This window comes from Castor canadensis, chromosome X (assembly GCF_047511655.1).
Source record: "Castor canadensis chromosome X, mCasCan1.hap1v2, whole genome shotgun sequence".
NCBI classification, from domain to species: Eukaryota; Metazoa; Chordata; class Mammalia; order Rodentia; family Castoridae; genus Castor; species Castor canadensis.
Window position 1 is genome coordinate 51,712,170 of NC_133405.1, and position 72,089 is coordinate 51,784,258.

At 37.3% G+C, this 72,089-nt stretch overlaps 2 protein-coding genes and 1 non-coding gene across 4 annotated transcripts; 2 read left to right on the forward strand and 1 right to left on the reverse strand.

The window, feature by feature from the left end:
• Positions 1-407: 407 nt before the first annotated feature.
• On the reverse strand, positions 408-515 carry LOC141420078 (U6 spliceosomal RNA). Its single transcript, XR_012444779.1, has one exon. It is a non-coding gene; the product is annotated as a U6 spliceosomal RNA (small nuclear RNA).
• Positions 516-17,755: 17,240 nt separating this feature from the next.
• Tcp11x2 (t-complex 11 family, X-linked 2) lies at positions 17,756-23,906 on the forward strand. Of its 2 annotated transcripts, none has more exons than XM_020151801.2 (7): positions 17,756-17,866; positions 18,562-18,782; positions 20,610-20,746; positions 21,211-21,428; positions 21,529-21,710; positions 22,416-22,579; positions 23,524-23,906. In XM_020151801.2, the coding sequence occupies exons 1-7, from the start codon at positions 17,771-17,773 to the stop codon at positions 23,754-23,756; spliced, it is 1,251 nt and encodes a 416-aa protein (XP_020007390.1). In that variant the 5' UTR covers positions 17,756-17,770; the 3' UTR covers positions 23,757-23,906. The 2 variants fall into 2 exon arrangements, with proteins under 2 accessions (XP_020007390.1, XP_073918818.1); XM_074062717.1 differs by having other exon boundaries at positions 17,771-17,866; positions 18,592-18,782.
• Positions 23,907-68,904: 44,998 nt separating this feature from the next.
• Positions 68,905-71,566, forward strand: LOC141419928 (melanoma antigen preferentially expressed in tumors-like). The gene is made up of 3 exons (XM_074064411.1): positions 68,905-69,194; positions 69,643-70,230; positions 71,053-71,566. Exons 1-3 carry the CDS (start codon positions 68,905-68,907, stop codon positions 71,564-71,566), a joined length of 1,392 nt encoding a protein of 463 aa, XP_073920512.1.
• Positions 71,567-72,089: the final 523 nt, after the last annotated feature.

Consider the following 72,089-nt stretch of genomic DNA (forward strand, 5'->3'; position numbering starts at 1 on the left):
TGTCTATTCAGATCATTTACCCATTTTTAAATTAGATTACTCATTCTTTTGTTTTATGATATTTTGAGTTCTTTTATATATCCTGTATGTTAATCCTCTGTCAGATAAGTAACTGGAAAAGGTTTTCTCCCATTCTGGAGGTTGTCCCTTAACTCTTTTGATTGTTTCCTTTGCTGCGCAGAAGCATTTTTTAATTTGATGTAATCCCCCTTGTCTGTTTTTGCTTTTGTTTCCTATGCTTTTGGAGTCCATCCCTGAAAATCATTGTCTATACCAATATCTTGAAAAGTTCCTTCTATATTTTTTCTAGTAGTTTCAGAGTTTAGGGTCTTACATTAAGAGCTTTGCTCCATTTTGAGTTGATTTTCATACAGGGTAAGAGATATACATCAAGCTTTACCCTTTTGAAAAATATGTAATGTTTTATGAATTTGCATGTCATCCTTGCACAGAGGCCATAAAATTTCTTCTCAGTATCACTCCAGTTTTAGTATATGTGCTACCAAAGCGAGCACAAGCTTCACTCTTCCTATCACTGTTAAAGAGGTTGTCTTTTCTCCAATGCATGTTTTTGGCACCCTTGTTAAGAATCAGTAGGCTGTCAAGATGCCCCACTACCAATGAATGGATTAAGAAAATATGGTATTTATACACAATGGAATTTTACTTAGCCACAACTAAGAATGAAATTTTGTCATTCACAAGTAAATGGATGGAACTGGAGAATATCATCTTAAGCAAAATTAGCCAGGCTCAGAAGGCCAAAAATCACAAGTTCTCCCCCATGTGTGGATTATAAAACTAAAACAAATGCAGCAATATTATTGGACATGGGTCACACACTAAGAGGAGAGCATGTGTTTCCTTAGGGAAGGAAACCTAAAACTTGAGTGTGGTTGATGTGCTCACTATAGAGGAGCGAATGTAGTAATCTTAAACTGATAGAGGCCACTATGGGAAGGGGACCAGGAAGTAGTGAAGAGGTCTGGTAGAGATGAACCAATGTGGGTTGCAATACACAAGTGCATGGAAGCAACGCTAGCAAAAACACCATGTCTTTCTTATTTCCGCTTATGTTTTCTCTTCAACAAAATCGGAGAAGAAGAGGGCAGACACAAGTTCTGCCCAGAAGCATGGGGCAGGCGGGGGGAGGGGGTGTGCCCAAACAATGTATACACATGTAAGTAAATGTAAAAATGATAAAAAGAATAATATTTAAAAAAAGAATCAGTAGACTGTAAACATATAGATTTATTTCTTTGTTCTCTATTCTGTCCCATTGGTCTATGTGTCTTTTTTATGCTGATACACTGCTTTTATTACTGTGGCTCTGTAGTATGTCTTGAAATCAGGTATTTTGATGCCATCAGCTTTACTCTTTTTGCTCAAGATGGCTTTGGCTATTCAGGGTCTTTGTGCTTTCATATGAATTTCAGGATTGTTTTTCTATTTCTGTGAAGAATGTCATTGGTATTTTAATGGTCATTGCATTGAACCTATATGTTGCTTTGGGTAGTATGAATATTTAAAAATGTTATTTCTTCTAACACAAATATGGGAGGTCTTTTCACCTTTTAGTATTTTCTTTAATTTATTTTTTCAGGTTTATTTTTTTATTTTTTCATTTTTCTTTTATTATTCATATGTGCATACAAGGCTTGGTTCATTTCTCCCCCCTGCCCCCACCCCCTCCCTTACCACCCACTCCGCCCCCTCCCTCTCCCCCCACAATACCCAGCAGAAACTATTTTGCCCTTATTTCTAATTTTGTTGTAGAGAGAGTATAAGCAATAATAGGAAAGAACAAGGGTTTTTGCTGGTTGAAATAAGGATAGCTATGCAGGGCATTGACTCACATTGATTTCCTGTGCGTGGGTGTTACCACAGCAACTAAGAGATAGTATAGATAAATGGGACCTCATAAAACTAAAAAGCTTCTGTTCATCAAAAGAAATGGTCTCTAAACTGAAGAGAACACCCACAGAGTGGGAGAAAATATTTGCCAACTATACATCAGACAAAGGACTGATAACCAGAATATATAGGGAACTTAAAAAACTAAATTCTCCCAAAACTAATGAACCAATAAAGAAATGGGCAGGTGAACTAAACAGAACTTTCTCAAAAGAAGAAATTCAAATGGCCAGAAAACACATGAAAAAATGCTCACCATTTCTAGCAATAAAGGAAATGCAAATTAAAACCACGCTAAGATTCCACCTCACTTGAAAAATAATTTTCATTGTAGAGGCCTTTCACAGGCTAAGTTAAGTTTATTTCCAGCTATTTTTGAGGCTATTATGAGTGGAGTTGCTTTCATGATTTTTTTCTCAGCAAATTCATTATTGTTAACTAGAAGTTACTGAATTTTGTGTGTTGATTTTGTATCCCACAGCTTTACTGAATTTCTAAGTTCCAATAGTCTTTTGGTGGAGTCTTTAGCTTTTCTCTATGTAAAATTATACCATTTGCAGATAATTGGATTTACTACTTTCTTATTTGTATACCTTTTATTTCTTCTACTTCCCAACTGCTTTGATAACATTTCTGGTACTATATTGAATAAGAGCAGTGAGGGTAGGTGTCTTGTTTTTGATCTTAGAGGAAATGCTTTTAGTTTTTTTTTCCCCATTCGGTATGATGTTGGCTATGGGTTTGTCATATATGGCCTTTATTAAATTGAAGTTTGAGGTCCTTCTATATATAATTTGTTCAGGGCTTTTTATCATGAAGAAGTGTTAGATTTTGTCAAATACCTTTTCTGCATCTATTGAAATAATCATGCCATTTTTTGTTCTATTTATATAATACATTTACTAGTAAGAATATATTGAAACATCCATGGAATGAAACCACCTTCATCATGGTAGATGATCTTTTTGATGTGTTGTTGAATTCTACTTGTAAGTATTTTATTGAGCATTGTTTGCATCTATGTTCATCAGCTATATTCATCTATAGCTTTCTTTTTATTGTGCTGTTAAGTTTTTTTTTTCTTTTTTTGCAGCACCGGAGTTTGAACTCAGAGCCTCACACTTGGTAGGCAGGCAATCTTACCACTTGAGCCACCCCAAAAGTTTGATAGCAGGGTAATGCTGGGTTTATAGAATTAGCTTGGAAGGATTCATTCCCTTTAAATTCTTCCCTTTAAATGCTTGAGAAGCATTGGTGTTAGTTCTTTGAAAGTTTGGTTAAATTTAGCAGTGAAGCCATTATTCCTGGGCTTTCTTTGTTGGGAGACTTTATTTCTGATTCAATCCCACTACCTGTTATTGTTCTATTCAGGCTTTTAAAATATCCTCCTGGTTTAAATTTTGGAGGCCACACATGTCCATGAATTTGTCCATTTTGTCTATAGTTCCCAATTTTTTTAGCATATGGTTTTTATTTTTTGAGACAGGGTCTTGCTATATAGCCCAGGCTGGCCTGGAACTCACTTTGTTGCCCAGGCTGGTTTTGAACTTATGATCCTCATGCTTTTACCTCCCAAATCCTGGGATTACAGGCTTGTAACACCATGCCCAGAGATCCTTTGAATTTCTGTACTATCAGTTGTAATCTTTCCTTTTCAACCTTAATTTTATTTAATTGCATCTTGTCTCTTTTTTGGTTAGTCTAGCTAAAGGCTTGTAAATTTTGTTCATCTTTTCAAAGTACCAACTTTTTGTTTCATTGATTCTTTGTATTGTCCTTTTAGATTCTATTTCACTTATTCCTGCTCTGATCTTTATTATTTCTTTCCTTTTACTAATTCTATGTATGACTTGTTCTTTCTTTTCATTAGGTTGTGTATTTGAACTCTTTCTATAGTTTGATGTAGTCACTAACTGCTACAAACTTCCCACTTAGTACTGCTTTTGCTGTATCCCATAGGTTTGGCATGTTGTGTTTCCATTTTCCTTTGTTTCAATGAATTTTGGTTTTCCTTCTGATTTCCTCAATTACCCTCTGTTTGTTAAAAAGTATGTTGTTCAGTCTCCACTTATTTGCATAATTTCTAAAGTTTTTCTTGCTGTTGATTTCTAGTTTCATGCCATCGTTGTCAGAAAAGGTAGAGGATATGACATCAACATTTTTGTATTTGTTAGTGCATGTTTTGTGGCCCGTTTGATCTGTTCTAGAGAAAATTCCCATGCTAATGAAAAGGATGAGTATTCTGCAGGTGTTAGATGGAATGTTTTATAAATGTTCAGTAATTTAATTAGAGTGTAATATAAATCTGATGTTTCTTTGTTGATGTTTGTTTTTTAGTTTGGATGATTTATCCATTGGTGAGATTGGGGTGTTGAAAATCCCAACTATTACTGTGTGGCAGCCTCTCCATCACTTTATGTCTAATAATGCTTGTTTTATAAAATTGCATGCTTTTTATTAAGTAAATATAGATTTTTAATTATTAAATATTTTTGATTAATTGATCTCTTGATTATATTTTGACCTTTGAGTCTTCTTACTGTTTTTGTCTTATAGCCTATATTGTCAGACATAAGTATAGCTAATCCTACTTGTTTTCAGATTCCATTTGCTCAGAATATCAATTTCCATCCTTTTACTTTCAGTCTGTGTCATTACTGGTAAGATGAGTTTCTTATAGACAGGATATTGTTGCATCATGTTTTTAAAACCAGTTAGCCAGTCTGTCTTTTAATAGAATTAAGACCATTTATATTCAGAATTATTAATGAAAGGTGTGGACTTGTGCATGTCATTTTGTTGTCTATCTTCTAGTTGTTTCAAATATTTTTCTATTCCTCTCTTATTCATCTTTGTGTTTTAATAGTTTACTGTATTGATAATGTTTGATTCTTTTCTATTTCCCATTTGTATATCTACTCTTCTAGTGGGATTTATACTTTCACATGCTGTAATGATGATAGTTATTTTTTTTCCATGTCTGGGTACAGGACTCCCTTGAGCATCTTTTGTATTGTTGATCTGATGCTCATGAATAACCTTAGTTTTTACTTTTTTGGCAAGTCATTATTTTCCTTTGGTTCTAAAGAGTGGCCTTGCTGTGTACAATATTCTTGGTTGGCAGTTATTTTCTTTAAGGACTTGAGATACATTATCCCATGACCTCTTGTCTTATAATATTTCTGCTGAGAAATCTGCTGTTTATGTAATGGGGTTGGCCTTAAATGTGACTTCATGCTTTTGTCTTGAAGATTTAAAGTAATCTTTCTTCGTCCTGTACTTTTGAAAGTTTGATTACAACATGTGGTGGTGAGGATCTTTTCTGGTCATGTCTATTTGAAGTTTTATAGGCTTCCTTTATCTGGATGTCCGTGTCTTTCCCATGATTAGGGAAGATTTCTGCTATTAGTCTATTCAGCAGATTTTCTATGCCCTTAACCATTATTTCTTTCCCTTCAGATATGACAATGAGGCAGACATTTGCCCTTATAATGGTATCTCAAAAACCTCATATGCTCTTTTCATTCTTTCTTTTTGTTATTTGTGTCTAAATGTTATATTTTATAAGACCTTTCTTCATGATCCAATATCTTTCTTCTACTTGATCTACTCTGCTGTTGAGGCTATCAACTGAATATTTTAGAAAAAATTATTATGTTTATTTTTATTTATTATTGTTGTGGGGGTACATTGTGACATTTACAAAAGTTTTCAAAATATATCATCAACTGAATTTTAGAGCTCCTCTTTATCAAGATTTCTGAATTGGTTCTTTCCTCAAATCTCTTTTTGCCAAATTTTCATTCATATCCTGCATTGTCTCCCTAATTTCATTTAACTATTTTTATGTATTTACTTGGATCTCATTGAGCTTTTAAATAATCATTCTTTTGAATTCTTTTGTTGTTGTTTTTTTGAGACAGGTTTTCTTGTCTCAATGTACTCTAGTATAGTCTCAAATTCACTACGTAGCTCAGGATAGCCTTGAACTTGTGATCCCCCTGCCTCAGTCTTGCAAGTGCTTCAGTCTCCCAAGTGCTGGGCTTACAGATGTGTGCATTATCCATCAGAATTGTCATATTACCTTCTTTTTCATATTTCTTGTGTTCCTATGTTGAGATTTGTACATCTGGTGGGACAGATAACTCTTACACTTTTGAGGGATGGCCTTTTTTTTTGTCAGTACAGTGGTTTGAACTCAGGATCTTTGTGCAGAATTCAACCATTTGATCTATGCCTCTAGTCTTTTTCAACTAGGGTCTCATGCTTTTTTCCTAGGATGGCCTCAAACAAATCCTTTTACCTTCACCTCCCAAGTAATTAAGATTATATGCATGCACCACCATACCTGACTTGCTTTTGAGAAAGAATCTCACTAGCATTTTGCCTGGGCTGTCCTCAAACCACAATCCTATCTCTGCCTCACAAGTAGCTGGGATTATAGGAATGAAACACCATACCTTGCCTAGGGGATGACCTTCATAGTAAGTGGTTTTCTCCTGAAGATGCATTTTAGGATATCCGTTAGTGATGTAGTATTGAGTGAGTTTCCAACTGGGTATAATGTTACAGCTTCTTTATCTGAGATTAGTGAGTTTGGGCATAGTATGTACTGCATTGGTATCAGAAAGACTCACTCTTTCTTGGTTTCACAAGAGTGAGGAAACTCTAGCAGTTTAGGCAGGTGTGGTGTAGATCACAGGGTATGTGGGATGCACCCTGTAATGGAAATGCATCCTACAATGGGAAAAGGGGTGCCTATGATTTGATGTGGATTTCCTCAAGCACTGATGGATTGGACCTGTTACTTGAAATACCCTATGACACTGGCTGCTTCAGTAGTGGTGAGATGTCTGAAGCAATTGTCCTCTGATGAGTCAGTGGTACAGGGTCAGGTGCTTCATGAGGAGAGGTGGGAGCAAGACTGTCATCACCTCCTCTGTGGCACTCATACCCAATGTTGTCAGCAGTTGGTGATTAAACAAGGTGTGGAAGTAATCTATGCAGGGGACCCATGGAGGTATGGATGCCAGAAAAGTTGTGTTATTCTTCTCAGCTGCTACTGTGGGCATGCTCACCCAAGAGCAGGAACTCAGATACCTTCAAAGTATGTGTGCTGGTAGATGATACCTTGGGCAGGGTTTCCCTCTTATTTTTGCAGTTGTAGTAACCACTAGAGATCAGATCAAGCAGTAGTGGTCATGACTGGAGGCAGGCAAAATTCCTCTCAGATAAGTTGCCCACAGGAAAGAGTAGAGTAGAATGCAGCCCATACTGGGCTACATTTCTTTTTGGAGCTTCTTAGGGTGTGTACCCTGAGAGTGGTGCTTACAGGAGTGAGGGTGAGAAAAATGAGTCTGAGAAGGGGGAAAGTTTCTCTCTGTATCTTCTTAGGCTGGGTGCTTAAGTCAGGGCTACAGCCAGACTGGCATCATTGCTAGCAGCTTCCACAATGCATCACTGTGGGTGGGGAAGCAGTGGAAACTGAGAGGTTTTTTCTTCCACAATGCATCACTGTGGGTGGGGAAGCAGTGGAAACTGAGAGGTTTTTTCTCCACCTTCAGTTACAGGCATCTGTATGGTGCTGAGGAGATGTGATAGGAACATCTTGAACAACTGCCATCAGTCCTGGAATTGGCACAAAACACACATAATTGGCCATGTATCCAGTCTCAGAAGGCAGGTTCCTTAAACTTCTGGTTCTTGTGGATGATTCCCTGACATCCTTCTACATTTAAGCACCCATTCCCTACTATATATCACTGTCAGTGGGTTTGTATCATCATTGCCCCATTAAGCCATGTCTAGTTCATGAGGCAGTCACCCTCTGAGTCAGTACAGGCGAATGTCTGTGGGATCCCATAGCTGGTGATATTTAAGGGTCCTGACCCTTAAAGCAGTGAAAATTCAGACAACAGTCTCAAGATTTCTCTTAGCTATAGCACCCTGGTGCTTCACAGGTGATGAAATGAATTCTTTTTTGATGAGTCAGATTACTATGTAGATTTCAGGCTTCTTATCTATTTAGGCTATAAGCCTGCAGGCTGAAAAACTTTTCAGTAGCTAGGAGTGCCAGTATCTGAACTGACAGTGTTTTCTGGGACTCCCTTTCATCTTTACCCCATACAGAGAGAAGACTCTCTCACCCCTGGCTGTGAGCCAGGTGCAGGTAATAGAGTATTTTGTTTCTCTTGCTATACTGTATACCAGGTCTCTGGATTTTACAAGGTTTCTATTTTTCTCTTGTTTATTTTCAATGTTTTTCCATAGTCACCTCACTATGCAGCTGATACACACCCATTGCTTTGTTTTTTCTTTGTGAAGGAACAAATGAGTGATAGCTCCCTCTTTCAAACCATCTTACTGTTTTGACATTTCAAATGGAAGGTTTTGATATCAGTTTCATCTTGTGTTTTTCATAAGATGACTTCTGCACATGCCTGACTTCTCTGAGTTTCTAATGCTGTTGATGGGCAAAGAGTTCAGAAAACCTCAAATATGAAAATATTGAGTCAATCTCTGTAAGATTTGTTTCATGGATCTAAATTTGTAGGACTTACTTATCTGAATGAATCTCTGAATACAACAGAAATTTTATTTGTGTGGATTCCCTTTTGATGGCTGTTATGCACTTCTTCTAGAAAAACAACCTGAAGTATTTTCTGCTACAGAGCTGACAGAGACAGTTGATGAAGTTTCCAAACTGAGCATTTTTCATGAAATCACAGAAAAAGATCTCCACATTGAAGAGAACACTTTACCTCAAGACAGGTACAAACTCTTCTATTTTTTCTGTTTTACTTTTCCTGGCACAAGCAGCTTTTGATCATGTTTGAAGAATTTTATTAGCAAATTTAATTTTTGACTATTTTTAAATAGTCTCAATAAATAAAACACTGTAATCAGTATAATTATTAATTTAAAGTCTCAAATTATATTTAAGTAAGGAATAAGCCAATGCAATTATTGTCAAAGTGTTCATTTCAGGCTCTCAGTTAATGAAATACAGAGTGTATTTCAGATCTTTTCAGACAGACTTGGAAAATATAGCTCCTAGCATCTTCTCTTCTAATTTTCTATAGATGTATTCATGTGAATCTGTTTAATCTATTAGTAGTAGATTACTTTTTCTAATAGTGGTATTGCCTATTCTTCATGGGATAAAAGATTTCCGGGAACATTTCTGTATCATGATTAGCTTAATAGAGAAAAATAAGCTTAATTTTGGTTCATCTTAATTATATTGATATTGTAATACATAAATAAGAGTGATTCAGTAAGTATGAATTTATTGCCTCTATTGGATTAGTAATAGTTACATAGGTAACTTTTTCTGCCAGAATGTATTTTATATCATTTATATTTTCCACCTTGAGTGCTTGTTATTTTGCCACTTTGGGGATTCTGTTACTAAAACACCTTGCTCTGTCAGTAGCTCTCTTGATCTTTACACACATTAGATTTGTGCTAGCTAGTGCCAAAAGTGACCCATGCTAAGCACAACTTCAAGGACATCTTCACCAAAACATAGGTCTCCTAGCATCATCTTCATTGTAGTCATAGTTCCTTAAGTCCAAGTTAGATTTATTTTTCTGCTAGCAGTGGTGCTGAGAAAAGTCAAACTTAGACAGTGAAGGTATATTAAAGTAGCTAGAAGTCATGGTGATAGTGAGAGGTGAGTAAATGAAGTTGAAGCTTGAATTTCAAATTTGTTATTAGCAGCCTTCATCAATTACGAATATAAAATGTATACTGGAAAAAGGCTGAAATAGAGTTTGGAGTTATCCTTCATTAATAATTGACAACTGGTTTTATACACTTGGGATTGTAAACTGATATTAATTATACCCATAGAACCAGAAATCCCATTGTCATACATTCATTTAACAAACTTTTTCTTGAGTACTTAGTAGGTGAAGGGTAGAATGTTGAATACTGAGTATGATGTAAGTAAGTAATATCTTTGCCATCAAGAAGCTTCTGTAGAGGAGACAGTCAAATAGCTACTGTGAAGAGGGATAATCGTTCTGTTATATATAGTCAATTTGAGCCTTTGGGTATGAGTAGATACTTTTCAGGTGGTCTAGAGAGAAGAGTGAAAGTTTCTTCAGAGGCATAGAAAGGTGGAAAGCAATTACATAGTCACTATAAGTAGATTGTTATTTTTGGAGTATAAGGTGTTAGGAGGATGGAGGAGGTAAAGTAGGGCAGGTGGCAGAATAGGATCATGAAGGGTCACAGATGTTAGGAAAAATGCCACTCACAAAGAAAGCTCATGAGAAAAGTCTCATGTCCATAGAGCAAAGTTTAATGGCAGGCCTAAACTGCCAGGCTGGCCAGGGAAAAGATGGCACAGCAGTGATTCTGGGCCAGGCGTGGCTTTTATAGAAGGAGGAAGTTAAGGAAGTTAGTGCATGTGTGGTAGTCTCTGGTATTGGTGGAGCTGTCTTAGAGTGCAGGAATTTTTGTTAAGGGCAGGGCTGTCCTTGGAAGTTTCTCAAGTGAGGTCTGAGGATAAAATGGCCACCAATTTATAAATGGCGATATTATTGTTCTATCATTTCCCCATTTTTTCTTTAATAATGATGAGGGTAGGGGCTGAGGATCAGGAATTAGGGTGAAGCATCGGTCTCTTTAGCTGCTTCCTGCTGGCAGGGGGTGCTGTATGGGGCAAGATCCTCAGACTCCTGTGGTGTCTGGGTAGGTTGATATCCCTGGAGGTACAACTGGTTAAATTTTTGATTAGCAATAGCAGACATGTAGTATGATACAAGGGATGAAGCTTAAGAATAGGAGTGAGGTTAGCCTGGCTCAAAAAACCAAAAATCGTATGTTCTCCCTCATATGTGGACATTAGATCAAGGGCAAACACAACAAGGGGATTGGACTATGAGCACATGATAAAAGTGAGAGCACACAAGGGAGGGGTGAGGATAGGTAAGACACCTAAAAAACTAGCTAGCATTTGTTGCCCTTAATGCAGAGAAACTAAAGCAGATACCTTAAAGCAACTGAGGCCAATAGGAAAAGGGGAACAGGTACTAGAGAAAAGGTTAGATCAAAAAGAATTAACCTAGAAGGTAACACCCATGCACAGGAAATCAATGTGAGTCAATGCCCTGTATAGCTATCCTTATCTCAACCAGCAAAAACCCTTGTTCCTTCCTATTATTGCTTATACTCTCTCTACAACAAAATTAGAAATAAGGGCAAAATAGTTTCTGCTGGGTATTGGGGGGGGAGAGGGAGGGGGCGGAGTGGGTGGTAAGGGAGGGGGTGGGGGCAGGGGGGAGAAATGAACCAAGCCTTGTATGCACATATGAATAATAAAAGAAAAATGAAAAAAAAAAGAATAGGAGAGCAAGAAACATAAGTATTAGGATGGGCATTAGCCAGGAGAACCACTGTGAAATGTTCCCTAAACAATTTCAAGGGTCCTCCAATTCCCTCCTCTGTTTTTTTTTAACTGTTCCTTGAGAGGTGCCACCACTGGGGGATCCCATTGTGTTTGACAACAGTGGGTGTTGTGAGAATGACCAGATGAGGGCTGGTCCACCGAAGTCCCAATGGAGAGGGTAGAAGATCCTTTACGAGAACAAGATCCCCTGGTTTAACAGAAATTGTTATAGGATGGGGCAGGATCTGGTCTGCTCATATGTATATGCTCTCTGAGAAGTTCCCTGAGAAGGTTAAGATAAAGCAGGTAGTCAGCCAGAGGAGCAGAGTCTGTTGGAGGCAAGTTTTCTAAGAGAAATGGGTGGCCATACATTATTTAAGACCCAAATAGGAAATTAGGAGAAACATAAAAAGGTGTCTGCTAAGGGACTGCACACCTAGGAATACAGATTCTGCAAAATCCTTTAACTCCCAAGAAAGCTGTAAGCTGCCTTATGGTATGGGGGAGAGGGAAACGGAAGATTGGGTTGATGCACTCATGACTCAGGGAGTGAGTCTGTCCCTTTAAGACCACACCTAGGTAGGTGACCTGTGGGAGGCAGGGGCTGTCAGGATTTAGGTTAAATGTAACACTGTTGGATAAAAGAGAGCTCTAGTTCATTTTGTATATAATTTTGTAAATATTTGTACCATATTTAGATAAAGTATAGACACAACACTGTTACAAGGTGGCCATTTAAGACACATAAGCAAATATGTAAATGAACTCTGATGTAATAGTACTTAAAGCTTGACAAGATCAGCAGAAAACACAAATAATTTCTTTGATAAAATCTTTATCTGTAACGGTTTTTTGTAGATGTTACTCAGAGCAGAACAATATTAAGATAACCTTGTTATTTTATAGACATAGAGAATTTGATTTTAGTTTGACATGACCCTAAAAATCTTTTAGGCAACTCTTAGATTATGCTCAACTTTAACTTTATTACACACCGAAGCTTTTTATTATACACTTTTAATACTTACCCAGACCTTTATATAACACACTAAACCCTTTGATGGCTTGTCTTTATCCCTCCTATTTGAAACAATCTTTAGGACAAACCCTTCTTTACAAAATCCTTTCTCATCTAAAAGCATTCCTTTTTCCTTTAACTTCTCAAAAAATACATTCACTACCTATGTATATCCTTTCTAGCTGTTTACTTTGTAACTTGTATTTTAAAATTAACTTTTATAAGAATTTTAAATTTATTATATGGGCTGGAGCAACTAATTAGTAGCCCTTGTTTTTCTTTTTTTTTTTTAAGGAATTTATGATAGGCATAAGGCCTCATTGTTCCTCAGGCTTGAGGGGATATTGTTTTGGGTGTGGAAACTGTGAGGGATTTTTGAGTTTTATTTGAATAGAGAGGGCCATCCAGGCTTGCCCTACATTTACCCCATCAGTCCACATTGTGGAATCTATTTGTTCCTGAAGGAGGGGGCAGCAGAGATAGCTGCCTAGGGGAGGAGAATTTGAGCTTTTAATTGAGATAGTAAATCCCGTGCCAGCAGGGACACTGGAGTTTTTGGTACTATGAGGAAAGAGTGACAGAAGAGGAGGTCCCCCCAAGAGCAGGCCAGAGGCCAAGTAAAGTAGTGCTCTAGGGGCTGGCCAGATTTACCCCAAATGATAACTTTTGTCATTAGACTTGGGGCCAGGAGAGAAAGGTAAAACAGAGAAATGAGCTCCACTGTCTAGCAGGAAAACGATCTTTTGTTTTTCTGCCATCATGGCTACCCTGAGGCTCTTCCACATTGATGCCAAGAACTGGAGTGTGGACAGGGGACCAGGACCATCAATCCATAGGAGTTGGCACCTTGCCTTCCATCTGGAGGCAGGGGCACTTAGACCTCCAGTGGTTACCTTTGCAGATAGGGCAGGATCCCAGTTGGGTGTGGGGCTGTCTCCCATGCTGTCCCCCTTTTTGAGCATCCTCTGCAGAAGTGCCCCTCCTGTCCACCATGGTAGCAAGTTCAGGATGCAGGCCCCAGTCAGGTGGGGCCCTCTCTGAGAGCAGCAATGAGGCCATGGTGTCTCTTATCTTTTTCTCTCCTTTTAGTAAGGTCCTGGACATACAGACATAGCTATAAATATAGACATTGCTAGCTGTATTATTTGGTTCAATGACTTTTCTCCTTCAGCCACAGACTTTGAGTTTTTTATGAATATCTGGGGCTGACTGTGTTAGAAATTTATCTTTGAGGAGAACCTCTCTCACCTGTGACTCTGGGTCCACTGTGGTATGCTTTTTGATAGCATCCTTATGATGCTGCAGAAAGGTAAGGGGATTTTCTTCAGAGCGTTGCTGTAAAGCAAAGTTGTTATTTTACATTGACACCTGATACTCTGAAGAGCAGGTCTCTGAACTGTTCTGGGCCTCAGTTTCCTCACTTGAAGAATGAGGGATCTGGTCTAGGTTAAACTACTTTCTTCCACAATGAGATGGCTGAAGTGACATTAACACCACTTATCTTTCCTAACATTTTTTTTTTATTTAGTAATGTTGAGGAATTGAACCCAGGGCTTTGCATATGCTGGACAGACATTCTCCCACTGAGCTACTTCCTCAGCCCCAAATATCTTTTTTTTTTCTTTGGCTGTACTGGATTTGAACACAGGGCTTTATGCCTGCAAAATGGCACTCTACTGCTTGAGCCATATCACCAGCCCCTTTTAGTGTGGATCTTTCAAGGGGACTGCCTGTGCTCCTGTAGGTAGGCACATTTATTCCCTTATTTCCAGGTGCCACTAGTATTGGGGCTCATTGTAAATGGTAATCATTTCCAGCCTGAGTGGCCTGGACCAGAACCCATTGTTTTTCTAATGAGAAAAGAGTCTGGTCTAGTAGAAGCATAATATCCTTTCATGTCAGTTGAAAGGTTTGGATTACAAAGATAAAGGCTTGAATGTATTTTTATGGGCATCAGTATAGCTGTCCAGATGTTTTTAAATTTCCTTTAGATCTGATAATGGAAGAGGACATAAGACTTGCCCTCTTCCTACCATTACCTGTTGAAGGGGGAAGCACCCATTAGGAGGTTCTGAATATTAGGGTGGCTTAGAAGATAGAAATTTGTATAGGGGACCTTAGTTCATTTTTTTCCCTTTTATAGAAAAGGTCTAATTAGAGTATGGTATTGTAATTTAAAGAACCCTGTGAAGGCCACTTCTCTTGGTATACAGAGGCCAGGCCTCAGTACAAAACTTTCAACATCTACAAGCCAGAAGACTGAAAGGTGCAGATCCCATCTAGAAAGAACAAAACGTTAGGATCCTGTCTTTTAGCTAACAGCAGGCAGCCTCTTTAGTAAAGGCTACTTTTTAAACAAAGGAATAAGTCACCCGTAAAGTTAGAGAGAGGCATTTAGAGGGCATCCTGGGCCAATAACAGTACCATATGGGACAGCTAGTGTTAATATTTGGAGGGAAAAATTTATAGTGAGGCTGAAAGTACAGAAAATTTTAAATGAGAAGTTTATTACACTAATGTCCATTTTGTTATTTTTGGGACTATAACCTTGAGCTAGCAATTGGCTTACAGCCATGTGTGGCTGCTGGCCTAGGATGTGTGTTGGGTTGGCCTATGGATTCTCTTAGCTTTGGCAGGCATTCCTGCTGTGAATGAGCATGCCTATTTGCTTTCCCTCCTCCCCTTGTGGGGGCAGAGTTAGGGCATTAGCATGGCAGCTGCAGTTTTTTTGTAAGCGCATTTGCCTAGCAGCTGATTTAAAGTTACTTTAGACTGAGGGGCCTGGCAAACTAGTTGGAATAACTTAAGTCATAAAGTACCATACTACAAGTTTTTCATGGGAGGCAGGGTCCCAGTAAGCCCAGGGAGGGGAAGGCAGACAGAGACAAAGGATATGTGGTGAGACCATGGAGGAAGTGGAAAAGGTGTCCTGACATCTTAGGTAAGGGAAGGGATGGCAGAGCCTGGAGGCATGACACACGCCTGAGGGATTAGCCATCACCTGTGCCTTTAGGTCACTACCATTGACTGGTACTGGAACACTTTCAGCAACATGAAACCTCCACTCTCTTGTCGCTGTCTCAGGAAAAAAGGGGCATTAGACAGGGTTGGGGGAAAGAGAAGCAGTTGTCAGATGCCATAATTAAACAGGACTCCCCCAACATAGCATGAGGTGTACCCAAATAAACCCCGGGGTTGGTCTTAGCCCACAGGGAGGGAGCATGAGCTCTCCCAGAGCTGGAATTGCCTTGTGGCCAGAGTTGTCAAGGAGTGGCTGGTTTAACACCATGATGGGAAAGTCCCTCAGGAAGATAGGAAGAGACAAGCAGCTTGAGTAGCGCAAGAAGTCTGCTTACATGGGGAAGGAGGAGGTTCGGGAGAGGATTTGGTTCATTTAGAAGCTGGTTTAGAGGCTAATAGAACCTGCACAGGGGAATAGGAAGTACAGAGGGAGGGTTTGGTGCGGAGATAGGAAAAGGATTGGGCATAGGGAAGTTCCTTCCATTTACCAGTGCACTCAGAGAAACTGTATAAATCCCTTAAAATATTGGGATCAAAAGTGCCATTAAGTGGCCATTTGGAGGCATTGTCTAATGGGTATTGGGGCCATGCCTGATTACAGAGAAAAATGAGCTCTCATGGCTTAAGATCAGGCCTTAGGTGGAGGGGCCCAAGGTTGGCCAGGAGAATCTGAAGGAATTTGGGATGGTCCAACTCCCATGGTGAGACCTGACCTGAGGAGAGATATGGTAGGCGTCCCTGAAATACCAGGTCCTCAGGAGAGAGAGAGAGAGATGTGGAGTACCCAGAGGGAAAGTCTTCACCAGGGAGGTCCACAGTCCCTAGTGGGGAACCCGGTTCCCAGGGATGGGAGTGAGCCGAGACCTAGCACTAGGATTTCAAGGAAATGAGAGAGAGATCGCTGCTCTGTGTGCAATAAGGACTCACCGAGAGAGAGGACCTTGAGGGAAGATTGACTGGTGGTGGATGGCAACTGGAGGAGCGCTGGGGCAGAGGAATTTCCCTGTGAGCTGTAAGGGAGTGGCATTTTCTAGGATAGGGGGTTCTGGCAAAGCCGCTCAAATCCTGGAGGAAGGGAATGGGAGTTGAGAGAGAGAGAGCGGGATGGGGTTGGGGGGCCGGGAAAGCAAGGTCAGTGCCAAGAGTGCACCCTGATCTGAGTCACGGCACCAAATATTAGGAAAAACGTCACTCACGAGAAAAGTCTCACATCCATAGAGCAAAGTTTAATGGCAGGCCCAAACTGCCAGCCTGGCCGGGGAAAAGATGGCGCAGCAGCAATTCTGGGCCAGGCGTGGCCTTTATAGAAGGGGGAGGTTAAAGAAGTTAACACATGCATGGGAGTCTCTGGTAGGGGTGAGGCTGTCTTAGAACATGGGAATTTCTGTTAAGAGCAGGGCTGTCCTTGGAAGTTTCTCAAGTGAGGTCTGAGGATAAAATGGCCACCGATTTATAAATTGTGACATTATTGTTCTAGCAACAGAGACCATGTATCTTGTTGGTGTTAGGGAGCTCCTGAAGGACTTTCAATGAGCATGCTATCATGATCAAATTCATATCTTAGGAAAATCATCTGTTTTAGCAAGGATATATGGCATTGTAGGGGTAAGACTTTGTGGATAAGACTATTGCAATAGTTCAAGTAGGAGATGATGGTAGGTGTGATAGGTTCTAGAGATACTTAGGAAACAGAGTCTGTGGAATTTGGTGACCAAGTATATAGAAGGCATGAGGGGAAAGTAATTAAGAAAGCCTCTAGTGCATAACAGATAGATAATACTTGGTGACCTCTTATAAGGTAGATTGATGTGTATGGGCAGGAACTTTGACTTTTTGCTTCATTTATTTTTGTATTGATTACATTTTTAAAGGAAACTTGTACTTTTGTTTTTAAAAAATATATTTTTAGAGATAAAAGCTGAGCCTTCTGTTTGCAAGACCTAGTATAAATGAAGAACAGGCTTGAGGGGGAAAATAATAAGTTCCATTTGGGGCTTGCTAAGTCTAAAGTGTCTGGAAGACTTTCAATGTTATCAACATGCAAAGTCCTTCCCCAGAAAGGGAAGGCCTGAAGGAAAAAAAGATTGCCTAGTTCAAAGGTTTAAGCATATGGAAATGGAAACTAAGTCACACATCTAAGCAACCTGCAGGTCCAGGGTCAGAACTCAGGGTGTCAATCCCTAGTTTATGGTTCTCCTATTGCGTGGGAAAAGCTCTGGAACCATGAAGTGCCCTTCTGAGAGGATTTGACCAATGCTTTTGCACCTGAGACTAACTTCCATTTATTTAACCTTTCTTAAGTCTAAACATAGTTTCTTCTGGTCTGTCAATTTAATGGATTTTCATGATTTTAATGCTGTTTGAGAGCAATTTTCTCATTTTACTTTCTTAATAGTCAGGATAGCAGGCTTGTGGAGAAAATGTACAATGCTTTCTGGGATCATCTGAAAGAGCAGCTATCAAGTACTCCTCCCGACTTCACTTGTATTCTTGAACTAATAAAAAATGTTAAGGAGGTGAGTAATCAACCTTTTATTTCTCGATAGGAAGTTCCTGGGCATTCTAGACCCTTGGATTTTTGATGGCTACTAATATCCTAAGAAGCATACTTTCTGAAAATAGGTAATATAAAGTGGCTTCCATTTTATTTGTATAACATGAAGCCTAAGAGTTAGGATATTACTATGATGAATACAATATTTCATTCAATCAAACAAATTTCCGCTGAATTTATGTGTTCCAGAAGCACAGAGGTGAAAAAGAGCTTTGCTCACACAGAATTTACACTTTTGAGTTAAAAGGCTATTTTAAGTGACCCTTTAATGATCCTTTGCTTACTTCATCCTTGCCCTTTGGAGTAAAACAATAAAAAATGCCCTTATCACTTACTAAGAATGCCTCATCACCTTTTGTGGTATGTATTTTTATATTTATTATATCATAAACTCCTTTTATCACATTCTTGTTTTAATTCATGTTTATCTCATTACTTTGAAAATAATAACTATTGTTATAAAGTTTCCCAAAGAAACCTTGAATTGTAGTTGTCCTCTAAACAGAAAGAAATAATACTATGAGAAATTTAGAGATCTGTTTTCCTGACCTCTAGAAGACTTAGCCTGGGATGCCTTTAGTTTAAGAGCATTGTTCACTGGAGAAAGTTCAGTATCCTAAAGAGAATTTAACTCCTTTCATTTCCTTTTCTGGGCAGATCTTGCTATCGCTGCTATTACCACGCCAGAACCGTCTAAAAAATGAGATTGAAGAAACTCTGGACATGGATCTCCTCAGGCAGGAAACAGAGCATGGAGCTCTGAATGTTTCTCATCTTTCTAACTACATTGTCAATTTGATGGCCCTGCTGTGTGCACCAGTTCGAGATGAAGCAGTGCATAAACTAGAGAACATTAAAGATCCAGTGCAGTTACTGAGGTAAGAATTTAGACATGCTGTTTTTCTCTACTTTCTGTTGCTAATAATACAACCCCAGAGCCTGGGTAAGTTAAAAAGTTTATTTTGATTCCTGTTCAAGGTTCAAGGTTCAAGTATGAGAGGCTGCATATAATGATGGCCTTCTTGCTGCCAAAGTCTCAAGGTGGTGCAGGGCACCATGTGGTGAAAGACAGAGTACATGTAGGTGTCCTAGTCTCTTTTTCTTTCTTATAAAAGCACTAATATTCAATCATGGTATCTCCACTCTGATGATTTTATATAATCCTAATCATCTTTTAAAAGTCTCACCTGTAAACACCATAGTTGGATTAAGTTTCTACCCTCTTAATGCCACCTCTGTGGCAGGTTTCTGCCTGGACCCACAGGATGTCAGATACATCTTTTGAAATCTAGGCTGAGGCCACTATGACCTCATAGCCCATACATTCCGTGTGCTTTCAGAATCAGCAACATGTGAATACTGACAAGGCTTACCAGTTGTGTTCCCTGGACTGGGGGCCTGAGTCACACCTGGGCCTATTCTAGCCACAGCTATGGTGGCTGAGGGGTACTATGCTGAAATTCAGGGACCAGTTACCCAGAATAGCCCTGAGCAGCAAATGTTATGGCCCTGTGGGCATGTCTCTGTAAACCTTGCACTCGGTGTTCTGGCTTGCCCTGAAGATCTCTAAAATTCACTTGGAGTCATTTTCTCATTGTCTTAATTACACTTGACTACCTTCTATCTATACTAATCTCTTTAGAAAAGGGTCTCTTGGCTACACCTTTATTTTGCTCTCCCAAAGAGGCATTTTTAGTATTTACATGGCCACACTAAAATTTAAAAAATTTTTCTGCTCTGCTTCCCTTTTCTTTATAAATTCCATCTGTAAATCATTCCTCTCCTTTCATGTCTTACTATATATGGTTAAAAGTAACAACACAACTCTGTCATTATTTTGCTTAGAAATTTCTTCTGTTCATTACTTTAAAAGCCTGCCTTCCATAAAGCCCTTGGTCATGGACACAGTTCATCCAAGTTCTTTGACAGGATGACCTCTACTCCAGTTTCCAATAAGATATTCCTCATTTCTATCTGAGATTTCATGGGATCAGACTTTGCCGTACACATTTCTACCACCATTCTGATTACAATCACTTAAGTACTGTCTAAGAAGATCAAACTTTTATTACAACTATTTTCTTCTGAGCCTTCACCTGAATCATTCTTAATGGTACATTCATGGTAATACAGTACAGGCTTTGTCTAGCTTACTCCTCAAAACTCTTCTAGCCTTTGCCCATTATTTAGTTCCAAAGCTGCTCTCACATTTTCAGGTATTTGTTATAGCAACATCCCTCATCCTCAGTACCAGTTTTCTGACTTAGTCTGTTTTGTTTTACTGTAACAGAAGACACAAGACTAGGTAATTTATAAAATATGGACTTATTTCTTATAGTTCTGGAGGCTGGCACATCTAATACATAGTGACTGCATTTGGTAAGGGCATTCTTACCACATTATAACATGATGGAAAGCATGATATGGCAAAATAGAACAACAGATTTAATTCATAGCTTCAGGCCCATTCATTCACTCATGAGGGTGAATCCTTCATGACCTAAACACTTCCCTTTAAGCCCACCTCCAAACACTGCTGCATTGAAGATTAAGTTTTCAGCACATTCTTTAGGGGGACACATTCAAACATTCCAAATTGTAAATTGAAGTAGGACTAACTCTAAAATACTGTGATTTTGATTCCTTCCTTGAGTTCAACTAAATTTCCTTTCATAGTGTAAATACTCTGTTTATTTCTAAAACAGGAGCATCTTCCATGTTCTGGGCCTGATGAAAATGGACATGGTGAACTATACTATCAAGAACCTTCAACCCTACCTGCAGGAAAATTCTGTCCAGTATGAACGAGCTAAATTCCAGGAACTCCTTGACAAGCAGCCAAGTATGTTTAAAATTTAAGAGCATTAAAAGGGAAAATATGACCTTGGATCTGCTTTTTCATAGTGGTTTTTAATTTTTTGAATAGAAAATTTCTTCCTTGGTCAGGAGTACAGAGAAGCCAGGCACTGGTGGTCCACACCTATAATCCTAGTTACTCAGGAGAATCGTGGTTTGAAGCCAGCCCAGGCAAATAGTTCACGAGACCCTATCTTGAAAATACCCAACACCGAAAAAGGTCTGGCAGAGTGGCTCAAGTGTTAAAGCATCTGTCTAGCCAGTGTGAGGCCCTGAGTTCAAACTCCAATACTGCTAAAAAAACAAAAAACAAACAACAAAAAAAAGTAAGGAAGGAAGCATTTCGCTAAAACTTGACCTGAAAAATCATTTATTCACTAAGAATGTATCTCAAAGTCTTAGTCTTCAAGCTTTGAAGTTTGAAGATACATGTTACATTTTTTGTCATAGATTTTCTTGATTGCACCACAAAATGGCTAAACAAAGCAGTCATAGATCTCACTACATCATTTCCGAGTTCTGACTCTCCCAGCTCCTCCTCCAGCATAGCATATCCATCTTCAGATCAGGAAGCTAACAATTCAGAGCCTCCTAGTCTCACAATGGTGCTCTACCAAGCCTACCTGAATGTCCTTCTCTGGGATCATACAAATGAAGAATTTCCTGAGGTAGGAATGTGTGTTGGGGCATTGCCTTGTATTGCTTTGTATTCAGTGCTTCCATTAGAACCCTCTTTTCCTGACTGCTTGTTCTTCCCTGCCTAATCAGACTCTTTTGATGGACAGAATTCGGCTTCAGAAGTTGAAGTCCAAGTTGAACCACTTAACTATCCTGGCCTCAGTTCTGCTAGTGGCTAGAAGTTTCTCTGGTAGTGTTTTATTCAGCTCACCTAAATTTGTCGATAAACTGAGATGCATCACCAAGACCCTGACAGAGGAATTTAACTCCAAGTATGTTTTATAGATTTTTCTTAGAGTGGAAAATAATGTTGTATTTGGGACATAGGTAATATAATACTCTTATTCTTCATTAAGACCCATACAAAAGCCTTTGGAAACCAGTTCTAAAGATTTTTGGTATTTTTGATAGGTTGTATTGAGGCTTGGGGTAGAGAAAAATACAACTTTTTCCAAAGGAAAAAGTGTGGAGGCTAGTTTGCTGCAAATATTTACTAAGTTTCATAAAACGAGTCATTCTATTCTTGGTTGGGTGACAGTGGATTTGTGGTATGCTCACCAAGAAGTTTGGTCAGTAATATTGATTCATCATTCACTGCATATAGGGATATAATACAGAAATAAAATAGAAGTTCAAGCTTCTTAATATATTTATAATTTAATTGGCAAAGTAGGAAAAAGATCTATGAAAAATATCCAAGAACATGTTAAAACAATACTTAAAGAAGTTTACAAGGACTAAGGAATACTGAGTGGAACAAAACCCTTGCCCAGTTAATCTTATTTCCTTTGAAGCTGGCATGTGGCACTCTATGTATGAACTATTTGGTACCTTGAAGATAACAATGAAAGTATTTTTGTATGCCCACTGGCTTGTGCTATTATTGGTGGGGGGTTGGCTAGAATTCTCCCTTGAGTGGTTTAGTGGGCCTAGCTTTGCTATGGGACTTCCTATGTTTTCCATCCTTTACTATCTAGGCCTGAAGAGGCTATGTTGAATGTGAGTGAACAAGTGTCTCAGGAAATCTATCAAGGCCTCAAGGACATGGGTCTCACTGCTCTGAGCAATGAAAGCAAGGCATCGCTTATAGGCCAGCTCCGGAACATTGCCAAGAAAGAGAACTGCATTCGTACCATTATTGGTGAGAATCCCTATGGTAGTGGTGGGAAAAAGCAACAATAATATGTGGGATAGGCAGGTAGACTCTGATCTGAAATGAGTTACTGAACCATTTAAAAATGGAAAAAAATCATTTGAGACCTATTTTAGCTTTAGTTTTCTCATCTATAATATGCAGGTTTGAAATGGATCTCTTTCAGTTTGAAGAATGAATATTTAGTTTTATATATCTTGGATACACACCCTACATATATAATTGAAAGGTGTAGGATATTGTTCATCAACCCTACTAATTCATACCTAGTCATTTGCTAATGACAGTTCAAGATCTGTGTTAGAAAACTCTGTCTTTATTCCATGCTTTAAGCTGCTCCTCTCCATGGGATTGATGCTGAGTTAGACTACATAACATGTTCCATCATGAAATGGAAGTAATAAACTTGACCAGCTTGCTTGTAACTTCAATTATCATATAGTTTAGTTTAGATATATGGGTCTGAACTTAATGTACTGGCTTTAACATGTGCCCTTAGAATTTCAGGTACAATGCCTAGGATCTTCTTGTTACTTCTTGTGCACACTAACATCTTATTTATAGATATGTAAAGTAAGCTTATGAACAGCCCCAAATTTACTGGCTCACTATCTTTTAATTAATTAATTAATTTTGCAATGTTGAGGATCAAACCCAGAGCCTTGCATATGCTAGGCAAGTGCTTTACCACTCAGCTACACCTGTAGCCCTAGCTCACCATCTTTTCATAATGCATTATTTTTAGGAGTTTGGTGGTATTTCTGTCTCCAAAACAGAACTTAACAAAAATCTTATTTATATGGTTTATGAAAATGAGTGAATAGGTCACTGAGAAACTCAGTTAACTTAAGACTGTGGTGAGCAGAAAGTGCATTGTGAATTTCTTCTGAATTCTCTTCATTACCCTTCTCATTGTTTTACTCTGTCCACAGAACAGCGGATCCATTTGTTTCTCAAATGCTGTTTGGTTCGTGGCATGAGGGAGTCTCTGCTAGACTTCCCTGGAGGCCTTCCTTTCATTGAAGGGGAGTTGGCAGAACTAGGCTGGAAATTTGTCAGTCTGATGCATCACAATGAGCATATCTTTACTCCATACTATGCTGAGGTCCTAAAAAATGTCATCTCTCCAGTTCAGCTACAAGAAACAGAAGCAAAGCCTATCTGATAGTGCTGGTCCCTAATCATGGCAACAGGGACCCAGAAGAGTGGGCTCAGCATGTTCCTGGGAAGACACCACCTATAGCCAGCAAATCAGGCAGTCCTCTTCCTCATTACAACCAGGACATAGTTGTAGTGGTCAACCATACAAACACCACGTGGCCCAATCCCCTCCATTAATAAATTTCTGAGCTGCAAGAAATCTTTAGTTACTTCTGTGCTATAGCTGAAACCAGGTCTGTGCTCTCATTCCCTGTCTAGCTGAGAAGTCAGTGAACCCCTAGTTTTCCTTTCACAGACTGACCACTTTTCAGTTTGTTGCCTTGAGCAACCATCAAGACATCAGATGCTGGCATTATTTTCTTCAGAGGAAAATCATTTCCTTGAGGCCTAATGAAAACTTTGTGGGATTATCCAGCGTGTGAATATAAGGGTTTCTGAATTCAGAAACTCACTGAAGTACAGATGAAGAGAGGAGGTAGATTCTCATTTCCAGTACCAAATTTCCCTATAAATTCAAAGAATGTAGTGATAGTAGAAGTCCCACCTGATGGTTTGGCATGTGGTTTGAAGCAGTATAAAAACTGGGGGCCAGGTGAAAGTTGCTGTGCTGAAGACAGGTTTCAACCTTCTTAAGATTTATCTCTTTCAAGTGATCCTACAGGTCAGGCTTTGGAGCCTTAGAAACATCAAATGTAAGCAGTTAGATCAGAGACTGACTTGTCTTAAGTTCATACCTATTCCTGTTCTATAATGGAATGAATCTGCTTCCATATCTCTTGGCTTAGAAAACCTCATTCTTGATAAAGTAATGTGAGTATTCAAGGCTAGGGCAACCACCATGCTTTTTTCCACTTCTAACTGAGATTCTAACTGAGATTCTAATTGGCTCAGTTAGCATCACAAATGACAAATGCTCTAGTTTCACAAAGACTTGGGCTTATTTTTTGAGATTGTAGAGATTCATTTAATCATTCTTCGGCAAGGAAAAGCAGACCAACAGTAATATAAGAAATCAGGAAAAAACAAGATTTGGAATTAGGACTTCTTTAGAATGGACAATGGAAAATAGTGTCTCACTTGTAGAATATCAGAGTGAATGAAAAAATGTCCTTACCTTATCAGAGGATGGTAGGATCTGAATATAATTTTCTTTATCCAATAAAAAGGACAGATGCAATTTGGTTCTGTTAGTCCCAGGGTCGCCTCCTAATTGATTTCCCCAGAAGATAGATTCCAGATGGGTGATAAAGCTAGTTGAACAGAGTGACACATTTTTTATTGGGATGGAACATTAGTACATTTTTATGGAGTACATTATGGTGATTAAATACATGTATACAAAGTGTAATAATCAAATCAGAGCAATTAGCATTTACATCTCTTCAAACATCACTTTTATATGTTGAGAATGGCATACTCTTAGTCATTTTGAAATATATCACAGACTTTTTAAAACCAGTAGTTACTCTACTGTGTTGGGGACCAGGAACTAGAGAAAAGGTTAGTTTGAGAAGAATTAACTTAGAAGGTAACACACATGTACAGGAAATCAATGCATGTCAGCTCCCTGTATAGCTATCCTTATCTCAACTAGCAAAAACCCTTGGTCCTTCCTATTATTGCTCATACTCTCTCTTCAACAAAATTAGAGATAAGGGCAGAATAGTTTCTGCCGGGTAGCGAGGGGTAAGGGGGGGTGAGGGAGGGAGTGGTGGGGGGTAAGGGAGGGGATGGGGGGAAGGGGGGAGAAATGACCCAAACATTGTATGCACATATGAATAAAATAAAAATTACAAAAAAAGAAAGAATAACTAGAGGCCAGTCACCAGTGGCTCATGCCTGTAATCCTGGCTACTTAGGAGGCAGGTATCAGGAGGATACAGTTTGAAGCTAGCCCAGTCAAATAGTTCACGAGACCCTATCTCGAAAAAACCCATTGCAAATAAAGGGCTGGCAGGGTGACTCAAGCAGTAAGAGTGCTTGCCTTGAGGCCCTGAGTTCAAACCCCAGTGCTTCCCCCCCAAAAGAACCAGAGGTAATTCCTCCATTCTAATTGTGTCCTGCTGTCCCTTATTGAGCTTTTCTCAATCCTCCCTTTCCCCTGCCATTCCTAGTTGATAGTGACCACTATTCCATTCTGTTCCTCTATGAGATTGACTTCTTAGTTATGCAAATGAAAGAGAACATGTGGTATTTGTTTCTGTGACTGGTTTATTTCATGCAATATAGTGACCTTCAGTTCATCATATTGCTGAAAACAGCAAGATTCATATCAGATAGAGCAGATTTTGAATCAAAAACTGTAAAGAGATATATATTGGTAAAAGGATCAATTCAGCAAGAATATACAGCAATTGTAAATATATGTGCACTAAACACTGAAATATATAAAGTAAATATTATATCTAAAATGAAAGATAGATTTCAATACAGTAATAGTTGAGGGTTTCAACATCCCACTTTCCTTAATGGACAGGTCATCCAGACAGAAAATCAAGAAAGAAATACCTGAGTTAACCCATACTATAGAACAAATTAACCTAACAGACATTTACAAAAACTTTTCATTCAACAGCAGTAGAATACACATCATCTTATCAGCAAATGAAACATCCTCCAGGATAGATCATGTGTTAAGGCACAAATCAAGTCTCAATAAATTGACATCATCATGTATCTTCTCAGACCAGTGGAATAAAACTAAAATCAACAAGAAGAAGAATGGAAATTAATACAAATACATGGAATTTAAATAACATGTTCTTAATAACCAATGGGTAATTAAAGAAAGCAGAGAGATACTTTTACTTTGGCTAGAAGTGAGACACACAGAAATGTTGGGGGAAAAGATCAAGTGTTCTAATTTTGTGAATATATAGGTTCAAGAAAGAGTCAATAGCAGGTAAAAGTATTACACTTAATAAATAAGCAAAAAGCCTTGCCCAGTTGGATTTTCTAATCTGATTTTCCAATACTAATTCAATGTAAAAGTATTTTTATAATTAATATTTTTTATTTGGACATATTAATTATACAAAGTAAGGAGCTTCATTGTAATATTTCCATACATGCATATAATGTATTTTGATGATGCTCACTCTATTAGTTTTTAATTAGCATATATTAGTTGTACAGGGAGATTCATTGTGACATTTACACATGTGCTTATAATATGTCAATTAGATTCACCCTTCCATCTTTCTTCCACATCTCCCTCCCCCATTCTTAGAACAATTTCAACAGGTTTCATTGTTATATTTTCATACTCATATATAAAGTACATCGACCATATTCACCCTCTTTCACAGTCTCCATTTACCCTTTCCTTTCCCACTGGTACCCATGCCCAGACAGAATAAAAATACTAGAAATCAGAATATCTTAAAGGCAAATGTGCTTTGAAAAGGTTCCTGAAGAGACAATGGAGGAGTAGATATCAGGCTAAAAAGAAACCTTGCATTTATACTGGAACCTTTGATTTCTTAGGGATTTTGAATTGGTTAGTTCTCTTGTGCTTCCATATAAAGAAGGTAGGAATCTTGATATTAAGCAAGGAAAGATAGTTCCATTCAATCCTGCTCATCCTTTAGAAAGGGAAGGAGAGAGGGAGGAATGGTTGGATGGAAAGGTAAATAGGTGATAGATTAGATAAATAGATATATAGATGGAGCATGTGCATGGTTAAAAACGACATAGTGAAAAGTCAGTTTCTGTCTCAGGTTCTGTATCTCATTTCCCATACCAGAGGAAATTATTACCAGATTTTTATATACTTCCAGAGATATTCTGTGGATATTCAAATATATAATATAATACCAGCTAATACTTATTCGCATACATGTGCCAGATACTTTTTAAACTTTCTACGTATGTTATTTCATTTATTCATTAACAATTTATCTTCAATCTACTTGCTCAATTCTAAAGCAGTATGGCACTAGAAGATCTAATTGAGAGTAAAAATCTGATTTTTTTTTCTTTGCCTTTTCTTACTGAGTAAGGAAAAATCATTACACTGTTCTGGGCTTGTTTATGTATAAAATTGTGTACTGAACTATATCAGTGGTTTTATACTTACTCTTATAATCATTTTTCAAAAGTGGAAATATTTCCAGAAGGATGAAAATAAAAGAGGTCAAAGCTAAGCAGCTTGAGTTGAAGAAGTGTTGAAATAAGGAGTTTTGAGGACTTTTAAAAACAGCTGGACTAGAAATGTATTAGTTTCTTACAGCTGCTATGACAAACTTTGAGGCTTAAAACAACATGCATTGATTCTCTTATAGTAGTCCTGGAGGTCAGTCTAAAATCAGTTTTAGTAGGTTAAAAATCAAGGTGTTAGCTGTACCACACTCCCTCTGAGAGTTAATAAGGGAGCATACATTATCTATGTATTTAATTAGGTTATACTTGTTGTACAGGGGGGATTCATTGTGACAATTCCAAATAGGCTTACATTGTACAGTGGTTAGATAACCCCCACCATCTCTTCTCCTCAACCCCTTCCCACCCCACTTAAAGTAATTGCAAGAGATTTCATTGTTCTGTTTTGTATAGGTATATAAAATTCATCAACCATATTCCCTCACCTTAATCTCCTTCATTCACCGCCCCCACAAGTACCCCCAACACTATACCTATTTTACAGTCCTTTCTCTCATTGTTAATTTCTAAGTCAATGTTCAAAGGGATTTCTCAGTGTACCCCTGGTGTGAGTATACTTTACTTTGGTCAGCTCAACCCCTTCTGTTGTTCTCCCTTACCCCTTCCCTCTCACCCCCCATCTTTCTACAACTTTCAATACATATTCTTATATCCTCTACCTTCACATGTGTTCTGTATTATGATATTGTTGATGCTCTATCATTCCCTTTTACTTTCACTCCTTCCTCAAGTTCCACAATGTAGTTCCATTATTACAAACATGTTGAATAGTATTCTTCATTCCTGCAAAGGCAATGGCTTCTCCCTAGAGCTTCCTCTCTGTATCTCTGTCACTACTGGGGATTGATTGCTAGGCAATCACTTTACTACTTGAGTAATGCCTCTGGCCCTTTTTTACTTTTAGTTTTTTTTGTGGGTCTGGGGTTTGAACTTAGGGCTTCACAATTGCAAAGAAGATGCTCTATCCCCTGAGCCACTAACAAACAGTCTAGTTTGTTTTTTAGATGGAATCTCCCACTACCTTTACCAGGGTCAGAGTTGGACCCTGGATCCTCCTACCTCTACTTCCTGAGTAGCTGGCATTACAGGCATGCACCTACCGAGCCTCCCTTCTTTTCTCTTAACAAGGATATTTATTATTACATGTAGGTCCACCAGGATAATCTCCCCATCTCAGATTCTTATTCACATATTCTTTTTTATTATAAATTTTATTAGGATATATACAGTATACGGAGGAGGGAGGATTCAAAGTGACAATTCCAATCAGACTTATATTGTACATTATTTACATTTCCCCCACCGTCTCTCCTCCTCAGCTCCCTTATTCACATATTCAAAGTCACTTTTTCCATATAAGTAAACATTCAGGGTTTCCAGGGACTAGGTCACTGATATCTTTGGAGGCCATTATTCAGATTACCACAGTCTCACCTCTGACTCTCAAAAATTTATACAAATCCTACATGCAAAATATATTTATCTCATCCCAATGTTCCCCAAAGTAGCAACACATTATTAATCAGCTCATACCTAAAATCTCATCTATAAAAAAATCTCAATCAGGTACAAGAGAGGCTCTGGGTTTAATCCTGAGGGAAAATTTTTCACCAGTGGACCTGTGAAAAAAGTTACCTCTTACCTGATTATAATGATGGCAGAGGCATAGGATAATAGTTGCAGACATTCACAGTCCAAATGGGAGAAATTGAAATAGAAGTTACAAGCTCCAAACAATCTTGACATCCAACCAGGAAAACTCCATTACTTTTCAGTCAGTGAATATTCTTCTGCAGTTAGAGACTCTACCTTCTGTGACTGAGACTGTACGCCTTAGGTTCACTGCTCTGTCCTCAGTTATTTCTCCTTTTTTCTTGAAGGATACTGTATGTTTACAATGGAGTACTTCTATAAACTTGTTTCCTGCTTGAAGAATTTTGGGAGTCCAGCATCCCCATTATCTTACTTCATTCCATATCCCATCCTGTGCAAAAATAAACTCAAAATGGATCAAAGATTTTAGTGTAAGTCTTAGAACTTTGAAACTACTTGAGGAAAACATAGGGGAAAAACTTCAAAATATTGGCACAGAGCAGGATAAATGGACCAGTTCCCTTCAATGGCAGAATCCATTAAAATATTGGCATAGGCAAGAACAGTCCTGAGTAAGACTTCAATAGCTCAGTAAATCAAAGCAAGAATTTAAATACCAGATTATATCAAATTTAAAAGTTTTGTCCAGCAAAGTGAACTATTAACACAGGGAAGACATAGCTTATGAGGAAATTCTTCACAAGCCATTTATCTGACAGAAGACTAATATCTACAATATATAAAGAATTGAAAAACTTTAACATCAAAGACTAAGTAATTCAATCAATAAATAGGTACATGAACTGAACACAAGATAACTTGTCAAGAGATGAACAAATGGCCAAGAAATACATGAAAAATGCTCAAATTTTAGTCATCAGGGAAATGAAAATCAAAAAACCATTGAGATTCCACGTCTCCCAGGAAGGGTGGCTATTATCCAAAAAGCAAAAAATAACAAATATTGGCAAGAATGTAGGGGAAAATAAACCTTTATGTGTTTGTGGGCATGCAAATTATTATAGCTGCTATCAAAAAAAGTATGTAGGTCCCTTACAAAACTAAAAATAGAAGTACAATATGACCCAGCTATATCATTCTTGGGTATATACCCAAAGGAATCAAATTCAACATACAATAGCAATACCTGTATGTCCATGTTTATTGTGGCACTATTCACAATAGCCAAACTATGGAAATCAGCCTAGGCATTTCTCAGCTGATGAATGAATAATGAAAATATGGTATATATACACAATGGAGTCGTACTGAATCACCAAAGTCAACAAAATCATATTATTTGCAGGAAAATGGGTAGAACTATAGGTTATCATCTTAAGTGAAGTAATCCAGAGGCAGAAACACATATTATGCATGTTTTCCTTCATATGTGGAAGCTAGAAAACTAGACAACCTGAAAACAGTAGAGGGGAAAGGTAAAGGGATTGGGTTTGGAAGAGAAGAATATAAAATGGGGTAGTTGGGAAGGTGGATACTATAAAAACATGATATATTATGTATGGAAATTAACAGTGAAATCTAATATATATATAATTGACATACATTATAATGCAAAATGAAACATAACTCATGTACCTGTTAGTTCTCAGTTTCTTCCTGCCCCCACTCCTGGAATCCACTAATCTGCATTTCTAGGAGCTCCTCTGTGAGCCATGTTCCTTGTCACCTCATGGTGCCTTAGCCCTGGGATGAACCTATCAAGGGGTAGGAGCAGAGTAAAGTGTGGTAGCTGACCACTGTCTTACCTTGTACTGGGGTGGCAATTGCCTGCCCAATGCAAGGACTTTGGTAGCAGAATAAGTAGTTAAGGGAGAAGTTTTTGAGGGTAAGTCTTTCTGGAAGTGTGAGAAGATCCTTTTTGCATGCATCCTCACTTTAAGACCTCAAATTTCAGGGATAGAGAGCTTTGGTGACTGGAGTATACGTATTGCCAATTTCCTCAGGTCAACTTGAGGCTTAAACACTCATTAGGAAGACTTTAAAGTTCTCAGCTCCAGAATTCTCCATTGGCCTGGAACTCTGGGCCTTCAGGACTAATTAAGAGATCACTTTAAATGCTTGCCCAAAATTAGTCAGATCCTGGGAGGAAACATCCCAACAAAATAAATATATTTATGAGCTGCCTTCCCTTCCTAATGCATGTCCTATCACCACACTTCTATGTAGAGCACAGACAAGGGCATAATCTGTATGAGACAGATTACACTGAAAATGAGAGAAACAGGTGCATGATCTGTAACGAAATTGGTCCATTTAATTTTCAAAGCAACCCCACAAGGTTGGTTGTATTATATCCCACTTTTTCAGAGAGGATCAATTAGGCATAGGGCAAGGTTAAGTTGTACTAGATCATACAGGTAGTGAGTGTCAGAACCCAGAATGAAGCAGAGGTAGTCTATTACCAGAGCCTAACCACCTTGCTGACACACAACACAGGTGGTAAGTTTTGGGGCACAAAAAGTTCCAATGATGTTGGGAGTATTGGGAGCTGACTTTTTTGAAAAAAGTTCTTTTTCTTGATGCTGAACACCACCACCATCCCATTAGTTAGTGGACAGCATGGAGCTATGCAAAAAAATGTATTAAAAAGAGAATTAGTTTGCTAAGGCTATGTGAGAGTCAGAATCAATGTAGAGTCACTGGAGTCAAACCTAACACAAAATAAAGCTAAGAGGTTATCAAGGAAGAGTTATCATGTATAGTTGTCTGGTAGTAACTATCACAAAAGGTTACCAGAGTCATAACCTTGCACAAAGGCCAACACAACTTACACAAGAAAAAGTTCTGCAAAGGAGATCTGCAGATGTTCAAACTTGGACTGGCATCACCATTATTATTAATCGTTGTGGCCAAGAATTATTGTTTCATATCATATGGCATCATCCTCATTTTTGTCTTTAAAAACGTCCCCTTGCTGTAACCTCTTTGAATATGCTTATAGTTTAATGGTGTCATACGCATTCCTGTTTGTAATGCTCTACTAATCCCAAATAAATATTATTCTTTGGACAATCTCTCTCTGATTGTTACTGAGGTGACAACCTCTTTAATAAAGTATACAATCTGAGTGGCTTACACAAACAATAGTAATTGATCTTTCCACAGTTCTGGGGGTTAGATATCTGAAATCAAAGTGTCATCAGGGTTGTTTCCTTCTGAAAGTTGTGAGAGAAGTAGTATCCATTAAAATGGTATCTAAGGACCATTTTTTTGACTTATCCCTCCCTATGTCTGCCTTCTCCCTAGTCTCTTCACATCATCCACACTTTATGCGTGTCTCTGTAAAACTTCCCCTTTGATAAGGACACTAGTTTTATTTGATATGGGCTCATACCACATTTCCTCATCCTAACTATACCCGCAACAACTCTGTTTTTCAAGTAATATGAAATTCTAAGGTGCTGGAGGTCAGAACTTCAATTTATGAATGTGGGGGCACAATTCGACACATAAGAAAGGACCTCACTTCATGGTCCTCATCATTACTTCTCTTCCAACTCACAATGGACTACATACATAAGGATGCAGCCTCTCTTCAGAGGTTGGTGTCACACACAAATACACTGTAGCAGAAATTTGAGGAAAGAAAAACCTATTTTCAGAGCATACGTGCCACAAAGAAGAAAACTGGGAGACATTTCAGCTTAAAATATCGGACTGAAGGTTTGCTAAATAGAGCATGAGGCCTTGAATTTAGACACCAGTATGGCAAAAACAAAAAACAAAAAACAAAAAAAAAAGAGAGAGGAGATGAACCAATTAGGGTTAGGAGATGAACCAATTTGGGTTATAATACATATATACATTATATGGAAATGTCATAAGGAAACTCTTTGTGTAGCTATCTTAAACAAAAATGTCATTTTATTCTTTTACAAAATTAGAGAACAGGAAGATTGAACAGGTCCTGTCTAGGGGAGCTGGTACTAGTGGAAGGGGGGAGGAGGTAGGGAAAGTGAATGGGATGGTAAATATAGTGCAAATACTGTGTACACATGTATATAAATGGAAAAATGGTACCTGTTGAAACTATTCCAGGAATGGGGAGAGGAAGAAATAAAGGAGAATGATGGAGCGGGTGAATTCAAGTACTATATATTTGATATATTATAAGAACTTTTGTAAATGTCACAATGTATCCCCACCCGGCACAATAATACAAAAAAGGTAGCATGATTATTTAAAAAAAGAGAGAGACAAGATGATAACCATCTGCAAGCCAAGGAGAAAAGACTGAAAAAAAAAAACCTATCAACACCTTGATCTTAAACTTCTGGCATCTGGAACCATGAACAAATATGCTTCTGTCATTTAAGCTATCTAGTCTGTGGCATTTTATGTCAGCCCAAACAAACTAATACTCTACTAAGTATAGTCCTCTGTACTGGTCTGGATGATAGTGAAGATTTTGTTTGTGCACCAAGTAATTGCTAGTCGTCAATTGCCAGGCAGATTGTTGGCAATAAGATTGTCCTGCAGATCTCATGTTCACTGATAACATCCCTCTTGGGACAAGCCAGACCTGGTATAACTGGCTACTGGTCATTTTCAGGGCATGCCTTTATCACTTCACTCCTCAACCCCTACAAGTGGGCCCACCTACTATTGCATCATCTATCTTTGATGAAGTTTAGGGCACTAAGAACACCCAGAAGCTGCTTCTACTCACCTTTATTTTTTTCTGGTGAGGGTGGGAGACAGTGCCTAACTTTTCAAGATGTATGTTTGAAGTTTCTTCCCTTAGGTATGACCACTGAGAGGGTGAATGGTTCACATACAACTACAGGCTTTTTCCAGCACAGACACTGTAGGAAGGTAGAATCAAAATAGACAGTGCCTGGAGTGGAATTCTGTGATCATTAAGGAAATAATGCTATTAGAGCCTTTTGAGAAGCCAAATAAGGTCAATGGAATCATATTTAGGAAGATAAGTAGCTATGCATGAAGGCTGAGGGAAGGGACTATAGACAGGGATCCCAGCAGTAAGGAGTTTGGAGACAAGTTCAGGGATGAAGGGTTGGGAGGAGAAAGTCATAACCAGAAGCCAGAGATATTCTAAGGAAAGGCAAACGAATTAGCTGGAGATGGCAGATGGCAAAGGGTGTAACCTTGGCTACTCCCTCTGGAGTTCCTGTTATTGTTTCTGGGACTCCCTCTCAACAAAGGTTCTTAGGATCTGATGGGGCATAGGGGTTCAACCACTCACCTCAACCAACAACACTTGTAGAGGTGAACCTCAGTGGAGGTATCCATAAACATTACACCTTTGTACATGATGGGCAGGATGGGAAGTGGCGTATGGGAAATAATGGCTCTTCTCAAAGCTAAGCTCACATGAGTTGCACAATCCCAGCCTCCTTCCCACTCTCCCAGGCAGAGTGTGCCTGGGCTTGGGGAAATGAACATAGCAGCTGTGACTGGACCGTTTTTTTTGCTATTGCTTCCTTCTGTCCTAAACAGCCCTTCCATCCCATATTCCACACCATTCCACAATCTGTCTGCATCTTGGAACAGGCATCTATGGTGGTTTTTGTCCCTCACAGATCACTGATAAGCATGGAGCCCAGGTACTGTGAGAGAAAGAACTAATGAGGTTTTGTAAAACTCTGCTTTGCCACCCTGGAGTGGCTGATCAATTCAGGACCATCCTGTTGTCAGTGTTCTCTAGCCAAAATTCCACAAGGAACATACCTGTAACCAAACAAAGTTGAGTTTTTTATTCATTGCAGTGATGGAGAATGTAAGTGGTGGAGACTCATGGGATGTCTCAATAAAATTGTGTTAGACATGACCTGTTTTAGGATTTGGGGTTATGTTAAGTGATGTTTGGAGGGTTCAAGAAATTGGAAATTTTCTATGAATGGGGTACTTTTAGGAAGTGGGACTAATTCTAAAAAAAATGAATAGAAATGACAACACAACTTTAGATACTGGATCATAAAAGACATAGTGACTTCTATTTCTCTTCTCCCCTCTCCCCTTGTTTTGGGGAAAACTAGCCACCATGATGTGTTGACACTCAAGCAGCCTTTAGAGAGGCCCTCGCAGCAAAGAGTCATTAAGTCTGAGCAGTGTTTCTATTAACTAACAACAATTTAATGATATTTTGATCCCCCAAATAGTCAGAGAAAGCTTCAACTGAAAGGTTTAGTTGTACCTCTATGAACTAAACAGGCACCTATAACAGCAATCATCTCGATTTTCTAAAATTAATTGGAAGTTTTCATATTCTGGCAGAAACACCAATGGCTCACTTTTTATATAGAATTCAACATAAAGCAAGTGGAAATGTTAGCAGTATTAATATTAATCTCTTCAATTACTACTTCTCCATTCTTTCATTTCTAATTAAATACGTATTATATTTATTCACCATATCTCCTTTATCATCCCTTCATTTTTGATGTGGTCCATTATTTTGACTTTCCACACTCCATTCTGTGTATTTTCTTCAGAACTATGTTCCATTTTTCTAATTCTTCTTTTGGATGGTGAACTTAACTTTCATCCTTGAATCACTGTATCAAACATCCAGGATTGATCTGATAATACTCCCAGTAGAAGACCAGGAAAATGAGGTATTAGAGATGATTTTTTTCAGATGACTCAACATTCAAGAGGCAGACTACCATAAAAATTTAAAAAAGAAGAGACTTACAAAGATCCAGCACTTTTCACTGTGGATCTTCCCAAACTTTTATATCCCAAGAAATGAAACCACAGTGAGGTCAATAAATATTTTTGTAATTGTGCTATATATTTTTTTTAGATTATAGAAGCAGTGATTTTTGCTTCATTAGTCATGATATTTTCCAGATTTGTTGTGGCATTTAGAATATTCTTGTTCCCAATTTCATAATGAAATAATCAAACTAATTTCTTTAAAAGAAGAGAAAGATGCCAGTATATTTTCCCAGAAAGGCATGGTAAACTTGCCTGAACATGGTGGCTTTATCATTTGGCCCTCATTTCAGTAGGGGCAAGATAAAGACGTGACATTGAGTGATGTTCATGTGAACCCTGATTAAGATAGAGTGACTAGTCGATATGGATGGAAGGTGTCACACAGCAGAATAGGTAGCCCTGATATTCTTCTCCTTTTTCAAACTTGGAAGAATGAGGAATATAAGGACCACATTAGTGGTGGAGAAGCCCTTTTTAAGTCCATGGCATTAATTGGACAAATGTGCTGAAGACTTCTGTCTCTCTACTTTCCTACATCACTCTCTATGCAAACTTATTTTACCACAGAAGAGACCAACAGCATTATCAAAACCATGTCCATGCTAATAAGTAAGAGACCAAATTCCTCCAACAGATGTATGAGAACTAGCAGGATGAAAATTCAGCAAGCTGGTGTGAGATCACAATCTGGCAAAGTTTAGAATGTACAGGTATGGTGAGTCAGAAAAAGTTGTATTGGTCTCATGTAGAGATGCTAGATACTTTGATGGGAGTAGAGGGAATTGATAATATGTTATTTATATTACCAGGAGGTAACATCCTTGATCATCTTAAGGACAGGTTCAGGAGAAGTGATAATGAGAGAATAGGATGACATCAGGAAGGATAGGGAAAGTTGTGTACAGGTAAAAGAGAAAACTACTGGCAAAAATGAAGCAATACCTCTTGGAATATCTATGTTTGTCTCAAACTAACCAAATTTGTTTCCATTTTCTGGAGTCCTTGTGGGAAGATCAGACAGAGTTTGCACTAGGTAGTATTACCTGGAACCTTATCAAAAGGAAGATCACCTTGAACATCTGAAGATGATTATTTGAAAGAGAGTTTTTGAATAGAGAAGAATGTGATCTAATAAATACATTTCTAGGGGAAAATGTTGAAATAATTTCACTAGTCCACTATTTAGAACTCTTGTAAGATTCAACAGGTGGTTAGGAAAGGACATTGATTGGGTGTGCCCTCCAAACTTCATTAATTCTATGTTGTTCCTCTTATCTTTCATCTATTCTTTTCACATTTGGATCTCTTGGAGATGAAATACAATGAGGTGCAGCTATTAAACTGAGTCCACAGTCATTGCAGTATCCTTTTCACTCCAATGATGCTACAGAAGATGGCAAAGAGAGAGCCCTTGAATGTCCACTCTCTTGGGGTCATAGGAATGGGCTTAGGAAAAAAAAAGGAACTCCTGAAACATCAGTCTTTATGTGGAAGTACTAACAAACTTGGTCCAATTCCAAACCTTAATACAACTGGTACACAAATAAAGGCTTTTTTGACAAGCAACCATGAACTACTCAGTTGCACAATTAACTAGAAATAACTACAATTGAATTTTGTGGTAGAGCAGGGATCTGAGCTAAAATTGTTGGTTCAGAGAGGAACAAATGTTCCAGATCAAGGGATCTGATGAAAAGATACATTATGGGCCTTGGGCTCAAAGACCTGTACTAGACAGTTCTGAATAGGATGTGAAAAAATGTAAAAATGAAAACAATTTTATTTGTACATTTCTCCCGTATTCTAAAGGGGAGAAAATATTAGAAAATAAAGGGGAGCCTTACAAAATTAAGGCTCCCTGATGTGTTAAGCAATGGGATAAGTGTGAAGAATTAGAAGCACATGAAGATAAATGGCTCCACAGGGGAAAGAGCTTATGAGGGAAGGAGACTGTTCAGGAAGGGCAGATGATGTCCATCCATCTTGTGTGCGTAAATGAAGGAGGGCAAGATTGTCGAATAAAGACAGTTGAAATTTCACTAGGAAATGTACCATTGAACCATTCCCTTTTGTTCCTATGGAGACATTGATTAATGTGCACTGAAGGTTTTTCTCATTTATCATTGGTTTGGATATGGAGAAAGAATTTTAGCATCTGCTATTCAAATTGAGGAAAGAGCAACAATGTTTTGAAGTGCCACAATTAATAAAATTCTTCCTCAATAAGCTAGCTACAATCAAATCATTGCAAATTATTTAGTAGAGGCTGAGGAGCTAAGCATTGCCATTTCTTTCAGAGAAATGAAATAGTTCTGAAGAAGAGAGACAAGATTCAAATTTGCCACAAACACATATGCAACATGTTCCTCAGTCCTCTTCAGAGGGATTTAGCTATTAAAAACTTTGGAAGGATTTTGGCAGGTGTCTGGTACTTCCAAATCCAGCTTTGTTCTTGCCACTCTGTCCAAGACAGAGCCTGTTTGTCTCAAGCCCACCAGTCCTGAAATGCTCAACTAAGGTCTCTTTTCAGTCACAAAGAAGAAAATATCAGAGAATCTCTAGAATGTTCTGTTCTTATTTGGCCGTTTAATCATTAAAATGAAATCTACCAACCTCCTCCCAGCTTGATGCTCCCAGAATAAAAGAGTAATCTGTTACAAAATGAGGTGCAAAGATGATTACAGGGATAAGTATAGTAAAATGAGGATGTGAAGAAAACTGAGATTGATGTTGAACCTCAAGTAGGAATCCTGTCTCTTCCAGGTAATGGTAAATAAAGAAGTGATTTCTCCTAAGATTGCTTTCCTTAGCCAGGTGCTGGAGACTCATGCCTATAATCCTAGCTACTCAGGAGGCAGAGATCAAGAGGATCCCGATTCAAAGCCAGCCCAGGCAAATAGTTCTCAAGACTCTGTCTCCAAAAAAAAAAAAAAAAATCACAAAATAGGACTCAGGGCTCAAGGTGAAGGCCCTCAATTCAAACCCCAGTCCTCCCCCCACAAAAAAGATTGCTTTTATATAGACCCGAACACAGTGATAGTGGGAGACTTTAATACCCCCCATCACCAATAGATAGGTCATCCAAACAAAGCAAAAAACCAAAAAAATCAATAAAGAAATCCTAGAACTAAATCACACCATAGATCAAATGGACCTAGTTGATGTCTACAGAATATTTCATCCAACTTCTGCACAATAAACATTCTTCTTAGCAGCCCATGGAACCTTTTCCAAAATTGATCATATCTTAGGGCACAAAGCAAGCCTCAGCAAATATAAGAAAATAGAAATAATCCCATGCATTCTGTCTGACCACAATGCATTAAAACTAGAAATAAACAACAAAAAGAGTTGTAAAAAACACACAAACAATTGGAAGCTGAACAACACATTACTCAATGATGAATGGGTCACTAATGAAATAAAAGAAGAAATTAAAAGGTTCTTGGAAGTTAATGAAAATGAAAACATGACCTACTGGAACCTATGGGACACAGCAAAGGCAGTCCTAAGAGGAAAGTTTATAGCCATGAGTGCATATATCAAAAGGACAGAAAGATCTCAAATCAATGACCTAACACTACAGCTGAAACTCCTAGAAAAACAAGAACAAACGAACCCCAAAACAAGCAGAAGGAAAGAAATGATTAAAATAAGGACTGAAATCAATGAAATAGAAACAACAACAACAAAAAAACCATACAAAGAATCAATCTAACAAAAAGCTGGTTCTTTGAAAAAATAAATAAGATTGACAGACCCCAGGCAAACCTAACTAAAATGAGAAAAAATCTAAATCAGTAAAATCAGAAATTCAAATGGAGAGATAACAACAAACACCACGGAAATCCAGGAAATCATCAGAGACAATTTTGAGAGCCTATACTCCAATAAATTTGAAAATCTCGAAGAAATGGACAGATTTCTAGAAACTTACAACCACCCAAAACTGAACCAAGAGGATATTAACCACCTGAATAGATCTACAACACAAAAAGAAATTGAAGCTGCCATCAAGAGCCTCCCAAAAAAGAAAAGTCCAGGACCTGATGGATTCACTGCTGAATTCTATCAGACATTTAAAGAAGAAATAATACCAACCCTCCTTAAACCATTCCATGAAATAGAACGGGAAGGAACACTGCCTAACTAATTTTAGGAAGCCAATATTACCCTCATCCCAAAACCAGACAGGACACCTTCAAAAAGGAGAACTACAGGCCAATTTCCCTAATGAACATCAATGCAAAAGTCCTCAATAAAATAATGGCAAACTGACTCCAACAACACATCAGAAAGATCATACACCACGATGAAGGTGGCTTCATCCCAGGGATGCAGGGGTGGTTCAACATATGCAAATCTATAAATGTAATATAGCACTTCAATAGAAACAAAGACAAAAACCACTTGATCATCTCAATAGATGCAGAAAAAGCCTTTGACAAGATCCAACACCACTTCATGATCAAAGCTCTAAGAAAACTAGGAATAGAAGGAATGTACCTCAACATTGTGAAGACTATATATGACAAACCTACAGCCAACATCACACTTAAGGTTAAAAACTGAAACCATTTCCCCTAAAATCAGGAACAAGACAAGGATGCCCACTGTCCCCTGTCCTATTCAACATAGTACTGGAATTTCTAGCCAGAGCAATTAGGCAAGAAGAAGAAATAAAAGGAATACAAGATTCCAAGATGGCGGCTAGAGGGAGGAAGCAGAAAGCGAGCATCCTATAGTGAAATCTTGGAGAGATGCTGGAGACACACTTTGCAGGCAAAATCACTGAGAACAGGCAAAACTTTGACTCCTCCACACCTCCAGCCGGTGAAGAGAATCTCCACTTCACGTTAAATGGAGAAACAAGAAGGGCCTCAGGGCCGCCACTCACCGGTGCCCAGATGGCTTGGGAAGACGCGGACCAGGTGAGCTTTGCGGTACCGCGGTACTCCCACAGACAAGCCTGGGCCAGAGCAGCATAGCCCCCTGTACAGACTGACCTCCACCCGGGGAAAAAAAGAGAAACTGAGTAATAAATAATAAGAACAAATAAGACACGGGAAAGAGGGTGGGGCGCACTGAGTGCTGAAGATTGGGGGAAGGGAATCCTTCCTGGGACTGTAAATAAACAAGCCAGACGGGCCAGAGAGCCTCTGGCGGGAGTGGGGGTGCGCACCCAGCAACCAGGAGTGGGAAAGCTTGTGAGAGTGGCAGAGGGAGGAAAACTCCACAGGAGAGGGGGAAAGACCCACTTCCTACGTGAGGTGTAAACAAACATGGTGGCCGGCAGGAGCAGCAGCAGCAGCACCCAGTAATCAGGAGCAGGAAAGCTTGTGAAAGTGGAGGTGGGAGGAAAACTGCATAGGAGAGGAGGGAAGACCCACCTCCCACATGAACTGTAAATAAACACGCAGGCCTGACAACGTGGGTGCAGTGTCACCTTTCCCAGTGCTTGGAAAGAGGAAACCTTGTAGCAGATGCTCACACACAGGAGAAATCTGAGCAAACAAAGCCTGCAGGGCCAGGTGAGTGCTAAGTTCACCCCAGAGATCTGCATAAATAACGCCTCCAGCAACAGCAGGCTGACAGCAGCAGGCAGGCAAGACACAGTTGCAGATACCATTCTCAGAACTGTCTCCAGACTCTTTTTTTTTTCTCCCTACCTTTGATGAGAGAACAACCGAATTACACCTGCAAGCTGAAAAACTCACTGAAACTGTATTGCATTTGAACTTGGGACACTTGGTGGGGTTTGTTTTGTGCATGTGTGTGTACTTTTGTTCTACTTTATGTGTCCCCTTTGATGAGACAACTACAGAACAACATCTGAGGCACCATCTCCAGGATAGGAGACTGAGACTTCACTGCATTTGAAATTGGAGGTTTTTTGATTTTTTGGTTTTTTAAAAATTTTCTATTTTTTCATTTAATTGTAATACATTTTTATAAATAGATTTTTCTTTCATTTACTTATTTTTTATTTTTATTCTTACCTTTATTTTTTTTATTTTTGATTTTCAATCCTCTCTCTGTCTCTCTAATGTCTGTTCAGCTTACTGTCGATTAGTAAGAAGAGTGTGGGGTGAGATCTTCCGGGCACTGAATGAAAATAATTTCAACCCCAGGATACTCTACCCAGCAAAACTATCATTCAAAATACATGGAGCAATAAAAGTCTTCCATGATAAGCAGAAACTAAAACAATATGTGACCACAAAGCCACCACTACAAAGGATTCTTCAAGGGATTCTGCACACAGAAAGTGAAACCCAACTTAACCATGAAAAGACAGGCAGCACCAAACCACAGAATAAGAAAAAGCAAGACAGTAGAGAGTAACCTCAACTTAGATACACACAATCAAACCTTCAAACAACTAAGACAACTAAATGACAGGAATCACCACATACCTATCAGTACTAACACTTAATGTTAACGGACTTAATTCACCCATCAAAAGGCACCGCTTGACGAAATGGATTAAAAAGGAAGATCCAACAATTTGTTGCTTACAGGAGACCCATCTCACTGACAGAAATAAGCATAGGCTGAGGAGGAAAGGCTGGAAGAAGATTTACCAAGCCAATGGCCCCCGAAAACAGGCAGGAGTAGCAATACTTATCTCTGACAAAGTAGACTTCAAACCTACATTGATCAAACGAGATAAAGAAGGACATTCCATACTAATAAAAGGGGAAATAGACCAAAAGGAAATAATAATTATCAACCTCTATGCACCCAATGTCAACACACCCAATTTCAACAAACATACCCTGAAAGACCTAAAAGCATATATAAACGCCAACACAGTGGTTGTGGGAGACTTTAACACCCCATTATCATCAATAGATAGGTCATCCAAACAAAAAATCAATAAAGAAATCCAAGATCTAAAATATGCAGTAGATCAAATGGACCTAGTTGATGTCTACAGAACATTTCATCCAACTTCTACACAATATACATTCTTCTCAGCAGCCCGTGGAACCTCCTCCAAAATAGATCATATCCTAGGGCACAAAGCAAGTCTTAGCAAATATAAGAAAATAGAAATTATACCGTGCATACTATCTGATCACAATGCAGTAAAAGTAAAACTCAACAAAAAAAGTAAAGACAAAAAATATGCAAACAGCTGGAAATTAAATAGCTCATTACTTAATGAAGAATGGATCATCAGTGAAATAAAAGAGGAAATTAAAAAGTTTCTGGAAGTCAATGAAAATGAAAACACAACCTACCGGAACCTATGGGACACAGCTAAGGCAGTCCTGAGAGGAAAGTTTATAGCCATGAGTGCACATATTAAAAAGACTGAAAGATCCCAAATCAATGACCTAATGATACATCTCAAACTCCTAGAAAAACAAGAACAAGCAAATCCCAAAACAAATAGAAGGAGAGAAATAATAAAAATAAGAGCTGAAATCAAAAAACTACACACCAAAAAAAACATACAAAGAATTAATGAAACAAAAAGTGGGTTCTTTGAAAAAATAAACAAGATTGATATGCCCCTGGCAAATCTGACTAAAATGAGGAGAGAAAAAATCCAAATTAGTAGAATCAGGAATGCAAAAAAGGGAAGATAACAACAAACACCATGGAAGTCCAGGAAACCATCAGAGACTACTTGGAGAACCTATATTCAAATAAATTTGAAAATCTTAAAGAAATGGACAGATTTCTAGATACATATGACCATCCAAAACTGAACCAAGAGGAAATTAATCACTTGAATACACCTCTAACACAAAATGAAATTGAAGCAGCAATCAAGAGTCTCCCCAAAAAGAAAAGTCCAGGACCTGATGGATTCTCTGCTGAATTCTATCAGACCTTTAAAGAAGAACTGATACCAACCCTCCTTAAACTGTTCCACGAAATAGAAAGGGAAGGAAAACTGCCAAACACATTTTATGAAGCCAGTATTACACTTATCCCAAATCCAGGCAAAGACACCTCCAAAAAGGAGAACTATAGGCCAATCTCCTTAATGAACATTGATGCAAAATCCTCAACAAAATAATGGCAAACCGAATTCAACAACACATCAAAAAGATTATTCACCATGACCAAGTGGGCTTCATCCCAGGGATGCAGGGGTGGTTCAACATACGAAAATCAATAAACGTAATAAACCACATTAACAGAAGCAAAGACAAAAAACACTTGATCATCTCAATAGATGCAGAAAAAGCCTGTGATAAGATCCAACACCATTTCATGACAAAAGCTCTAAGGAAACTAGGAATAGAAGGAAAGTACCTCAACATTATAAAAGCTATATATGACAAACCTACAGCCAGCATTATACTTAACGGAGAAAAACTGAAACCATTCCCTCTAAAATCAGGAACCAGACAAGGATGCCCACTGTCTCCACTCCTATTCAACATAGTACTGGAATTCCTAGCCAGAGCAATTAGGCAAGAAGAAGGAATAAAAGGAATACAAATATGTAAAGAAACTGTCAAAATATCCCTATTTGCAGACAACATGATCCTATACCTTAAAGACCCAAAAAACTCTACTCAGAAGCTTCTAGACATCATCAATAGCTATAGCAAGGTAGCAGGATATAAAATCAACATAGAAAAATCATTAGCATTTCTATACACTAACAATGAGCAAACTGAAAAAGAATGGATGAAAATAATTCCATTTACAATAGCCTCAAAAAAAATCAAATACCTAGGTGTAAACCTAACAAAAGATGTGAAAGACCTCTACAAGGAAAACTATACACTTCTGAAGAAAGAGGTGGAGGAAGACTATAGAAAGGGAGAGATCTCCCATGCTCATGGATTGGTAGAATCAATATAGTAAAAATGTCAATACTCCCAAAAGTAATCTACATGTTTAATGCAATTCCCATCAAAATTCCAATGACATTCATTAAAGAGATTGAAAAATCTACCGTGAAATTTATATGGAAACACAGGAAGCCACGAATAGCCAAGGCAATACTCAGTCAAAAGAACAATGCTGGAGGTATCACAATACCTGACTTCAAACTATAATACAAAGCAGTAGCAATAAAAACAGCATGGTACTGGCACAAAAACAGACATGAAGACCAGTGGAACAGAATAGAGGACCCAGATATGAAGCCACACAACTATAACCAACTTGTCTTTGACAAAGGAGCTAAAAATATACGATGGAGAAATAGCAGCCTCTTCAACAAAAACTGCTGGGAAAACTGGCTAGCAGTCTGCAAAAAACTGAAACTAGATCCATGTATATCACCCTATACCAAGATTAACTCAAAATGGATCAAGGATCTTAATATCAGACCACAAACTCTAAAGTTGATACAGGAAAGAGTAGGAAATACTCTGGAGTTAGAAGGTATAGGTAAGAACTTTCTCAATGAAACCCCAGCAGCACAGCAACTAAGAGATAGCATAGATAAATGGGACCTCATAAAGCTAAAAAGCTTCTGTTCATCAAAAGAAATGGTCTCTAAACTGAAGAGAACACCCACAGAGTGGGAGAAAATATTTGCCAACTATACATCAGACAAAGGACTGATAACCAGAATATATAGGGAACTTAAAAAACTAAATTCTCCCCAAACTATTGAACCAATAAAGAAATGGGCAAGTGGACTAAACAGAACTTTCTCAAAAGAAGAAATTCAAATGGCCAAAAAACACATGAAAAAATGCTCACCATCTCTAGCAATAAAGGAAATGCAAATTAAAACCACGCTAAGATTCCACCTCACCCCTGTTAGAATAGCCATCATCAGCAACACCACCAACAACAGGTGTTGGCGAGGATGCGGGGAAAAAGGAACCCTCTTACACTGTTGGTGGGAATGTAGACTAGTACAACCACTCTGGAAAAAAATTTGGAGGCTACTTAAAAAGCTAGACATTGATCTACCATTTGATCCAGCAATACCACTCTTGGGGATACACCCAAAAGACTGTGACACAGGCTACTCCAGAGGCACCTGCACACCCATGTTTATTGCGGCACTATTCACAATAGTCAAGTTATGGAAACAGCCAAGATGCCCCACCACTGACGAGTGGATTAAGAAAATGTGGTATCTATACACAATGGAATTTTATGCAGCCATGAAGAAGAACGAAATGTTATCATTCGCTGGTAAATGGATGGAATTGGAGAACATCATTCTGAGTGAGGTTAGCCTGGCCCAAAAGACGAAAAATCGTATGTTCTCCCTCATATGTGGATATTAGATGAAGGGCAAACACAGCAAGGAGATTGGAATTGAGCACATGATAAAAGCGAGAGCACATAAGGGAGGGGTGAGGATAGGTAAGACACCTAAAAAACTAGCTAGCATTTGTTGCCCTTAACGCAGAGAAACTAAAACAGATACCTGAAAAGCAACTGAGGCCAATAGGAAAAGGGGACCAGGAACTAGAGAAAAGGTTAGATCAAAAAGAATTAACCTAGAAGGTAACACCCACGCACAGGAAATCAATGAGTCAATGCCCTGTATAGCTATCCTTATCTCAACCAGCAAAAACCCTTGTTCCTTCCTATTATAGCTTATACTCTCTCTACAAGAAAATTAGAAATAAGGGCAAAATAGTTTCTGCTGGGTATTGAGGGGGTGGGGGGGAGAGGGAGGGGGTGGAGTGGGTGATAAGGGAGGGGGTGGGGGCAGGGGGGAGAAATGACCCAAGCCTTGTATGCACATATGAATAATAAAAGAAAAAAAAGAATGTTGGAATAGTTGCCAACTGAGCCATTTAATCATATATTTTACAGCATATTCACAATGAAAATGGTATTTTCTATGTATTACAATGGTTCTGTATATATTAGTCTTAAACTCAACAAGCTTATTAATTTTGATTTTCTGTAGCTGCTCTTGAATTTTATATAAAAATAATCATATCGTATTGACAGCTTTTATTGACTTCTATACATTTATTAATTTATGTATGTATATGCCCACGTATGTGTTTTTTATTATTGCATTGCCTAGGGACTCAATATAATGACAAGGACTCATATTTGTTTCTTTTTGATTTTCTTTGAGACAGGGTCTTGCCTATGTAGCCCAGGCTGGCTTCCAACTTGTGATCCTCCTGCCTCTGCTTCCTTAGTGTTGGGATTATAGGTGTTTGTCATCTCACCTCTTTTCTGACTTTAAGGGGAATGCCTTCACTGTTTCATGATTAAAGATTATGTTGCATTACATTATATTATATTACGGTGGATGTATTTTGTATTCTATTTAGAAATAGAAGAATGAAAGCTGTTGAAGTTGTTCTAAGAAGGGGGGAGGGAGAATGATGGAGGGGGTAAATCTAACTAACATAAATTGTAAGCACATATGTAAATATCACAATGTATCCCCCTGTACAATTATTATATGCTAATAATAAAAGGAAAAAAAAGGATTATGTTTGATGAACTGCATCAACAAACTTGTAAAATAAACTTATTTTTAATTCACTTGCCAGTTTAAAGAAATACCTATTTTTTGTGGTACTGGGACTTGAACTCAGGTATTACACCTTGAGCCACTCTACCAGCCCTTTCTGTGATGGGTTTTTTTGAGATAGAGTCTTGGGAACTATTTGCCCAGGCTGGCTTTGAACTGCGATCCTTCTGATCTCTGCTTCCTGAGAAACTACGATTACAGGTGTGAGCCACCAGCGCCAGGCAGAAATACCTATTTTTGATTTGCTGAGAATTGTTACTGTTGTTGCTTAACCCTGATCAATTGTTTAATTGAATACCATTTTTACTAGATTTTTTGTGATAATCTTCGTTGCTTCTATCACTTTTTCTTCTAATGTGTTAAGTCACATTATGAATCTCTTAAAAAAAAAAACCCTAACATTGCATGATTAGAGTTATATAAAGGAAACAAATGGAAAAGATAAAACTCAAAAATACAAAAACCAAAAGAAAAACATTTGTTACATGGGATTAATGGTAAATTAAAGATGACAGAAAGTAGAATCAGTGAACTTGAGACTATATCAGTAGAGTTTACCTAATGTAAATATCACAAAGGAAACAGACCAAAAAAATAGTCTCAGGTAATTAGGAAAACATAATACTATATTATCAAATTCCTGGAAGAAGAGCAAAGAGGCTGAGAGTGGGATAAAAAAGTATTTGAAGGAGTAATGGTTGAAAATTTCCCAAATAAAAGCACAGAGATTATGAAGCTGGAGGTGTGGCTTAAGTGGTAGAGCACCTGCCTCGCAATTGTGAGGCTCTGAGAGCAATCTCCAGTTCCAGCAAAAGAAAAAAAAAGAAAGAAAAAAATACAAAGATTTGCTGATGACATGATTGTGTACATAAGATATTTAAGGGATTCTACAAAAACGTGTTTTAGAACAAATGCTTGAGTTGAGAAAACTGGTGGAATACAAAGTGAACACACAAAAATCAGCTGCATTTGTACATACTAACAATAAAAATATGGAAAGTGCAATGGACAGCAAAGTACCATTTAAAATGCCTAAATAATATTCAACTGTTATGTATGACTCTAAGAAGACAAGTACAGTGTCTGTATTGTAAACATTTGAGAGCACAAATGACAGAAATCAGAATCTAAATTTGTAGAGACATGTCCATGGATTAAAAGAATCAACATAGTAAAGTTGTCAATTCTCCCAAATTTCATTTATTATGTAGAGTGCAATTTCTATCAAAATCCTAGCAAGGTTTTTGTAGATACAGATAATCTTATTCTAAAATTTATTTAATGTATTTATTTATTTTTTAGGCAGCACTGGGGCCTCACACTTGCAAGGCAAGCACTTTTACTGCTTCAGCCACTCCACCATCCCTATTCTAAAATTTATATGGACGTGCACAAACCCTATCATACTTAAAATATGGTTGACAAAGAATAGTAAAGTGGAAGTAGTCACTGTTTGTGATATTAAGCTTATCTATAGCTACAGCAAGGAAGACACTGGCAGTGGATTAGACACTTTTATCAATGGAACAGTATGGAGAACTCTGAAATGGACCCATAAATACGTGCAACTGATTTTTGAGAAGGGTGTAAAAACAAATTTGATGGAAAAAGGACTGTTCTCAAAACATAAAGTTAAAGTGATTAGACATATACAGTGAGAAAAAAAACCTTGACCTAAACCTCACAAACTATACATTTTAATTCAAACAGGTCACAAACCTAAATATAAAATGTAAAACTGTAATGCTTCTAGAAAATATCCTAGGAGAAATTTTGGCTCCTATCTTTGGGCTCTAGGCCTAGGCAAATTTGTTTGACTTGATATCAAAAGCACAATGCAAAAAAAATGTCAATAAATTGGAGATCCATGAAATTGAAAACTTATGCTCTGTGAACGACTCCATGAAAGGGATGAAAATACAAGAAAAATTTGGAAGAATGTTTGCAAATCACTTATCTAATAAAAGATTAGTATTTAGAAAATAAAAAAATCATTCTCAAAACTCAACAACAAAGAATCCAAGTTAAAAATGGGCAAAAGACATAAGCAAAATTTTCACCCATTTGGTGAAAATTTTGACATATACAGATGTCAAATAAACACATAAAAACATTTTCAACATTATTGGCCATCAGAGAAATGCAAATTAACACCATGGCAAGATATCACTATAAAAATATGAAAAGAACTACAATAAAAAAATTGTTAGGACACCAAGTGTTGCTGAAGATGTGGGGAACTACAATGTTGATGAGAATTTAAAATGGTTCAGCCATTTTGGAAAACAATATGACAATGTCGAAAAGATTTCAACATTTAGAGTGGGTGCTGGTGTCTCATGCCTGTAATCCTAGCTTCTTGGGAGGCTAAAAGAGCAAGGATTAAAGTTCAAGGTCAGTCCACGAAGATTGGTCTAGAGATCTCCAAAATAACCAGAGCAAAATGGACTGGAGGTTCGACTTAAGCAGTAGAGTGCTTGCTTTGCAAGCATGAAGCCTTGAGTTCAAACCTCAGTCCCACCAAAAAAAATTAAACATTCAGACTGGTGTGATGATGAATGCCCGTAATTCCAGTATTCAGGAGACCGAAGCAGGGGGATTTCAAGTTCAAAGCCAGCCTGGGCTACATAGTGAGGCCCTGTCTTAAAATAACAACAACCACCAAATAAACATAAACAACACACAAGTCAGAAATCTCACCTGTGGGCCTTTATATTAGAGAACTGAAAGCTTAATTTCATATAAAAACTAGTTCATTATTTTTCACAGTAGCTATATTTATAATAGCCAACAACTAGGAACAACCCAAATGTCATTGAATAGGTGAATGATTAAACAACACATGGTACATTCATATTATGGAATACTACTAAATAATAAAAAGTAACAAATTCTTGACATGTGCAAAAATTTGGATGAATTTATGTTGAGTTATATATGATTCAATTTATATATTTTTGAAATGAGAAACTTTGGAAATGGAGATAATTTAGTAGTTTCCAGGGATTAAAGATGTAGAATTGTTCTGGGTGGGAGGTAGGTATACTTATAAAATGCCAAGCTGGGTGCCAGTGGCTCATGCCGGTAATCCTAGCTACTCAGGAGTCAAGGATCAGGAGAATCACTAGCTAATCAGGAGTCAGAGATCGGGAGGATCATGGTTCAAAGCCAGACCGGGCAAATAGTTTGTGAGACCCCATCTCAAAAAAAATCTATCACAAAAAAGGGCTGGTGGAGTGGCTCAAGATGTTAGCTCTAAGTTTAAACTCCAGTACTGCAAAAAAAAAAAAAAAGTCAACATGTTATGGAGCTGTTTAGTTTCTTGTCTACTGTGGCAAATAAATGGACCTATATATTTGATAAAATAGCACAGAACTAATCACACACACACTAGTAAAACAGGAAACATCTAAATAAGATCAACATATATTATTACTGTCAATAGCCTGGTTATACTATTATACTATAATTTCGTGATATGCTATCACTTAGGGAAATTGATAGTTTACATTGACTCTCTACATATTTCATATAATTGCATGTGGGTTTACAATGATCTTAAGATAAAGAGTTAAAATATCATTTTTAAAAAGAAGGAACATGTACATCTCATCAATCCTGAATCTGTAATTCATTTCTCCAGTGGAAGAAACATCTAGGTTATCTCTTACTGAGATTTCATAGATCCTGAAATGTAGTTTTGAAGCAGAAAAGTGGGCTTCCTTTTTCTTTCTGTGTATCTTGCTATTTATTTCACAATCTTGGATTAAGGGTTCACAAGGAAGATGTCTCAGAGAGTCATTTACACATTTATTTAAATTGAAAAATGAAATCAGCCTTTATCTTACAAAAGGTAGATCTAATCAGTTTTGCACTGTTTTTTCAATGAGGACTAGTTTTCCAATTAAGTAATCTGGGAGCTGCAGACATGGCTTAATTGGTAGAGTGCTTGTAAGCAGGAAGCCCTGAGTTCAAAACCAAGTGCTTCCAGAAAATAAGTAAGTAAGTAATTTGTTGACCATTTTCTATAAATTAATTGGACTATATTTGTTGCACCAAGGTTTAGAAAAAAGTACATTTAAAATAACATAAAATATATAAGAAGCCAGAAGTTACATCCTTTGCAAATTAAAAAGAGGTATGAGAAGGCTATTTTTAAAATTATTTTGGGGATAGGAGAAAAAAAGGAAAAGTATCATAAAACACTGTTAAGTTTTTGTTGCTTTTGTGATGTGCACCAAGCAATGTTCCACCTTAGAGACAGCTGTTAAACACTTGCTCATCCCGCCCTCCTGGTTTCCCAGTTCAAATGTGACCTTTCAAATTTTTTCTGTTCAGAGTTGTCTGGGTAATACTTGACATTAGATTGGTCCAATGTCTTATCTTTTGAGGGAGGGAGAATAGGCTTTTTAATTACTCCTTCATGGGAAAACTTAAGTACTTCAACTCTCCCTCACCCATGTAAAAAAGTGATACTGGGTTCATAATGAGTTAAAATTTTATATTGTCCTTACAATTCTTCTGACCGTTAATATCAACAGGGATTATCCCTTTTGACTGAAGCACAATCTAAAACAGTGTGGTTTAAGGTCTAGCATGACTTTTTGGAAAACATAAAATGTCTTCAAGAAACAGATTGGGAAGAACCTAGACTTTCTACTCACAATTCTAATAACTTGCAGCAAATTATAATTAGTATAATTATTCATTTTCAAAACTGTCAAGTGTTCTACTAAGACATATATATATATATATGTATATATGCATTATCAGAATGAACTCCATCAACAGCCTTATGAACGTATTACTATTTTCATTTTAAAGATACCCGTGAAACTTCTTTAAATGCAGTTAGAATAAAAGAAAGAAATGTTTAAGAAGGAAAACATAAGCAGAAAAAAATAAGAAAACATGACAATCACATGCTAATTGTCATGAAGAAAAGGAAGGCATGTCTGATAAGGTTTCTGGAGATGTGAATTACTGAAAGTAATCACAAAGGGCAGGCTTTTACAGGAAAACACACAATGGGATGAGAATATGGTTGGTGAGTTAGTGTTAGAGGAACAAAAAGGAAACTAGTGTGGTGAAAGAAAAATTCATTTATTCACTAAACAATTACTCAAGTATCCACTGAACCAGGCACTTAAGGTGCATTAATGAGAAATAGACAAAAATTCCTACACTTCTGGAACTTGAATGCTTCTACCATGGGAGAGAAACAATTAAGAATAGGTACAGTGTATGGGGGGGTTAATTATAGGAGGGGGAGGGTGAATGGAGGAGATGAAGGTGAGGGAATATGGTTGATGTGCTCCATTTACATGTATGAAATAGAACGATGAAACCTCTTCCAAGTTCTTTGCAGCACAGAGGGGATTGGTGGGGAGAGATGGAGGGGGTGATCTAATCAATGTACAATGTAAGCCTATTCGAAATTGTCACAAGGAACCCCCGTGTACAATGAATATATCCAAATAAAATAAAATTTAAAAATCAAAAGAGCATATGAATAAAATGTATTTTATTCCAGGGTGATATTGTGGAAAAGAGAAAAAAGCAAATAGAAAAGAGTGGAATCAGGAGTGTGGGATGAAAGTTGGACTTTAAAACAAATCTTAACTATCATTTCAATTGATAGTACTACTTACAATGGAAGGAAATTTTCTCCTTTGGCTTCACTACACGGAAGTCAGTCAGAACACATTTTTCCTACCTTTGGTTGGGACTCAGGATCTTTTTTGGGGGGTGGTGGAGCACAGGAGAGTTTTTTTTTTTTTGAGCCCGGGGTCCGCCTATGCTGCCCAGGCTGGTCAGGAACTCTGAAGCAATCCTCTCTCCTCAGCCTCCCAAATACTAGGACTACCGGCTCCTGGCTAGTTCTTTTTTTTTTTTTTTTTTAATACACCAGAGCACTAACATTTTTTCTCACTTTTCACCTAAGATGATTTAAGCAGATGGGTCAGATACTTACTCAGAATCCTTTTGCCTGGAGGTGGAGAGAACTCGGAGGTTAACTGGACCCTTCTGAGAAACTCCAGATAGGACCCCAAGTGAACTCGGACCTCACCTCAAGGGACCGCCTTTGGGCGGGCCAGGAATCTGGCTCCGCCTCCCAGTACTTACGGAGCTGATTGAGCTAGAGGAGAGTCACCTGACTCAAGCTGAGCCAATTGAAGTCCTCGCCTGGCCATTTGAACTCGGAGAAAAAAACTGTTGCGAGGAAAGGCGCCACCAAATCGGTTGTGGTGGTGGTGGTGGTAGCAGCGGCGACGACTGCAGCGGCGTCTTTGAGGCAAGTTCCTAACAAGGAATTGAGGAGCTCCAGTTACTGAGGTCCTTGGTAAGAGTTTTCTGACTCTTCCAATTAGGCAAATTACAACAAGATCTTTTTTTTATAAATTACATCTATTTTTACGTAAGTCACCTACACCCAAGGTTCAGGTGGATTACTTAACGGTCCACCATCTGCACACCCTCGGTGCAGAGGTTTATGTGCGATTAGCTTCAATTATATGACAAATAATTTCATGCTCTCTCTTTGAAACTCCCCAAACAGCCTCCCCCCCTTCTTCAATAAGTTATATTCCTCTTTTGCTTTGTACTTTGGTTTGTGGTTAATTTTTATATGCCAGGCTTTTAAATAGTAAGTATTGAACTATATAGATATTTCCCTTTCTGTTGTATTTCACTTTATGCTTTAAATTGCTTTTGTCATTTGAAGAGCAAATACATATTCACTTACATTTTGTAGATAACTGTGGTTTCATTTCTTATGAAGCATTTCAAATTAATAATTCTTATGTTATTGCTCGTTTTGAGACAAGGTCTCACTCTGTAGCCCAGGCTAGCCGTGAACTCAGCAATCTTCATGCCTCAGTCACCTGAGTGCTGGGATTACACTTGTGTGCAACCATGCAGGACTGATTTTATCCTTTTTAATTCTTTATTTTTAATGATTTTAACCTTTAAAAAATTTACAGAGAGCCTTCATCCAGATTTCCCTATTGTTAACATGTTCTATAAGCATAAAATCACCCAAATTAGAAGATTAACACTGTACAATACTAATAGCTTATCTACAGATTTAATTTGAATTTTACCAGTTATTCCATTAATGTATTTTTTCTATTCCAGGATCCCATTCAAGATACCACAGGGCATTTGGTCTTTCACAACCCTGACACTTTTGAAGAGTCCTGGACAGGTATTTTGTCTCAATTTGGTTTTTCCTGACGTTTTCATTTTTTTTCCGGCTTTGACATCAGCTTTTTATTGGCATTTTAATTCCATTTTCATTTAACATAAACATTTAAAACTCCCAAATTAGTACTTCATGTACAATTAAGAATGTGACGGGTGTACTCATAATTTAAGTCAAACAATTATGAAAAGAAATCAGAAGATAAAAATTTAAAATACAGTTAAAAACATCTCCTTAAAGAGATAACTTATTAATATTTTAGAAGTTGACTTAACTCTCTTAACAAAAACAGATTTTAACTTAAAATTTAAACTGATGTGTCAAAATGTTAAAATTAAGCAATTTTAATAATGTAAGGCTTCCGTTTATTAATTTAATACACATTTATTGAGTGGAACTGTGTGTCAGGCAGAGTGCTAGCCATAGGAAAATAATGAAGAATAAGATACTCTCTGGGTTTTCTATTCTGTTCCATTGGTCTTAATGTCTGCTTTTGCACCAGTACCATGCTGTTTCTATTTCTACGGCTCTGTAGTATAGTTTGAAGTCAGGTATTGTGATAACTCCAGCATTGCTCTTTTTGCTCAGTGTTGCTTTGGCTATTTGTAGTCTTTTGTGCTTCCAAATGAACTGTAGTGTTGAGTTTTCAGTCTCTGTGATGAATGTCATTGGAATTTTGATGGGATTGCATCGAATATGTAGATTGCTTTTGGTAATGCAGACATTTTCATTATGTTCATTCTACCAATCCATGAGCATGGGAGATCTTTCCATCTTCTGTAGTCTTCTGTGATTTCTTTCTTCAATGGCTTATAGCTTTCATTGTAGAGGTCTTTTACTACTTTTGTTAAGTTTATTCCTAGGTATTTTATTTTTTCAAGGCTATTGTAAGTGGAATTGTTTTCTTATTTCTTTCCAATGTGTTCATTGTTGGTATTAGAAAGGCTACTGATTTTCATAAATTGATTTTGTATCCTGCTGGTTTGCTGAAGGTATTTGTGATGTCTATGAGTTTTTTTGGTAGAGTTTTCTGGGTCTTTTAGGTATAAGATCATGTCATTTGCAAATGGGGATAGTTTGAGTTCTTCCTTTCCTATTTGATTTCTTCTTATTGTCTTATTGCTCTAGCTAGGAATTCCAAGACTATGTTGAATAAGAGTGAAGAGAATGGACACCCTTGTCTCCTTTCTGGCTTTAGAAGAAATGGTTTCAGTTTTTCCCCATTTAGTATGATGTTGGCTATAGGCTTGTCGTATATAGCCTTTGTTATGTTGAGGTACATTCCTTCTATTCCTAGTTTCATTGGCGCTTTTGTCATGAAAGGATGTTGACTTTTGTCAGAGGTGTTTTCTGCATCTATTGAGATGATCATGTGATTTTGTCTTTGTATCTGCTAATATGCTGTATTACATTTAATGATTTGCATATGTTGAGCCATACCTGCATCCCTGGATGAAACTGACTTAATCATGGTATTTGATGTTTTTGATATATTGATTAATTTAGTTTGCCGGAGTTTTAATTGAGAATTTTTTCCTCTAAGTTCATTACAGAGATTGGCCTATATTTCTCTTTCTTTGTTGTGTCTTTGTCTGGTTTTGGGATGAGGGTAATGCTGGCTTCATAGAATGATTTTGGCAGCGTTCCTTCCCTTTCTATTTCATGGAAAAATATTGAAGAGTGTTGGTTTTAGTTCTTCTTTAAAAGTCTGGTAGAATTCAGCAGTAAAAGCATCAGGTCCTGGACATTTCATTTTGGGAGACTCTTTATTGCTACTTCCATTTCATTGCTTATTATAGATATATTTAGATGATTAATATCCTCTTGGTTCAATTTTAGCTGGTCATACATGACTAGAAACTTATCCATTTTCTTCTAGATTTTCCAATTTATTAAAATACAGGTTGTCAAAATAGCACCTTATGATTCCCTGGTTTTCATTTGTGCTTGTTGGAATCTCTCCAACAATTTTGTTAATTTGAGTCTTTTCCCTCCACATTTTAGTCAATTTGCTAGGGGTTTATCAGTCTTATTTGTCTTTTCAAAGAACCAAGTTTTTGATTCATTGATTTTTCCTACGGTTTTTGGTTTCTATTTCATTGATTTCAGCCCTTATTTTTATTATATCTCTCTTGCTGGTTTTGGGTTTAGCTTGTTTTTTGTTTAGGAGTTTGAAATGCAGCATTAGGTCATTTAAGATCTTTTCATATTTTTAATATGCACATTCATGGCTATAAACATTCCCCTTAGCATTGCTTTTGCTGTGTCCCATAGTTTCTGGTACATTGTGCTTTTGTTTTCATTAAATTCCAATAACTTTTTGATTCCCTCCCTTATTTCTTCTATGACCCACTGGTCATGGAGCAGTGTGTTGTTCAGTCTCCCAGTGTTTGAGTATTTTCTGCTGTTTTTTGTTGTTGTTGGGTTCTAGTTTTATTCCATTGTTGTCAGACAGCAGGCAGGGGGTAATTTCAATTTTCTTATATTTGTTAGTACTTTCTTTGTGACCTAAAATGTGATCTACTTTGGAGAAAGTTCCATGGCTGCTGAGAAGAATGTATATTATGCTGTTAAAGGATAGAATACTCTGTAGACGTCTGTCAGGTCCATTTGATCTATGGTATTATTCAATTCTAAAGTTTCTTTGTTGATTTTTTTTTGTCTGTATGACTTATCTATTGGTGATAATGGAGGATTGAAGTCTCCCACTATCTCTGTGTTGGGGTCTATCTGTGTTTTTAAGTCTGGTAGTATATATTTAATGAAGTTGGGTGCACCAACATTGGGCAAATAGGAGTTAACATTATTTCTTCTTGTTTTGTTGCTTCTTTTATTAGTATAAAGTGACCTTCTTTGTTTCTTCTGAATAATTTAGATTTGAAGTCTACTTTATATAGCTACTCCTGCCCGTTTTCAGGGGCCATTAGTTTGGTAAATCTTTTTCCACCCTCTCACCTTAAGGCAATGTTTATTTCTGTGTGTGAGGTGGGTTTCTTGTAAACCACAAATTATCAGGTCTTCCTTTTTAATCCAGTTCACCAATCAATCAATGTCTTTTGATGGGTGAGTCGAGGCCAGTAACATTCAGTGTTAATGTTAATATTGAGAGTTATATGTTGATTATTGCCATTTAGTTGTTTTTGTTGTACAGGGGTTTGTGTGTGCACAATTAATTCTATGCTACTCTGATTATTGGTCTGCACTTCTCTTGAGATTTAATAATGCTCATTCTTTCATGGCTCTGTTTATTTTAATCTTCTGTGTATAGGATTCCTTGAATATCTTCTGGAGTGCTGATGCAGTGGTAATGTATTATTTTAGTTTCTGTTTATCATGGAAAGTTTTTATTTCTCCTTCAATTTTGAATGATACCTTTGCTAGGTAGAGTATCCTAGGATTGAAATTGTTTTCTTCCAGTGCTTGAAATACCTCACTCCATTCCCTTCTTGGTTTTAAGGTTTCTGTTCAAAATTCTGCTGTTATTTTGGTGGGTTTACCTTTGTATGTTATTTGATTTTTCTCTCTTACAGCCTTCAATATTCTTTCCTTGCTCTCTATGATAATTGCTTTAAGTAGAATTTTCTATAGAGAAGTTCTGTGTTGGTTGTATCTGTTCAGTGTCCTAGATACTTCTGTACCTGGATGGCCATCACTTTCTTGAGATTTGGGAAGTTTTCTGCTACCGTTTTGTAGATTATATTTCCTATACCTTTGGCTTGCACCTCTTCTCCTTCTTTGATGCCCATGATTCATGGGTTTGTTTTTGTCGTTGTTGTTGTTATTGGAGTGGCAGAGTGTTCTTGCATATTCCTTTCATAGTTCTGCAGTCTATTCTCTAAATAATCTTCTGTTGTTTCTTTAACATCTATTTTGACTTCAACCTGAAATTTTGTCTTCCACTTGTTCTAGTCTGCAGAAGGGGCTTTCAACTGTATTTTTCATTTGATATAAGGAACTTTTTGTTTCCAGGGTTACTGTTTGATATTTTTTTTGAGACGTTCCATATCTTTGTTAAGTTCCTTTTTCACATCTTGTATTGCCTTATTAATTTCATGTATCTTTTTTAAAAATAATTTTTCTTGGTTTCATTCCAATGCTTGTTGAAATCCTCTTTGAGCTCATTTAGTTGTTTCTGTGTCTTCTCAATTTTTTTATCTGCATTCCCTTAGAATTCATTGATTTGTTATTCTTGTTATCATTATTATGACCTCATAACTTTTGGTTAGGTCATTCGAAATGCTGTCCGTTTTCTGCAGATGTCAGTGCACATTATAGGTACCACATCATGTTACTGCAAAGAATGATTTTGTTCCCTTCTCTTTGTATCATTTCAGGGTGTTATATAATATACATGTATTGCTGTTATGTTTACCTGGATCACGTGGTTATAAAATAATACCAATTTTGCTGCTCCACTGTAATGTTACTATTTTTTCCTTTGATAATAATAAATATGTTACGGGAAATAGTTTAGAAGTGAAAATATCCTGTTTCTTCTCAGATTTTGACCCATCCAGGACTTTTCCAACAAACATCACTTAATAATGATTTATTTCTGGATCCTCTTTTCTGTTCCATTGGTGTATTTGTCTAGTTTTGTGGCAATACTATGCTTTTTTTTGCACTGTGGATCTGTATTATGATTTGAAATCAGGTATTGTGGTACCTTTGGCATTGCTATTTTTGCTCTGGATTACTTTGGCTATTTCAGGTCTTTTGCACTTCCATGTGTATTTTTGGATTGTTTTCTATTACTGTGAAGAATGCCGTTGAGATTTTGATGGGGATTGCTTTGAATTTGTAAATTGCTTTTGGTAATACAGCCATTTTTTTTTGCTAATCCGTGAACACGGAGGCAGAGGGGGGGCATCTTTCTGCTTTCTATGTGTCATCTTTAATTTCTTTCTTTAGTGTCTTATACTTTTCATTACAGAGTTCTTTAACTTCCTTAGTTAGGTTTATTTATAGGTATTTTTGAGGCTATTGTGAAAGGAATTGTTTTCCTAATTTCTTTCTCAGCATTCTAGTTATTTGTATATAAAAAACTACTTCGTTTTGTATGTAGAGTTATATCCTGCTACTTTGCTGAATGTATTTATCAGATCCTATTTTTATCACCTTTATTTTTTTTCTTGCTTGATTACTCTGGATAAAATTGTAAAGTAGTATATTGACGTATAGAAGAGCGTAGCTCTTGCCTCATTTCTGATTTCAGAGGAAATGCTTTCAATTTTTGCCTAATTAGTAAAGTGTTGACAATACGTTTGTTACCTATACCCTTTATTATGTTGAGGTATGTTGGTTTCTTCCTAGTTTCTTCAGGCTTTTATCATGGAGGGATATTGAATTTTGTCACAGGCTTTTTCTGCTTCTATTTTTGAAATTATTTGATTTTTGTCCCTCATTTGATTTATGTGTTGTATTGCATTTGTTTGCATATGTTAAACCATCTTTGCATCCCCGGAATGAAATCAACTTGATCATGGTGTATAATCTTTTTAATATGTTGTTGAATTCTATTTGAAACTATTTTGTTGAGCATTTTTGCCTCTATGTTCATCAAGGGAATTTATAATTTTCCTTATTTGTTGTGTCCTTATCCAGTTTTGAATTTTTTTGTGGGACTGGGGTTTGAACTCAGGACTTCATACTTGAAAATCAGGCACTCTACTGCTTGGGCCATACTGTCAGTCCTTTATCCAGTTTTGGAATCAGGGTAATACTGGTTTCATAGAATGAGTTTGGTAGTGTTTCTCTCTTATATTTTGTAGAATATTTTAAAGACTATTGGTGCTAGTTCTTCTTCAATGGTCTGATAGAATTCAGCGGTGAATCCATCCTGTTCTAAACTCTTCTTTGTTAGGAGACTCTTCATTACTGCTTCAATCTCATTGACCTGTTATAGGTATGTTAAAGTTTTTTATATCTTCTTGGCTTAATTTTGGTAGGTCACATGAGTATAGTAATTTAACTATTTCTTCTAGATTTTCTAATTTACTGGGATATAAGTTTTTAAAATATCCCCTGATGATTCTCTCATTTTTATTGGTATCTGTTGTAATGTTTCCCTTTTCATCTCTGACTTCATTAATTTGGATCTTCTCTTTCTTTTGGTTAGTTTGGGTAAAAGCTTGTCAATCTTGTTTATCTTTTCAAAGAACTAACTCTTTGCTTTGTTGATTGTATTGTTCTTTTGGTCTCATTTCATTAGTTTCCACCCTGAGCTTTATCATTTATTTTTTCTCTGCTATATTTGGATTTTGCTTGTTCTAAAAGCTTGAGACACATCATTAGGTTTTTTGTGGTCTCTCTGATTTCTTGTTGTAGGCACTAATAGCTATAAGCTTCTTTCTTAGAACTGCCTTAGCTGCATCCTACAGTTTCCGATATGTTGTATTTTAATTTTATTTTAGGAATTTTTAAAAGTCCCTCCCTGATTTCTTCAATGACCCACTGGTCATTTGAAAGTATATTGCTCAATCTCCATGTGTTTGTAGAGTTTCTATAGCTTCTCTTGCTGTTGATATCTAATATTCTATTGTGATCTGATAAAATGCAAGAAAGTATTTCAACTTTCTTGTATTTGCTAAGATTTGCTTTATGGCTTAAATTATGATCTATTTTGGAGAAAGTTCCATGAGCTGCTGAGAAGAATGTGTATTCTGCATCTGTTGGATAGAATATTCTGTTTATGTTTGTTAAGTCCATTTGTTCTATTGGTGCAGTTAAACTCTAAAGTTTCTTTGTTGATTTTTTTTTTGTCCAGATGATCCAGTTATTGATGAGAGTGGGATATTAAAGTCACACATTATTGTTGTCTTTAGATCTATCTGTCCCTTTTTTGTCCGGTAGTATTTGTTTTATGAAATTGCATGCACCAATATTTGGGGTATATAAATTACAGTTGTTACATCTCCTCAAATGATTATTCCATTTATAATATATAGTGACCATATTTATATCTTTTGATTAATTTTGGCTTGAAGTCTACTTTTTCAGATACGAGTATAGCTATTCCTGCTTGCTTTCGGTGTCTACTTGCTTGACATACAGTTGTTCATCCTTTCACTCAGGGACAGCAAATGTCCTTGCCTAGAGGTTTTTCCTGAGTGTGTAGGAAAGTGAGAGAAGCAAACAAAACTCTGAGAACCTTCCTGGAGGGGGAGATCTATGCATCAATCTGCCTGCCAATCTCAGGCCTGTTTAAGGAGGAGTTGTCTTTTCTCCACCCATTTATTTATTTGTTCAATTTATATCAGTATGGGCTTATGAGTAATTCTTATACTATGTGTTATAATCAAATTACAGCATTATTTATTTTGTTCCTTGAAGTGTTCTACCTTTGTCTATTGGGAGCCCCTATCAGTTAGTTCTTTGATCTCTCATTATGACCCTATCCTTTTTTTACACTCATTTTCTAGTGCCAAGTTCATCTTGTGTTTTTTCCCACCTATAGCCATGAATTAAACCCATTTCTGTGTCAGCAAGAAGTTTTATGTCCTTTGTTTCCTTGTCGTGCTAGTGTCAAACCCAGGACCTTGTTCATGGTATGCAAGTGCTCTAACACTGGTGCTACATTCCTGGCTTAAACCTATTTCTGCAAGGAGTCATGATTCTTTTACTTGGAGAATTACGTTTAGAAACCAATCATCTTAGTGTATGTTCTTTATTAATGAGGTTTCATTGCTGTTAGTCCTTCTTCACTGACAGAGGTAGGAAATATATTGTATGCATATTCCAATCCTTATAGAAACATGTATACTCATTTCTGTACTTACTTCTGTGTATAGACACACAGAGCCAGGAACTCACACTAATGCTTTTGATTCCAACCTATTCTAGCCTTATCTGTAAATTCCTTCTCTGACCTGGCTTTCATAATGTATGGTATGCTTACTTACTTTTTCATTCTTAGTGAGTATATAGATAGTTTCAGAATTGCTAACCAATACCTCTGACAGAAGTAGATTTATTAAGTTCTATTTGTGTACAATTCTTTCTGTCTTTAGCCTTAGAGAATACAGTTCAAATACTTTTATATAGTTAAAATACTGTTTTTCAAAGTTTCCTGGCTTAAATATTTTCATCCTCACTTCTTCAGGGTTGTTAAAATATTTATTTGCAACACAGTTAATTCATTACTGCTTTTATTGACTTTGAGCCCTCCCATATCCTGGTTGATTTTAATTGTTTAAAATTATCTGTTGGTATCCACAGGAAATTGATTCAAATTTCCATCCAAAACCCATGGATGCTCAAGTTCCTTATATTAAGTGGTGAATTATTTGTGTGTAATGTACACAAATTCTCACATACAGTAGACCCTTGATACTTACAGGTATATGATTCCAAGGAGACTGCTGTTGAATAAAAACTGCAAATACTCAGGTTGCATACAGTTTGGTACTGAAATGCAAGTACTTGGTTCATTTTTTTCCATAACACTACCCACCTTCCCCTAAAGAAATGCTGCCTTTCAACAAATCTACAATTTTTACTTCATCACTTAAGTTAAGCATATTATGTGTCCTTTTTTGGCTTGGGAGGATTATCATAACTTTTATCTTGCTTTGCAGGCACCACTTGTTTTTAGAGAGGCAGATGTTCACAAAAATAAGTGCAGGGAAACACGCAGAAAATCACATGATGATTCAAACATAACTGACGAAAATGTGGGAATGACTGAGAGCTTCTCTGCATCAACTGAGCTGCCTAATGCATGTGCAGGAATTTTAATTTTTTTAAAATTTCTTTTTCTTGTGGTCCTGGGGCTTGAACTCAGGGCCACACCTTGGGCCACTCCACCAGCCCTTTTTTGTGATGAGTATTTTTGAGATAGGGTCTCGCAAACTATTTACCTAAGCTGGCTTTGAACCCCGATCTTTCTGATCTCAGCCTCCTGAGTAGCTAGGATTGCAGGCTCACGTGAGCCACCAGTGTCTGGCTTGAAATTTCTTTTGATTCTTTTTTTTTGGTGGGACTGGGGTTTGAATTCAGGGCTTCGTGTTTGCAAAGCAGGCACTGTATTGTTTGAACCACACCTCTAGTCGCTCTTTTGCCTTTTTTAATGTATTATTTTTGGTCACTTTTGGTCAAAACCACATGTGATAAATTCATGAATAAGGAGGACTTACTGTATTTAAATTATCTGCAGATGACTTTTTTTTTGGTGGCAGTGGGGTTTCAACTGAGGGCCTTCTGCTTGCTAAGTAAGTGCTCTACCACTTGAGCCAAGCCCCCAGCTCATTTTTCCTTAGTTGTTTTTCAGATAACATCTCACATTTTTATTCCAGCTAATCTCATAATGCAACCCTCCTAGTTATGCCCCCCACATAACTGGAATTATAAATTTGTATCACCATGCCCGGCATGTTTGTTGAGATGGGATCTTGGTAATTTTTTTTGCCTGGGCTGGCCTCAAAACATGATCCTTCTGATCTTCACCTCTCAAGTAGCTGGGATTACAGACCATCACACCTGGGTTCTAGATTACTTATAATACCTAATAAAATGAGTGCTATGTCAATAATTGGGAATAATGACAAGTAAAAAGCCTAAAAATGTTTCATATACACACAATTACTTTTGAGTATTTTCTGTAGGCAGTGGGTTGAATCCTTGGGTGTATGACCTACAGATACAGAAGACCAACTGCATTTATATTTTAGATAAGTGAGCTGTTACTATGATTCAGAGAGTCAGAGCTATACACAAACATATATTCGTAAAAGTGTCCCTCATTTTTCATTTCTTCTAGCCTGTTTCTATTTCCCATTTCTTTATGCTTCTTTCCCATCCTTTCCTTATACAGATAACCAAGCTCTTCAGTTTCTATCCTACTCTCCCCTGTGTTATTTCACACAAAGGAAAGATACATGTTTTCTTTTTTTAAATCAGGTTATAGTGTTGTACAGGGGAGATTCATTGGGCCAATTCTGATAGGCTTACATTGTACCCCTGACCCCTCCCCACCCCACTTAAAGCAATTGCAAGAGGTTTCATTGTTCTATTTTGCATAGAACATATTTTCTTATATTGCCTTCTTACATGCTATCATACATATTCCTTTCTACTTTGCTTTTTTTCAGTTAATAGCACGTTTTAAATTATTCTCTACTGTTTCCTAGAGATTTCCATCATTCTTTGTTCACAGCTGCATCAGAAACTGTTGTATGGCTGTACAATACTTAATATTCAGCCATTCACCTATGTATGGGCTTTTAAATTGTTTCCAACATTTTTAAGTTGTACGTAATGTTTCCATGAATATTCTTGGGCATAAATACTTTTTATTAGCAGAAATATATCTTCATGGTATGTTTTTAGTTATGAGATCATTGGGTCAAAAGGTAAGAGCATATGTAATTCTGTTAGACATTTCCATATTTTTCTATGGAAGTCTTATACTATTTTTCATTTTCATTAGCAATGTATAAGAGTGATTGTTTCCCCACAGCCTTACTAACCATATATTTCCTTACATTTTTAAACTTTTGCCTATGTGTTACATGAGAAATGTATATTGTCTTTCATTTATATAATTATCACTAAGTTTTGACATTTCTCATTTCTTTGTGGTCCATATTTTTATATTTTGTGTAAATTATCAGTTCATATCTTTTCCCATTTTATACCAAATTTTTGGTTCTTTGTCCCTCATTTTTGTAGTTGCATATATATTTAGAATATCTACTTGTCTGAGATATATAACTGCTAATATATTATCCCAGTTTGTCAGTTACCTTTTGATTTATTTATGACACATTTTGCCATACTTTCTTCTATTTGTACATGGTCACACTCCATATTCTTTTCTTTTATTGACTCTGTGATTTGAGTCATAGTTATGAAGCCATTCTCTACCCTAAGGTTAATGAATTCTGCCATGTTCTCTTCAAGAACATATATGGTTTAATTTTATTTATTTACCATATTATAGTTGCACAGGGGCATACATGTGACATTTACATGTGTGCTTACAATATATCTTAATTAGATTCACCCCCTTCATCTTTCAACTTCATTCCCCTTTCCCCGCTCCTTAGAACAATTTCAACAGGTTTCATTGTTCTATGTGTAGCTCCCAAACCAATTTTCAGTTCATTCTTGTACATAGCATGCTATATAGTTCTTCTTTAATTTTGTTCCAAGTTTTTGAATTCTTCCAGAACCATTTTGGTCTAGTTATTTTAAATACCATCTTTATCATATACTCAGTTCCATAGGTACTTAGTTGTTTCTAGGTTTTTTATTCGTTCTACTGGGCTATTTGTCTGTTCTTGCACCAGTAACACAATGCTGTAAGTAAAGAGCTTTTGTAGTATGCGTTAAAGTCTGATATCATAAGTCCCCTCTCATATGTTTTCTGTTCACTTGTTTTCTAGCTATATTTGCGTATATTTTTATATGTGAACTTTAATTCTCAAGTTGTTTAACTCCATAAAATATTTGCAGAAATTTTAAAAATTGAGTTACAGTTTTACATTAGCTTAGGGAGAACTGACATCATTTTAATGTTAACTTTTCAGGGACAAAAATCAAAGTGGAGTAGCATTGGTTCAGGGCACTTAAAATGGACTCTGGGAGCCTTGTTAAACCAAATTTCAGTCACGCACACAACTGAACTTTTGAACTAAGCTGTTTGCACATATTCATCCAGGTACACGCTAAGCTTGTCAACTGGCATGAATTACAAATTCTGGAATTAAATTTACCTTTGTAAAAGTTTGTGAAACCACCCCCTTGCTTCCAGAGAGACTGTCAATCCCTTTCTTATAAGGCAGTTTGACTTTTGTTGCACATACAATAATCATATTTCTTAACAATGAGATACAACTAGCCCCGCTTGCATTTTAAGCTACAAAACAGCCCATCTTTTAAAACCTTGGAGTACATTTTCAAAATGGCTTGAATTTTGTGTCTCCCTGATTACAATTCTAATAAACCTCAAGCGAATGTAATTCTTTTTCCTTCTTGAGTAGGTTGATTTTATCTTCTTGAGTAGGTTGACAAGTTATCCTATCCAAGTGCAGTGTTTTAGTGTTCTTGGACTGATGTAACAAAATCCCATCGACTAGGTGTCTGATAACAGAAATTTTGCTCTCTGATTATTTTAATAATTTTGTTTGGCATTTTTCTTCATTTTGCTCATGCTCATTTGTATTATACTGTGTTGCTTTACAAGACTTCTAGGTTAATGGTGCTATTTTCTATCAGTAAAGCAAGGTCCAGTTCTTTTAGCCTCTTTGTTTTTATGGTAGACAGAAAAGTTATTGGTGCTCTGATTTTGTGTTTCTCTTAGGTCTTACCAGGTTCTTAATTTCTCCCTTTTGTATCTTTTCCCTGTCATTACCAAAGTGCCAAAGGATGTTTTTCTCATGCTTATTACCTTTACTCTTCCCTAGAAGCTATGTGTTTCAAAAACAATTTTAAATCACTCCTATCGTTTTTTGATGTTATTTATTTATTAACACATATTAATTGTACATATTAATGTAATACAGTGTGGTATTTCCATACAGAGTACATTGATCATACCCAACCATCCTTCTTCCACCTCCCTCCCAAACCCTAATACCTTTCCCAGACCTTAGTAATATGGGTCTGTTTTATAGTCTTCAACATGAGAGAAAACATGTGGTTTTAAATTAGGTATATTTTGGAATCCTTTCCCTACACCGTAGTCCCTTCCTTTATCCTCCAGAACATATTTTTGGTTTTTCAGGCTTATTCAAGTTCTAGTCTTTCTGGCTATAATTTTAGATCAGGTTTAAGCCCCTCACCGTCTTCTATCCTGTGTATCTCTTGCAAATTTTAGTGTCTTTGCTTACCCCATAGTCTAGTGATAAGAGTGGGACAGATCATTTTCTCGGAGTTCATTTTCTTCCCTCACAATTATTTTGAAATTTTGACATTTTATGTTTCCAAGTAATGCTAAAAGTACGGCTTTTGTGTAGATTTTCACTTTCTTTCTTGTTAGTTTATATTCTTTTGAAATGAAATATTGGTAGGGAGGTAGCTAAGTGATCAACATTGTCTTCTGTTAACTTACTACTGATTTCTAATGGCATTTTATCAAATATAAATGGATTTGTCACCATGGTCTGGTAGGAGGCCTAAAGAGGTCCCCAGTGAGTGTTGGCCTCAAGTCAATTCCTAGCTCCTGTAATTCCTTGTCTTTCCATTACAGAAAAGAATTTCAGCACCAAGACATGAGCATAGTTAATGAGATTGCCAGAGGTTTATTTAGCAAAGCATGTGAGAAAGACACTCCAATAGATAGAATGTCAGCATTAAAGGTAACACACTTTGCTGGTCTAACACTTGGAGTTTATGCTGGAAAAGTGTGTTGGAAACTTGGTTTAAAGATTCCTTAGGATAAATGTTCTTCATTGTTCTAGGCACCTGGTACATCTCAATCATTTCTGTTACCATAACAATTTGGCATTATCACTTGGGCCCTGAGACAATTAAGTCTGATAAGCTATCTTAAGGTTCTTTTGGCATAGATGTCTGCTTTCTGCAACTTTTAATGAGCAGCTCCTACATCAAAGAAGCTAAGGAGAGACTGTACAGGAGGTTTTCTCAACATGCATATTTTTCTTGAAGATAAGCTTGCCTAGTTCCCAGGGTGTGTTAATCATCATGAGCAAAGTTATAGGGAGAGGACTGCCTTTGTACTATGCTGCAGTTCAGTGGGGTAAGTGTGTAAAAAAGAAGATGCATGCCAGCTCATAATTTATTCATTAATACAATATTTCATTACCCATCTGTTGATTCCCATGCCTTGATGCCTCTAATTTAGTCTGCCTCATAGTCACACACATATTTGTATACGTATATATGTATATACAAACAGACACTTATACACACAGGCCAGTTTCTAGTCTATGTCCATAGTAGAATTCTCTAGAGGTGGCTGTCTGATTCACCACGTATTTACTTATTAAGTGTTTTGTCTTTTGATAACTTTGGTGACAAGTAAGAGATTGTGGATGTCTTGTGAGGATTTCTAAATGTTTCTTACCCTGATGTAGGTTCATTAATATGGACCAAACGGAGATACCCACACTGCTGGACCTCGCTATACAGAATCTGATGGTTAATGAGCCTGTATTAATCCATGCCCTTGAGGAGATCCCAAGAGAGCTCTTTATTCCATTGTTCATTGCTGCCTTCTCTGGTGAACGTAAGAACATACTGAAGGCAATAGTGAGTACTTGGCCCTTTCGCTGTCTCCATGTTGGGACACTGAGAGTACAGGAGCCACACTGTGAAGTTTTAGAAGCCATGATTGATGGTCTTCAGATCCTTCCTGTCCAGAACTCTTCTACTCGGTAAGACTATGTGCAATGGAGACATGTGAGTCAGCAGGAGATTTTGCTGGTGCCTGATATGAGAGAGGGCATATTATTTTCCAGAGGTAGTTAATGGTAAATGCTGAAGGTCTCTGTGAGGCTGTTGGTTCATTTGGGGGGAGTCCTACTAAACACTTTTAATGTCTTACAGAGTTTATTATGTAATAGGGGTAATTGGGGATACTACTGATGGATTTATATATTGGGTATTTTTACATAGAAGAAGGACATTAACACTAGGGAGGATAGAATAAAGGATGGAGAATATAATGAAAACTATTGGATTTGTATGGGGAAGATTTGGCATACAGTATATGCAGTGAAGACCAAGTTAAAAGGGTTGTGCCACTGCCTCTCATCATTGATCCTGTTGAGTTACATTAAAATCTGCTACCTCTCAGATATACTATCTATTCTTTCCCTACAGGGCTCCCAAACTGAGGGTTCTAGATTTAAGGCAGGATGCAGACTGCAGGACCACATGTACTGACATCTCAAGCAAATTCCCTTTCTGCTTTCAGTCCTGTATTTACTCCCAGCAGTCTATCTTAAAAATTCAAGAAGCCTGTAACAATATTGCAAATTCAGAGTCTCAGCCTCAGTCATCCAGGAAGCCTATGGAATTATTTGTAGACCTTTACTTCGATGGTACCTTGAGATCAAGGAAATTTCTTTCTGTGCTTCTGAATAAAGTTGAGCAGAGCTTTGGATCCTTGCACCTCTGCTGTAGAGATTTGCAAATTAGTAAAACATCTGACTACAAAAGTACCCTAAAGTTTCTGGATCTGGTATGCACTGATCACCTGGGAATTGATCAGGCTTATCTGAGTGAAGTCTCCACTCTTTTGGCTCAGATGATCCACCTGGATAGCCTTAGTCTGTCTAGAATCATTTTTAGATCTTGTAAAGGGAAAAACTTTAGAAATTTTCTCACCCATTTTGGGCAGATGGACAACCTCGAGGAGCTCAGCTTATCTTTCTTCTCCATCAGAGACCAGCTAAACAAACTGCTCAGGTAAGGGGTTGGGTAGGTACATGAGGTTATCTGAACTCCCTGTTGTTAAGGTATGAGAACAACCATTCTTATGTATTCCAAAGCTCCTTGTAACCTATTTTTCCTTCCACCTCAGCATCAGTACTGCTAGGAGTGTGAAACTAGTCAGGCTAGAGAGTGTCTTTCTTATAGTGAGGAGAAAGATGGTTAGAAAAAATGAACTGTGGTCATTCATTTAATCAGCCAACTACATGTAGACAGAATAAGTCCATAAACATTGGTGGAAAAAGACACAGTACTTCTCCAGCCTTCTAGAGAGGAAGGGGAGATGTTCAGATGGAGAAAGGTTTTATGTTGTAGCACTGAAACACATACTCGTGGGTCTGACCACAATAGTTAGTACTGTCAGATCATTTCACTCATGTGTTTTCTCTAAGGCTTAGGACCTGAGTGAAGAAAGTCATTTAGGGATTGGTCAAAGGGAATCGTTAGTTGACTGCGTTCCTTGATCTATCTTCACCAAATAAGTGAATTAGATCCATGATTGTTTATATTGTATGTACTAAGTGGGATAAATTTTTTTCACTTACTCTTTTTCACAACCCTATATAATAATTGATATTGTGTATATTCTAAAGATTTTTAAAAACTGTATCTCAGAATAGAAAAATAACTTTCCTAAGGTTCCAAATCTTTAAGTAATTCTGCAGCCTACATTGCTAACTGCTGTTGCAATATATTTACAAGATAGTTTATTCTAGAGTCATGGGTCCCTATAATCCAGGTTTTCTTATCCTGGTCCAATACTTATTCTTTAAAAGTACCTTTCTTTTTTCTCTACAGAGTCCTGCCACCTGAATTGGATTTCCTGTATCTGACTTTCTGTGAACTTTCTCACAAAGACTTCATTTCCTTGTCCCAGAGCCTTCAGGCAAACCACTTAAAGCTGTTGAATCTCAGTAACACTCAGATATCTTGGGAATATTCTGAGCCATTTGTGACTCTTCTGGAGAATCTCTCAGGTACCCTGCAACATCTAGAGATAGATAGTTGCCTTATAACAGATTCTACTCTTTCTGCTGTCATTCCAACCCTAAGCCGTTGTTCCCACCTCCGTGTCCTTAGCTTTGCCTCTAATCCCATTACCATGCCTGTTCTCAAGCATCTTTTACAGCAGTTAACACCTTTGATGGAGCTGAAGTATGTAATTTATCCTGTACCTGTACACTGCTATGAGCAATGGAATTCTCATGACACTTTAAACCAGCAGAAGCTTGCTGAAGTGAAAGCACAATTGAAGGGGATGCTACAGGCAGCACAGCGGGAAGACATGAACTGGACCATGTGTTCTGAATGATTTTCATGGTACAAATAGTTGTTTCAACACTGATGTGGGGTTTTTAAAGCACTAGGTGTTCTTGCCTGAAGCCCGGAGAAATCATATATATATATATATATATATATATATATATATATATATATATATATATAATTCTATTGTTCCAGGAAACCGTGTGTTAAAAAGTTTGGATATGTAACTGATCTCTATAAAAAGAACTCTAAGAAGAAACTAGAGGACTTGGAGAGGTTCCGTGGGTCTCTTGTCTATTGTTATATACATCCTCTTTCTTGTTACTGACCCCAGTGTTACATATGTGATGTGAAATGGTATACCATTTCCCTGTCCATACTAATTGGTTCACTTACAGGTACTTGACCCAAGTCAATTGAAACATTTCCTTGATGTTTTTGTGGAGTGGGCAGTGGTTATTGAAGGAAATAATTTTATCCTCTGAATTACTTTAAACTTCTTATATTTCAGGTTGCCATAGTTTGCTTATGAGAAACCATCTGTAATTAAAAGGGGGGAAAACTATGTC

What these genes read in the sequence shown, in the direction of transcription:
- LOC141419928 (XM_074064411.1), top strand. Translation starts at nt 68,905, where the DNA reads ATGGACCAAACGGAGATACCCACACTGCTGGACCTCGCTATACAGAAT. An exon ending in GTCCAGAACTCTTCTACTCG is followed by an intron (nt 69,195 to 69,642) that starts GTAAGACTATGT and finishes CTTTCCCTACAG; the next exon opens with GGCTCCCAAACTGAGGGTTC. An exon ending in CAGCTAAACAAACTGCTCAG is followed by an intron (nt 70,231 to 71,052) that starts GTAAGGGGTTGG and finishes TTTTCTCTACAG; the next exon opens with AGTCCTGCCACCTGAATTGG.
- Tcp11x2 (XM_020151801.2), top strand. Translation starts at nt 17,771, where the DNA reads ATGTACAATGCTTTCTGGGATCATCTGAAAGAGCAGCTATCAAGTACT. An exon ending in CAAATGAAGAATTTCCTGAG is followed by an intron (nt 21,429 to 21,528) that starts GTAGGAATGTGT and finishes CTGCCTAATCAG; the next exon opens with ACTCTTTTGATGGACAGAAT. An exon ending in CTGCATTCGTACCATTATTG is followed by an intron (nt 22,580 to 23,523) that starts GTGAGAATCCCT and finishes CTCTGTCCACAG; the next exon opens with AACAGCGGATCCATTTGTTT.